The 72,089-nt window shown below is 40.6% G+C and overlaps 2 protein-coding genes across 6 annotated transcripts in view; one reads left to right on the forward strand and one right to left on the reverse strand.

The window, feature by feature from the left end:
* Positions 1 to 15,032, forward strand: part of LOC143270689 (synaptonemal complex protein 3-like) — a 19,174-nt gene extending 4,142 nt beyond the window's left edge. For 4 of the 5 annotated variants that reach the window (XM_076561584.1, XM_076561586.1, XM_076561585.1 and 1 more), the window contains exons 5-9: positions 6,773 to 6,890; positions 8,298 to 8,397; positions 11,158 to 11,256; positions 13,632 to 13,739; positions 13,873 to 14,572. In XM_076561584.1, coding sequence (XP_076417699.1) covers positions 6,773 to 6,890; positions 8,298 to 8,397; positions 11,158 to 11,256; positions 13,632 to 13,739; positions 13,873 to 13,929 — 482 coding nt within the window. In that variant the 3' untranslated portion in view covers positions 13,930 to 14,572. Of the gene's footprint in view, positions 1 to 6,772; positions 6,891 to 8,297; positions 8,398 to 11,157; positions 11,257 to 13,631; positions 13,740 to 13,872; positions 14,573 to 14,986 lie in introns of those variants that run through there. The other variant, XM_076561587.1, reaches the window with a different exon arrangement.
* Positions 15,033 to 27,786: 12,754 nt separating this feature from the next.
* LOC143270941 (cancer/testis antigen 55-like) lies at positions 27,787 to 35,530 on the reverse strand. Its single transcript, XM_076562320.1, has 5 exons — positions 35,449 to 35,530; positions 34,410 to 34,594; positions 29,694 to 29,721; positions 28,623 to 28,735; positions 27,787 to 27,993 (listed from the first exon to the last, which is right to left on the reverse strand). The coding sequence occupies exons 1-5, from the start codon at positions 35,528 to 35,530 to the stop codon at positions 27,787 to 27,789; spliced, it is 615 nt and encodes a 204-aa protein (XP_076418435.1).
* Between the last annotated feature and the right edge of the window lie 36,559 nt (positions 35,531 to 72,089).

Raw genomic sequence — 72,089 nt, forward strand, 5'->3', positions numbered from 1 at the left:
TGTATCTTCATAGGCATTTCCTTCTTTAAGTTGGGAAAGTTTTCTTCTATAATTTTGTTGAATATATTTTCTGTGCCTTTGAGTTGGTATTCTTCACCTTCTTCTATCCCTATAATTCGTAAGTTTGGTCTTTTTATGGTGTCCCAGATTTCTTGGACATTTTGGTTCATGACTTTGTTGGCTTTAGTGTTTCCTTCGACTGATGGAACTATTTCTTCTACTGTATCCTCAATGCCAGAAATCCTCTCTTCCATCTCTTGCATTCTATTGGTTATACTTGCATCCGAAGTTCCTGATCTTTTACTCAGGTTTTCTATTTCCAGCATTCCCTCTGTTTGTGTCTTTTTCATTTTTTCAATTTCCCTTTTCAGATCTTGGACTGTTTCCTTTGTTTGTTTCATTGCTTTTTCATGATTTTCTTTCAGTGCTTTATTGTTTTCTTCCAGGATTTTAATGTTTTCTTCCAGGACTTTATTGTTTTCTTCTAATTTGTTTGCCCTTTCCTCTAGTTGTTTACAGCGTTCTTCCAATTTTCTTGTCTTTTCCTCTACACAAGCCTCTACCTTCTTCATGAAGTTACTCATAAGGCTACTTTCTTCTGCTTCTTCCAATTTTTGGTGTTCAGGTCTAGATGTTGGAGGCGAGCTAGGTTCTGGTGATGCTGTATTGCTCTTCATTTTGCTGTATGTACTTCTGCTTTGACGTCTGCCCATCTCCTTGTGATTCCTTCTTGGTCTTATCAGTGGACTTGTTTCACAAAGAGCTGACAGACTCAGGAAGACTCTCTCTCTTGTCCAAAAGGGAGTTCTCTTGTCCAACTCTTTGGTCCAGAAGGGAAGGACATTACATCCTCGTCACAGGAAAGATCGACCAAGATGAAGTTTCAATTCTGAACATATATGCCCCAAACATAAGGGCACCCACATATGTAAAAGAAACATTACTAAAGCTTAAACCACATATAAAACCCCACACATTAATAGTGGGAGATCTCAACACCCCACTTTCACCACTGGACAGATCTCCCAAATCGAAACTTAACAGAGAAATAAAGGACTTAACCGATGTCATGACCCAATTGGACCTAATAGATATCTACAGAACATTCCATCCTAACAAGAAAGAATATACTTTCTTCTCAGCACCCCATGGAACTTTCTCTAAAATCGACCACATACTTGGCCACAAAGCAAATCTCAACAGATACAAAACAATCAGAATAACCTCCTGTGTTCTATCAGATCACCATGGTTTAAAGCTAGATTTCAACAACAACAAAAACTACAGAAAACCTACAACCTCATGGAAACTGAATAATGCTCAACTGAATCACCAATGGGTTAAGGAAGAAATAAAGAAAGAAATTAAAGACTTCCTAGAGATCAATGAAAATGAAGACACCACATACCCAAACTTATGGGACACTATGAAAGCAGTGCTAAGAGGGAAATTCATAGCACTAAATGCCCACATAAAGAAGTTGGAGAAATCACACACTAGTGAATTAACAGCACATCTGAAAGCTCTAGAACAAGAAGAAGCAAAGTCTCCCAGGAAGAATAGACGCCAGGAAATTATCAAAGTGAGAGGTGAAATTAATAAATTAGAAACTAAGAGAATAATACAAAAAATTAATGAAACAAAGAGTTGGTTCTTTGAGAAAATCAACAAGATAGACAAGCCCTTATCCAAACTAACCAAAAGACAGAGAGAGAGAATCCAAATCAACAAAATCAGAAATGAAAAGGGGGACATAACAACAGACATTGAGGAAATCCAGAGAATTATAAGGTCATATTTCAAAAACCTCTACTCCACAAAACTGGAAAACCTAAAAGAAATGGACATTTTTCTGGATAGATACCACATACCTAAGTTTAATCAAGACCAGATAAACTATTTAAATAGTCCAATAACCCCTAAGGAAATAGAAACAGTCATTAAAGGTCTCCCAACCAAAAAAAGCCCAGGACCAGATGGTTTCAGCGCAGAATTCTACCAGATCTTCAAAGAAGAGTTAATACCAATACTCTCTAAATTGTTCCACATAATAGAAACAGAAGGAACATTACCAAACTCCTTCTATGAGGCTACAATTACCCTGATTCCTAAACCAAACAAGGATGCAACAAAGAAAGAGAACTACAGACCGATCTCCCTCATGAACATTGATGCAAAAATACTCAATAAAATACTGGCAAACAGACTCCAAGAACACATCAGAACAATTATCCACCATGATCAAGTAGGCTTCATCCCAGGGATGCAAGGGTGGTTCAACATACGAAAGTCCATTAATGTAATACACCATATAAACAAACTCAAAGAAAAAAACCACATGATCATCTCACTAGATGCAGAAAAGGCATTTGACAAAATCCAACACCCCTTCATGATAAAAGTCTTGGAGCGATCAGGAATACAGGGAACATACCTAAACATAATAAAGGCAATATATAGCAAACCAACAGCCAACATCAAATTAAATGGAGAGAAACTCAAAGCAATTCCACTAAAATCAGGAACGAGACAAGGCTGTCCACTCTCCCCATACTTATTCAATATAGTACTTGAAGTTCTAGCCAGAGCAATAAGACAACATAAGGAGATTAAGGGGATTCAAATTGGAAAGGAAGAAGTCAAGCTTTCCCTATTTGCAGACGACATGATAGTATACTTGAGTGACCCCAAAGATTCCACCCAGGAATTGATAAAGCTTATAAACACCTTCAGCAACATAGCAGGATACAAAATCAACTCAAAAAAATCAGTAGCCCTCCTATATACAATGGACAAAGAAGCTGAGAAGGCAATTAGAGATACATCACCCTTTACAATAGCCAAAAATGACATAAAATACCTTGGGGTAACACTAACCAAGCAAGTGAAGGACCTATATGACAAGAACTTTAAGTCCCTGAAAAAAGAAATTGAAGAAGATCTCAGAAAATGGAAAGATCTTCCATGCTCATGGATAGGCAGGGTTAACATAGTAAAAATGGCAATCTTACCAAAAGCAATTTACAGATTCAATGCAATCCCCATCAAAATACCAACACAATTCTTCACAGATCTGGAAAGAACAATACTCAACTTCATATGGAAAAACAAAAAACCCAGGATAGCTAAAAGAAACCTGTACAATAAAACAACTTCTGGAGGCATCACAATCCCCGACTTCAAGCTCTACTATAGAGCTACAGTAATAAAAACAGCCTGGTATTGGCATAAAAACCGACATGTGGACCAATGGAATCGAATTGAAGACCCTGACATTAACCCACACACCTATGGACATATAATTTTTGACAAAGAAGCCAAAAGTGTACAATGGAAAAAAGAAAGCATCTTCAACAAATGGTGCTGGCATAACTGGATATCAGCGTGTAGAAGGCTGCAAATAGATCCATATCTGTCACCGTGCACAAAACTTAAGTCCAAGTGGATCAAAGACCTCAACATAAATCCAGCTACTCTGAACCTGCTAGAAGAAAAAGTAGGAAATAGTCTTGAACGCCTTGGCATAGGAGATCACTTCCTAAATATAACACCAGTAGCGCAGACACTGAGACAAACAATCAATCAATGGGACCTCTTGAAACTGAGAAGCTTTTGTAGAGCAAAGGATACGGTCAACAAGGCAAAGCGACAGCTTACAGAATGGGAAAAGATCTTCACCAACCCCACATCTGACAGAGGACTGATATCCAGAATATATAAGGAACTCAAGAAATTAGACATCAAAAGGACCAACAGTCCAATTGAGAAGTGGGCTTTAGAACTAAACAGAGAATTCTCAACAGAGGAATCCCAAATGGCTGAAAGACATTTAAGGAATTGCTCAACTTCCCTAATCATCAGGGAAATGCAAATCAAGACAACTCTGAGATACCACCTTACGCCTGTCAGAGTGGCTAAGATCAAAAACACTGAAGACACTTTATGCTGGAGAGGATGTGGAACTAGGGGAACTCTCCTCCACTGCTGGTGGGAATGCAAGCTTGTACAATCACTTTGGAAATCAATATGGCGCTTTCTTAGAAAATTGGGAATCAATCTCCCCCAAGATCCAGCTATACCACTCCTGGGCATATACCCAAGAAATGCTCAATCATACCACAAGAGCACTTGCTCAGCTATGTTCATATCAGCATTGTTTGTAATAGCCAAAACCTGGAAACAACCTAGATGCCCTTCAACTGAAGAATGGATAAATAAATTGTGGCACATATACACAATGGAATACTACTCAGCAGAGAAAAACAACGACATCACACGGTTTGCAGGCAAATGGATGGATCTAGAAAAAATCATCCTGAGTGAGGTAACCCAGACTCAGAAAGACAAATATGGTATGTACTCACTCATAGGAAGATGCTAGATGTGGAACAAGGATGACTAGACTGCTACTCACATCACCAGTGAGGCTACCTGGAAAACGGGACCCCAAAAAAAGACACGGAGAAATGGACAAGATCTACATGAATAGCCTGGTCATGAGTGGGAACAATGAAGGGCGACAGTCGAGGGAAAGAGTGGGAGATCCTAGCTGGATCAAGAAAAGAGAGGGAGAACAAGGAATAGGAGACCATGGTAAATGAAGACCACATGAGAAGGTGAGAAGGGGAGGAAGCAGAGAGCTAGGGAGGCCCACGGAGATTCACAAAGATACCCCCTCAAAAGACTGCTGGCAATGGTCGCGAGACGGCAGGAACTGACCTACTCTGGTGATGGGATGGCCAGACACCCAAATAGTGGTGCCATAAACCCCATCCAAGGACTGAGGAATCTGAAGGCAGACATCCACGGCTGGGCCCCTGGTGGAGCACTGGGAGTCTAATTAGTGAGTAAGAAGAGGATTTATATGAGCGAGAATTGTTGAAGCCAAGGTTGGATAAAGCACCGGGACAAATAACCAAATGAATGGAAGCACAGGATCTATGAACCAAAGGCTGAGGGGCCCCCAACTGGATCAGGCCACCTGAACGGGTGAGACAGTCATTTGGCTTGATCTGTTTGGGAGGCAGCTGTGCATTGGTGCCAGGTCCTGGGCGCGTTGCATGAGTTGGCTGTTTGAATCCTGGGACTTATGCAGGGACACTTGGCTCGGTCTGGGAGGGGGGAATGGACCTGCCTGGACTGAGTCTACCAGGTCAACCCCGGTCCTCGGGGGAGACCTTGATCTGGAGGAGGTGGGAATGGGGGGTGGGCTGGGGGGAGGGGTGGGCGAGAGGGGGAGAACAGGGGATTCTGTGGCTATTATGTTGAACTGAATGGTGTTATAAAATAATAATAATAATAATAATAAAAAAAAGAAAAAAGAAAAAAAAAAAAGTTGTGAAAAGGAAAGATCTGAAATTTAAATACTGTTCATCACTTGTATAAACTCCCTTTTATATAGTATTTTGTTAATTACTTTGTTAATTTTGTGTTGCTTCCTTGTTTTTAAGACAGGATCTTACTGTGTAGTTCGAGTTGATCTGGAACTTGATCTGAAGCCCAGTCTAGGCTTAAACTGTAGATCTCCTGTGGCAGCCAGAGGTTGAAATTGGAATGTCTTCCTCAGTCATTTCATATGTGTGTGTGTGTGTGTGTGTGTGTGTGTGTGTGTGTGTGTGTGTGAAGAGAGAGAGAGAGAGAGAGAGAGATAGTTTTGCCGTCATATATGCATGCAAAACAAGCTTGTCTCTTGCCTTCAAGAGCCAGAAGAAAGAATTTATTCCTCTAGGAATGGAGGTATAGATCATTGTGATGCACCATGTGTGTGTGCAGGGGAAATGAACCCGAGTTCTCTGGAAGAGCAACCAATGCTGTTAACCACTGAGAAATCTCTCCAGGGCCTTCCTTTTTTTTGAGACAGGATCTCTTTGTATCTGGACCTCACCATTTCAGAGAGATTGAATGTCCAAGGAGTCCGAAGGAGCTGCCTGTCTCTGCCCCTCAGTGCTGTGGTCAGGGACACACAACATCACAGCTGGCTTTTATGTGGGTGGTGGGGATTCAAACTCAGGGCCTCATGCTTGGCATAGAAGGCATTTTAAACACTGAGCCATTTCCCCAGACAAAAGCTATTTTTCCATCTTCGGTATTTTGCTAGTTTTATAAAAATATATTTAGGATTATCATTGTCAATATTTTATACAAATATCTTATTTTTTAAATCATGACTTGGATTATAATACTCAAGAGAGTAATTTTATGTATTTTAAAGCTTGAGTTATAAGACAATACTTCAGGATCATTTCTGTAGTTAAAAGTTTGACTTCTAACCACTGTTCAAATGCTGGCTAATAAAGCTGATGTCAGTGGGATATTATTTTTTTGAATTTAGAAGTATTTCCCTTCTGCTAAACTGTTTTTGAAGCACTTAAAATTTATCTTCAACATTTTTCTCCTGGGTTCATTATTATTGTGTCTAATTTTAAAATTTTCTTCCATTAGGAAAATCAGAACTAAGGTAAGGTTGAACATTTCTCATCCAAAATATATAGGGCCAAAAATATTTTGGATTTCAGAGGTTTGTGTATTTTATGTTATTTGCATTGACTTCACTGGTTGTCCATCCCTAGTCTGAAAATGCAAAATTCTAAGTACTCTAAAGTGGGAAACTTTTTGTGCACCATGTTGGTGATATATTTCAATTTAGTTTTAAGTGTCTGTGATATTGTTTAATAATCTTTAGCCATATCTATATATCTATATCTATATATATACTTGAATATTTAGGAACAATTGAAGCTATTTTTAACATCAACCTTTATTTTCGATATAGATGGGATTAGTAAATCTCTTCTTGAAAAGAGAAGAAGAGTGCAAATCTTCTCTGAAACTGTTTCCAAAAAGAGTAGCTACAAGATGAAACAAGTTTGGGGAACCAAACAACAGCGAATGTAAGTTTGCTGGCATTTTTAAGCGCCAAGTTTATATCATCTCTGAGTATATATTGGTGCAAATTACTTATGAAAATAGTATCACCTGTCTATTGGAATCTCCAGTGAAATGTTTCAATTGAATTTTCTCTAAGTAAGTAGTAGTACAGCTGTTGATTTTAAATACAGTGCTTTTACTTTGCGAGGAAAGGTCACGAGGCATGAGAAAACCCAGTCTCAGAGCTTTATTTTGGGGCCGGAGTGAAGAGAGCATGGCAGGCCTGTGGAAGAGATACGTGAGGAGAAGGGACAGAGGTGGGAGGAGAAGAGAGAGGGGAAGAGTCTGTGATCAGCTTTTTAAGGATTTCCCTGCACATGCGCATGTGGGCTTAAGAAGCTATGCCATGCATGTGCAGATTACCTGACTGCACTGCACGCATTTGCGTAATGCGCAGCATAGTGATGATGTAAGTCCCCTTGCTTAGCTCTTGAACTGCGCATGTGTGGTCATACAACCGGAGGAGTGGCAGAATCCTAACAATAATCCCATGTCTTCATAGAAGTGAGACATATTTCGTGGAAGTCAGTGAAGGTTACATGCTCTTCCTTCCAAAGAACAATTGAGAGAGTTATTATTTTAAAAGTAATTCATGTTCACTCTGGAAAAACATTTATTATGTAAATGGTAGATGACACACAAACTATTAAATGTCTTTTAGTTAACTGTGTGGACAATGTAAACTATAGTTCATTTTACATCAAAAATAATTTGTGTTATTTTAATTTACCTAACTATTCTTTGTACTGAATCACATCTGCCAAAGGGATTAGTAAAATATTTCTACTTAGAAATAATTTACATTTTGTAGTTTTTTTTAATTTGAAACTGGATTTCTCTGTTTAGCCATGGCTGTCCTGGAGCTTTCCTGTAGACCAGGCTTGCCTCGAACTCACAGAGATCTGCTTGTCTCTGCCTCCTGAGTGCTGTGATTAAAGATATGTGCCAACACCACCCAGCTGAAGTAATTTGCTTTTTATTGGAAACTGTAGAAAAAGTGAAAAATTATTTGGAGATGAAATTGATCTTCCCTTGAAATATGTGTGTTTATATGTATATGTGTGTATGTATATATATGGGAGATATATACATGATATATATGCATCCTTATATTTTATATATACATATATATGCTAAAATTTCCTTGGATTTCAAGAGGCAAACCATATGACAAGATTTTTAGTAAGGGAAATAAGTATTATAGAATCTATATAAATCTACTTTTACTCTTGGGTTCCCACCAGAATATTTAAACTGTGAAAGTGTTATGATTTCTTTCTTTTTTATAGCATAAAATATGTTGATTCAATTTTGTTTTTATTATTTTCATATTGGTATAAAATGTGAGCCTTCATTCTTATGTTTTACAGGCTGGAAGTTAACAATAAGTATTACCCGCAGTTGATGGATCTGTTTAAGCAGTGGGATTTGGAGAAGCAGAAATACAAGAAACAGCAAGAAAACCTAATTGTTGGTATCGCAATTAGCTTTATAATTAATCTTTGATAGCAAGATTTCAAGTAGGACTCTAGATGCTCGCCTTCAATAGGCCTGGGGAGCTAACCCAAGGTGCATTACCCACTGTTACCCAGTTCTGGTCCTGCAGAACCGTAACCACAGAAGTATAGGCAAATATACCACAGATTCCACTGGGCTCCTTATAGTAGCTGGGATTCTTATCATTTCAAACAAAAGAAACTTTTGAAAGACTGAAGGTGGTTTACTTCTTGCTGTGAAATAAATCGTGGGTAAGTTAGATTTAGGTACGGTTGAATGGAAAACGGGGGTATTTTAGGAACTATCTTTCTTGATGTTGTTGCAAGTTATTCTTGGGGTTACTAAGTTAATCCTTCCAATCCTATGTTTACTCCAACATTGGAACATGCAGTGGACTGAGACAGACTTTCTCACTACTGCTGGTAGAACAGCATCACCGAGTTCTTTGTGGTCATTTGCCTATTCCTGAAAAAACACACTGTACTTAGATTATGATTTGGTTTAGCTTTTCTTTCCTTTATTCCTTTCCTCTCTCCCTCCCTTTCTCCCTTCCCTCCTTCCTTTCTTTCCTTTCTTTTTCTCTCTTTTCTGTCCATCTTCCTTCTCCATTGCTCCCCCATATCCCTGCTCCCTGCTTCTTGTGATGTGAAACTGAAGACAGGGCCTTTTACAAACTAGTGAATCACACCACGGCCAAACCACAGCACCAGTCCAGAAAACGGTTTACTTTCAATGTCCAGAGCTGTAACACAACAAATGTCCCCCTCACACATTATATAGCTGTATTAGTTACTCTTTATATTTTCTTCTTTCATTGCTTATAATCATCAAAAAATTAAACCTAAGATCTGGGGAAACAGGTCATATCATATAATTTTGGACTTCATAGATCAGCTTAGTTTTGCAAATGTTCAATTTGAGGTACACAAGAAATTTTGTCTAGGAAGTGGGTGACTAGGCCAATGACTTGTATATAAGTCTGAGATTCAGGAGAGAACGCTGAACTAAAGCTACAAAGTTAAAATTCTCAGCTTAAATGCAGGTTTTTAAACCATAAACCTGCGTGAAATCACCAAGGGAGTGGTTAAAAATGTAAATAGGAAGTCTGAGGATAGGCCACTAGGGGACTAGTTGGTAGAAATTCATCTACCCCAAATGAAGGAAGTATTTATAAAGAAAAGACCCTTAATTGTGCCATATACTGCCTATAGACCAGATAAGCTAGATTTAACAACAGGAAGTCATTGGTGTATTGGATAGAATGATTTGGTTGGAAAAATGAGTACAAAACTAATTAGAAGCAAGCGTGGTAGTGACAAGTTTAGTTCCAACACTTGCAAGGCCAAGGCAGGTAGATCTCTCAGTTCGAGGCCAGCCTTTTCTACAGAGTGTGATCCAGACAAGACAGTAAGACTGTCTGAAAAAATAAAAGGAATTAGAATTAGAATTGGTACAGGACAGAACAGGAAAGAAAGGACTGCTTAGTAGGAGAACAAATGAAACAGAGTTTGTAGAGATTCTTGTGTGATTTGGCTTTTTGAGCTAAGAGAGATAACGTGTTTGCGTGTTAATAGGAATAATCTTTTTGTTGTTGTTTTAGTTCTTTGAGAGAGGGTTTCTCTGTGTAACAGCCCTGGCTATCCTGGAGCTCCCTCTGTAGACCAGGCTGGCCTCGGACTCACCTCCCTCTGCCTCCCAAGTGCTGGGATTAAAGGTGTGTGCCACCACTGCCTGGCAATAGGAATAATCTGTAGACAAATTAATTATTTACTTTTTTGTGGTCCTGGGGGCCTGAAATTAGAACCTAGGGTTTCATCCATGATAGCAAATGCCACTTAGCACTAAGCTATATCCACAGACATTTCTTACTTTTCCTTATGAGACAAGGTTTCATTCAATTTCCCAGGCTGGCGTGTGGTTCAGGTATGCCTTGTCCTTGTGATCCTCATGCTTCATCGCCCCCAAGCTGCTGATATGGCAGACAGAAATTAACTGGCCTGGCTATAGGGTTAAATTTCAAATGGAAAGTAGAGGAGGTAAAAGCTGAGTTCTTGAGTTTGAATGGGCATGTGAGACAGAACATGGTAAAGATACTGTATCCTGAGAAATGAGAGCATAGACAGATACAGGTTGGTAAAGAGAGACTTGATGTTTTCTTTGTGATGTTTCTGTATACATAGTGAAATAAGGTCATCAGGTAGTGAAAATGTTTCCACCAAGTAGACTAGCTAGAGTTGAATTTTCCAAACTAGGGGTTTAGAAGAGTAAAAGTGAGAGAGTTAAAATTAATTATATTGTAGACATTGAGATTTCAAAGAATGAGCTCTTACTTGGATATGAAGATTTTCTACTTGTTCTCATGTGGTGGTGCATGCTGGTAATGACAGATATTTGGGAGACTAAGGAAGAAGCACAAGTCCCAGCTAGCGTGTTCAATATAGGGTGACCCTGTCTCAAAAAGTTAAACAATTCCTTTTCAATGAATGGTAGGATCATTACATTGCATATTAATTATTTATAAAATTACTTAAACTTAGACATAATCTTTGTCAAAGTCAAATGTTAAATGTATTCATTTTCAAATTATTTCTTTTGACTTCAGTATGGAATTATTCTTTTGCTTTAAGGGTGAGAATGTAGCTTAGAGATACAGCGTTTAACTATAAAATATAAAGCTTAGAAGAACAACAAAAATATTTTACTAAAATACATAAGTGTTTTTTATATTTGTAGAATATTTTCCAACAACAGAAAATGGTGCTAAGACAGTGCAAAATTAAACAGATGCAGAGAATGAAACTAATTATGCAGATGGTTACACGATACATACAGGTATGTTGTACCCAGAAATGGAACACCTCAGACAATTTGTGTATAATGTTGATTTTCCAGCTGATTAGGGAAACATTTGAATATGAAATTTTAACTGCTTTTCAGTTTGAATTGTTATGGACAAAAGTGTTAAGTATAGTTGTAGAGCTCTAATTGTTTTGTGATGATTATTCAAGATAGGAAATGCAAATTAGTAATTTTACCTAACAATGTACTTGCCATGCATCATAGTCATAGCTGATTAACTCTTGAGTCGCCATTTTCTGTTTATCGGAGATCAAGTCTGTGAATCAGTTCTACATTATCATCTGTATTTGCATCCCAGTGTTTGTTGAATAGGAAATACTGGATTGAAATTGTGGACTTTTTCTTTTCAAATGTATTGTAGAAGTACTTTCTGACATCCTCAGTTCTGGAATGTTACACTGACCAAAAATGACTGTAATGCTACTTTATAATCATTAGAGGTAACCAAGATAGTACTAGACTGTTGAGGAGATTTTTAGATTGAGAGTTGCCTGTTTATACATAAGCATATTACTAAATTTGGTTCTCAATATTAAATAGTTTTAAAAGGATGTTAAAAGTATGTTATTAAAATTTTTAAAATATCTTTCATGGAAACAAAAGTTATTTTGTTTTCAGGCAGAGACTTTGTCAGCTTTCTGTAATATTCCGTAGGAACAGTTTTTTGATTGGTATCAATATTTGATAAAGCACCAATCAAGCTTTCACCTAAATAGTATCATCACTGAATGTTCCCATTTACCATTAGGAACATTAGTGTAATGTTTAACTCTTCCATATCTTTTAGGTTCTGAAATTGAGCTTCTGTGCAGTGGCTCATTATTTCATCAAGTCTTTCTTATCGCTATTAACCTTAGTTCATTCTTTCTGCTAGGAAACCTTATCATCTGTGTACTTTGAAAACTCTTAACTGATTTCTCTTCTTCAGTCCATCCTTCATAGGTCTGTCATGTTGTCTTTCTACAACATCTCTTCCTTCCTGCACATCCAGCAGTGACTTCTCAGTGGTTTTAAGTTTCTTAAATACATTCTAGCTATTTAGATTCCCCATGACTGAGTCTCGTTTTAAGCACCATTTCCTCCATGTACCTACAATCCCCACCTCTACACAACTGCTTTGTCTCACCCCACAGACTGTACTCCTGTGATCTGGGAATGTTGTTCTCCAATATGTTTCAGTCCTCCTTATCTGTTGATGTCTTGTTCATTTGCCAGCTAAACTAAAATCTTTACCACTCTATACTCTGTAGATACAGAAAGCTGCATTTCTATTTGTATTTTAACTTATTTGCACTGTTGTTTATATTGTTCCTCATTGAAGAAAAATGAAGCAATCTCCTCTTACTATGGTTATTGTTATTATTATTACTCTATTAAGTAATTAACATTGGGGACAATAGGAAGTAGAATAATAGTTTATTGAGTGGATAGTAAAGGTTTAAAATTGATTTCTTTTGGCTGGATGTGATGGTACATGCCTATACTGCTAGTATTAAGGAGGCTAGGGTAGGGGGATATCAAATTTGAGGTTGACTGAGCTACATTGTGAGACTCTGCCTTAATGTGTATATATATATATTTTTAAATGTGAAAAACACTGAATGCTAAAACGTGATATTTCTGAGACAGGTCTCACTCTATTGCCTTATCAGGCCTGCTATGTAGGCCAGACAAGCCTTGAATTCACAGAGATCCACTTGTCTTGGCCCTCAAGTGCTTGGATTAAGGGTATGCCCTACCATATACAGATTAAAAATGTAATTTTCAATTTACGTAATTTAAAAAGATTTCCACAGTACAGATCATTTTCTTCCCTTAGTGAATTCATGTCACATTTACCACTAGTCCAAATAAAATATAACCTGACATTTGGAAACCTACTAGAAAATTTCAAAATTATCTTGCTGTTGGGACCTTGTAGTCTTAATCCTATATCTTTTGTCTTTGCTTTTCTTTGAGTCAGGTCCCACTGTGTTGCTCAGGCTTACTTCTAGATCTCTGTTCTCCTTCTTGAGCCTCCAGATACCTAGGAATCATGTGAAACTGCACAACATTTTTGTTGTTTGTTTGCTTTTGCTTCATCTTGATCTTAACAGTTCATTAAACCTTTGTTTGGGAGAAAGTATGCTAATTTAGTCTCTTTAACAACATTTGATTCATATCTGATGTATTTTACTTCATTCTATATTATTATTATTCATTTCTAATTTATGATGTTTTGAAAAATGGAATAAATAATAACCATTGATGAGTATTAATAAAGTCTCACTTGTGAAAATGAATTTTACAATTTAGAATCTAAGATGAAACACGATGGATTATAACTGAACTTGCCTTTTGTGTTTTAGATTTTGAAGAACATTGAGGATAAGAATAATAATGATCAAACTACTGCTTCATTTGTTGAACTTAAAAAAGAAATAGCTGAGTATCAAAAGAAATACATGATGGAAACGGTAAGTTATATTTTAATCTGGAAGTTTTATACATATATATAAAATTTAGCAGAAGCACTGAAGTATTTTATTTACTAAAATATGCATAATAACTAAAAATTCATCATTTTTATTTTCTCCTTCTATGAGACAGCAGCAGCAAGAGATTGCAAATATTCGAAAGTCTCTTCAATCCATACTATTTTCATGATTCTTTGAAGAAAACATGAACCTGTGTGGAACAATATAATTCTAATGTTAGATAAAAAGCATGTTTTTATGGTGGAAATTCACATTTAAATAAAATGAGAACAGCAAATAACTAGCACCTATTCTGATGTTTCCAGGTTTTAACCCTTTTGTTGTTAATTAGTGAGATTTTTCTGTGCAGCAATGTGAATTCACTTTTGTGAATAAAGATTAGTTTGTTTTTTTTGCCATTAGCGTATTGCTTTGTTTTATTTTGGAGACATGATCTTACCATGTGACCCAGACTAGTCTCCTATTTCTGAGCTCAAGTGATCCTCACAACTCAGCCTCCAAAGTGCCTGTGATTTTTAATTTTGATTTGCTGATATATGTATAGTATTTATGTATATGTACTATATGTATAATACTTATCTCAAAATTGAACATGTTTATGTGCCTCTTCATAAAAAGGCAGAAGCAAAAGATTGCAAATTCTCTCAAAAGCTTTTAAAATGTATTATTGTACTTTCCAAATAAATAAAAATGGCATGTGACTGGCAGCCATTCCTCTGTAGCAAGGTTTCAACTCTTTCATTGTAAAAGTGAATTTTTTTCTCTAACGCTGTGAAATCATTTTATCATCAATAAAGAGTATTTAAGTTTAAGTTTTGGCTTCTGCATATTTTTTAATCACTCATAACAGGTACAAACATACTATTATAGAATGTCAAATTAGGTATTGTATTATGTCATAGGTTTTTCTGTCTTGTCTCGTTTTTGAGACAGATTCTAACCGTGTTTCCCAAACCAGTCTTGAACTCCAGGGCTCAAGTGATCTTCACATCTCAGCCTGCTAGATACCTTGTACTATAGGTGTGTCTCACAGCACTGAGCCTCTTTTTTTTTTTTTTTTTGAAGGAAAATATTCAAGATCCCCATTTTACATGTATATCCCCTTCTTTGTGTTTAGTAAAATATCAGTCCAATTTGAGGGAAATAAAATATTCTTTGATTTATAAAACTTACTTAAAACAAACCTTGTGTCTAACAATAACTCAAACTGCCGTGTGTGCCTGCAGCTGCCATGCTCCCTGCCACAAAGATAGTGGACTGAGCCTCTGAAACGGTAAGCCAGCCCCAGTTAAATGCTGTTCTTTATAAGAGTTGCAGGGATCCCCTGGGACAGGGCAATAGAGTAGAGTTTGCTGGTGGGGAGGGGAGCAGGGGGAATCTGGTTGGGGGTATATGGAGAGACTGCAGGGAGAGGCAGCTGGAATTGGGGGGAACTTGGGGAGTAGTGTGGAACCTAGTGCAGTGGAAAATTTCTGAAATCTATAAGGGTGACACTGTGAGGATCCCGAGTAATGGAGGGTACAGAATCTGAACTGGACATCTTTTGTAGCCACGCAAGGCTTCTAGTAAGGAGCTGGGATTGCATTCAGTCAAGTCTTTGGCCAAAGGTGTTCCGTGGAATTCCCCAAATACCCCAGGCTCATGGTAGGACAGAAGGTCGCCCTCCAAATACTGATAGCAGGATGGCCTTATTACAGAGGACAATATCCACACAGCTCATTGAATGTAGAGAAGTTAAGTGGTACCTTCATGGAACCATCACAGCTATGGTCTAGTATCTGGTATGGGAAGGTACTTTTCAGGCCACTAAAAGAGAAACGTGGACAACAACCGAGCCACAAAACCTTCATCCTACAATCGGCCTGCAAGATATGCAGGGGGAGGGGGAATGGTGGTGCAGAGCTTGTGGGAGTGGCCAACTAATGTCTGGTTTAACTTGACGTCCATGTCATGAGCAGGAGCCCATGCCCAACAATGCCTGGATAGCCCAGAGACCTAGGGTAGAACCAGACATGACAGGCTAAACAAATAAACAAACAAACAAACAAATAAATGTAAATAAATAAAACAATGAAATGATTCCCTATGATATTCTGCTATACTCACAGACTGGTTCCTTGTCCAGTCCTCACCAGAGACACTTCCTCCAGCAGCAGATGGGATCATGTGCAGAGATCCAGAACCAGAAGTATGGAGTCTAAATTGGAGGTCTCCATTCGGTCCCTTCCCTTGGAGTTCAAGAAACCCTGTAGAGGAGGGAAAGGAAAGACTATAGGAGTCAGAGGGAATGGAGGACAGCGGGAGAACATGGCCTACTGAATCACCTATGCTGGGCTCACCTGGGCTCACAGAGACTGAAGTGACAAGCACCGGCCTGCACACGTCTGTGCCAGGTCTTCTGTGTACATGGTATGGCTGTTAGCTTGGTGTTCTTGTGGGACTTGTTTCTAACAGTGGGAGTGGAACGATCTCTGACTCTTTTGTCTGCTCTTGGGACACTTTAGCCTCGATGAAAGCTTTTGCCTTGGCTTACTGTATCTTATCTTGTCATATTTGGTTGTGGTCTCTGGGAGTCCTCCTCCTTTCTGAATGGAAACACAGGGGGATTAGATCTGGGGGAAGGGGGTTTGTGGGGACCTGGGAGAAGGGGAGGGAAATGAAACTGGCTGGGATGTATTGTATGAGAGAAGAATCTACTTCCAATTGAAACAAAACAGAAGTCTTTAGACTGTTTATGCACATCTGAAGCCAGTCAATTTTACCACTGATTTCATTGTCCTTGAACATATTCTGAGATGAGCAAAGTGGTTGAATTTGATCATGGAGCCCAGGCTTTTCCTTTGTCAATTTATCCAGAAATGGTAGGACCAACCAACCAGTATCATCATTTTCCTTGTTTTTCCACAAATTGTCAAAAATTTTATGTAGAGTCACCAACTCTGTTTCTGCTCACAACTGGTGAATCAGAATAATCAAATGCATTTGTTTCCTTTAGTCACACCATGGGCTTTCAGAACTCTCTGAGCTTCCAGGAGAGGCTTCAGTAACTGTAGGTGTTGACAAATTGGAAAACCTATGCCATGTCCTTAAAATTTATGCCAGGTGGCAGCGGGACATGCCTTTCATCTCAGTACTCAGGAAGCAGAACCAGGAGGATCTCTGTGAGTTCGAGGCCAGCCTCGTCTATAGAGCGAGATCCAGGACAGGCACTAAAAACTACACAGAGAAACCCTGTCTCGAAAAACAACAACAACAAAGTTATCCTTATATTTCTGTGGTTCTAAAACCTCTTCTGGTACCAAAATCGGCATTAATCATGGTTCTTTAGAGGATCAAAACTTATGAGGATTTACATACATACATACACACACACACACACACACACACACACACACACACACACACACACACACACACACATATATATATATATATATATATATATATATATATATATATATATGATTTATTGGAATGGCTTACAGGCTATGGTCCAGCTAGTCCAACAATGGCTGTCGACCAATTTAAATCCAAGAAGCCAGTGGTTGTTCAGTCCATGAGGCTGGATGTCTCAGCTGGTCTTCAGTATATACCAGAATCCTGAAGTAGTGTTCTCTAATGCCAGGGAAGGAATGGACTTGCTATTAAGAGCAAGAACAAGCAGGCAAAGAGAGCAAGCTTCCTTACTCCATGTATTTTATATAGACTGCCAGTAGAAGGTGTGGTCCAAATTAAAGGTGGCTCTTCCCACCCCTAAAGATCTGGATTAAAGGTGCATCTTCCCACTTCAAAGATCCAGATTATTAGTGGGTCTTTATCCTTCAGATGATTTAATTAATAAAAGTTCCCTCACAGATATGCCCCTCATTTAGGCTTTAGTTCATTCCAGATGGATTCAAGTTATCTGGGAAAGCAATGATCCTCCCATCCACAACTGAGATGGATAGTGAATCAGGATGAAGGGGCAAGGGCTCTACCCTCTTCGGACTCCAAGAGCCCTTGGTTACTTCAACAATGGGAGGCCACACAGCTACATTTCTGATAGAGGCTGGGGCAGAGCTGTTTTCATTGGTAACTGGACTTACTGGGTTTTAAAAACATGGTTGTCTGGCATTAGGAGACTGAGCAAAGTGTAAGGATTTAGAACAGAAGGAAGAATGATTTCGGTCCATTTTTTTACCTCCCAGAGATCCTGAACTGTCTTAATTATCTGAGGTCCCTGGTTTATGGACATGGAGGAAAGGCATATTCCAAGCCAACTGGTGTGGGGTAAGAATGTCAGCATCTAGCAGCCTCTTGATACGAGGAGCAAATCCCAGTCTAGCCTTTTGGTTAATGGAATATTGCTGGAATCTTATAGGTATGGCTGTAGTCAAGATTCTTCTCAGGAGTGGTGGGCAGTTCACTTCCAAGCATGGATGATTTTTCTCAGCCCATACTTTGAGAAGCTGTTGTTGCAAGTACTGGATCAGGATTTCTTTTTTTTTTCCATCACAGGCAATTTATTTTGTTCTATTCATTCACAGTTAATACAGAAAATACTTGGAAACATTTCCATATAATGTTTGACACAGAAATCATCAAATAGAAGTATACAATGTTGACAGGAGGCAGTACATTTATAATTTATAACCCCAAATGTATTTATAAATTAGAAATGGAAAGATCTACAAATGAAATTATGAAGGTTCACCAAAGTCATTTAATCTGTCAGTTTCTCATTCATTTTTATGTCTTAATAATATTCTATTGTATGAATAAGCCACATTTTATTTCTCTCCAGTATTTGATAGCTATTTGAGTTGTTTTAACTTTTTTACTATTAGCAACACACTGCTGTAAACTTTCATGTACATGTTTCATAGGTGCACATTTTCAGTAGTTTGAGGATTTATTCCTAAGGGTAGAATTGTTGAGTAGCAGAGTAACAGTGTTTTGCATTTTGACCAACCACCAAACTGTTTTGCCAAAGTGGCATACCATTTTACAATCTCACCAAATCCTTGTTTTTAAGGCTCTGATTTTTGTACAAAAGCATTCAATCATTCTGTCAGACCAAACCAGGAAAAGTAAGCTATAGTTCAGAGCTGTTCTATTCCATTTACTATGCAAAGCCATTCTTGGCATTTGCAACTCTCAGCCCTTTTGAGTATTCTTGCAGTGTTCACCTTTTCCTCCACCACTTTTTTCTTCTTTCTTTCTGGTTTATTTCTATCTATTACAAATGTATAAAAAATCCTCCATCAACACTGCTGTTAGCAGCAGAACCTTGAGAAATATACCTTTGGTTTGCCTCAGAAAAGGAACACATATTGCACTGTAAAGTTTATAAAATTGGCGCAAAACATTGTGATAATGTTACAATACCAGTTTTAAGAGTTCAGTGACTAATGGGGAGCCGATGGGATACATGCAGAACTGTGAAAGCGATCTCACTTAGCCAGCTGTACACGTAGACTGTAAATCTACATTCAGATCATTTCTGAACTAAGACTATCATCTCAATTTATCTGTTGAGGTCAACCAGGAAACCCTAGAATATACCTTGATTTTTGCAAAAAACAAAATAGGGGGAGGGGTTTCTTCAGCATTTCAGTCCACGAGTAACAGTATCCTAACAGGCAAAGTGTTCTCTCACTGTCAACATAGAATGAACTGCTGCTGGAGGTCAACTTGGGTTTTAATTTGCATTAGCACTTACATGCATAGTAGTCCAAGTTGTTGACCTCATGACTTTAAAAAGTAACTCTAAAAAAGTAAAATGGCCCTTCTTGGAAGACTAAAAAAGACATCCAGCCACAGTTGTAAAAAGTCTCATCAAAACAATATACCCTTTTATGAATTACGCCTCAATTAAAAAAAAAAGTAGCCCCAAATAAGAAGCAGCTCTGAAAAAGAAAATATAACTTAAGATATTTGAAAAAATACTTGCAGCTTGATCTGCACTGACAATGATTGTCGAAGCCTAGAATTCAACATTTACAAATTCTCATTCACACACACAAAACACACTATTATCACACAACTTGTGTCTTGAGAGAATCTTCTGCTTTTTAAATCTTTGGCCTCCCAGTCAATCCCAAGTTCAACCAACTCTAACTAAAACTTCACTCAGAATTTCACCAAGCTTTTCACCCACACATTAATGCTTGTCGTATCTTTCATCAACTGTCAAACTCTGAAGCCTGCTCAGAGATCGCCAGGCAAAAGAAAATAAGTGAAATACACAGAGGTTATTTCAAAACAGAACATAACCATCATCCAAAAAAAAAATGTCATGATTCCCGATTGGGATCATCCCTTGTTTCCCACGTTGGACTATTTCACACTCCAGCACTGGCCAAAGGACACGAGAGCTGGCTCTGGAGCATACAGTCTCTCACACAGATGTCCCCAGAGGAACACCAGAGACAAAGTCACGGGAGGCCTCTCCCACACAGAGACTGTCCCACAGGGGCAGTGAGGGAGGACACCCACTAGTCTGTGGAGATCCCTGAAGAGAGTATGATTCTTAAAATCTGGACTTTACATAATTCACATCAGCCCTGTTCAGGTACTTACTGGAAGAAAGATGCAGCTGCTTGCCAGAACTCAGCACTCCACTCCAGATCTCTGCTGCCTTAGTCTCTGTCGCGGATTTCTGAGTTCTGGTAGTTACCTGGACCACTGAGGCATTGCCACAAGACTTCTTCTCTTTTGAAACATCCTTTTTCTCTAAATATTAGGATAGCTACACCAGCTTGTTTCTTAGATCCATTTGCTTGGAAAGCCTTTTCCCAGCCCTTTACTCGGAGGTAGTGTCTATCTTTGAAGTTAAGGTGTGTTTCTTGTATGCAGCAGATGGATAGGTTCTGTTTTCTTATCCATTCTGTTAGCCTATGTCTTTTTATAGGTGAGTTGAGACTATTGATATTGATGGATATTAATGACCAGTGATTGTTAATTCCTGTTATTTTTTGTGGTTGTGTTGTGTTGTCCTTCTGTGGTGTATGTTGGTGTGGGATTATCTATTGCTTGATTTTTCATGGATGCGTTTAGCTTCTTTGGGTTGAATTTTCCCTTCTAGTGCTTTCTGTAGGGCTGGGTTTGTAGACAGGTATTGATTAAATCTGGTTTTATCCTGGAATATTTTGTTTACTCCGCCTATGGTGATTAAGAGTTTTGCTGGGTATAATAGTCTGGGTTGGCATCCGTGGTCTCTTAGTGTCTGCATGAGATTTGTCCATGATCTTCTAGCTTTCATAGTCTCTATTGAGTAGTCTGGTGTTATTCTGATGGGTTTACCTTTATATGTTACTTGGTCTTTTTCCTTTGCGGCTCTTAATATTTTTTCTTTGTTCTCTGTGTTTAGTGTTTTAATTATTATGTGGCGAGGGGACTTTTTTTTTGGATCCAGCCTATTCGGTGTTCTGTAAACTTCTTTTATCTTCATAGGTATTTCTTTCTTTAGGTTAGGAAAGTTTTATTCTATGATTTTGTTGAATATATTTTCTGTGCCTTTGAGTTGGTATTCTTCTCCTTCTTCTATCCCTATTATTCTTAGGTTTGGTCTTTTCATGGTGTCCCAAATTTCCTGGACGTTTTGTGTTAGGACTTTTTTGTCTTTATTGTTTTCTTTGACTGATGAATCTACTTTCTCTATCGTGTCTTCAGTATCAGAGATTCTCTGTTCCATCTCTTGCAATCGGTTGGTTATGCTTGTTTCTGTAGTTCCTGTTCGTTTTGTCAGAATTCCTATTTCCAGCATTCCCTCAGCATGTGTTTTCTTTATTATCTCAAATTCATTTTTCAGATCTTGGAATGTTTCTTTCATCTGTTTAATTGCTTTTTCTTGGCTTGATTTGATTTCTTCCCATTTTTTATTCGTTTTTTCTTCCATTTGTTTAAGGGAGTTTTTTATTTCCTCTTTAATGGAGTTTTTCATTTCCTCTTTAAGGGAAGTTTTTATTTCCTCTTTAAGAGAGTTTTTCATTTCCTCTTTAAGGAAAGTTTTTATTTCCTCTTTAAGGTAGTTTTTCATTTCCTCTTTAAGGAAAGTTTTTATTTCCTCATTGAGGGAATGTTTTATTTCTTCTTTAAGGGCCTCTATCATCTTCTTAAAGTCATTTTTAGGGTTGATTTCTTCTGTTTCTTCTGTCATGGTATGTTTAGGTCTTGCAGGTGTAGAATCACTAGGTTCTGATGTTGCCATATAGGTCTTTATGTTATTGCCTGTATTTTTGCGCTGGCGTCTACTCATCTTTTCCTCTGTGCGGTGCAGGTGGTGTCTGTGTCTGAGAGTGCCTCTCTTGTTCTAATTTTTAGTCTTGGTTTAGTAGGGAGGGGTTCTTGGTTAAATTGGTGCTATTGGGCTGTTTCTTCAGGGACAGCTGATTTCAGTCGGTGAATTATATACTTATGATTCTGGTGATCTGGTTTAGTGTCTGGGTAGCGCCTTCTTCTGTGTTCCCAGGTCACGTTTTGTTCATTTGTCAACTCCTCAGCTGATCTTGTTTCTTCAGACTTCCAACTGTAGGCATCTGAATCCTCTCCCAGATGGGTTTCAGCTGAGCAGGGTAGTCTCACCAACACCTCCAAGTTGTTGGGTTTCAGAGGATCAGCAGTTGGGCCCTGGGTTGTCCCCAGACAGAGTGCCCAGACTCGCCCTGGTTCCGACCCACGGAGATAGCCTCTTCCCCACGTGTTGGGGCCAGGGGCGTCCCCGCTCCAAGCTGCGTCCTCCCCTCTCCGTCCCCGGGCCTGTCCACTCATGCGGCCCGCCGCCACAGGCCCACCTGCATCCACTTGTCTCAACCGCCGGGCCTGTATGTCCCTGTCAGCTACCGCTGGGTCTTTCTGCCTCTGTGGGCCGCCAACGGGCCTGTATGTCTCCGCCGGCTGCCACCGGGCCTGTATGTCTCTGCCAGTTGCCGCTGGGCCTGTATGACCCACAGCTCACTAATTATTATGCATGTACCCATTGTGATTCCAGATGACCCTTTCTGCCACCTTTTCCTGTGTCTTTGTGTGATATTTTGATAGCATGCACAATATTCAGTTTTGATTTTAAAACTGGTAAGCAGTCACTTGTTCTGGACAGTGAAATTATCCAGTATGGTTTGTGGGAGATGGGTTTCTGCTTTGTGCTCATGTGAGTATCATGTTTTTGAATAGAGAAAGTACATTATTTAATGAAGAAATTTTCCGAGGGAAACTACCTCCAGTAAGAATCATAATTCTCGATGAGCCAGAATAGTAGTATTCTTCCACACTTAGGTGAATGGAGCCCTGGCATGCCTTGTCTTTGCAATCTCTTTCAAAGGGGGTCATTTCTTCCACTTCATCTCCTGCTTCTGCACCCAGCTCCAGATAGGGAAAAACATGCTCTCCCTCCTTGTTCTCCAAAATTGTTCTGCTCGTTCTTGTCTCTGTCAACTTTATTTGCTCCACTCCCATCTCTCAGGTAACGCATTTCTCTTCCTTCGCATACTCCCCAAAACTCATTTCCTCAAATTACACCACCAATGTCCCTCAGTCTAATTTTTTTCCTATGGAAATGAACAAAATTCTTTTCTAATTTGAGTTACAGCCATGGCTACAGCTTGTTTAGAAGTATATTTTACACTATTGGATTTTGAGTTCCTGGAAACCAAGAGCCCTGTCTTTCTAAGGTCAGAAGGTAAGTTTGTGAGAGCATTAAACATAGGTGTGAAATTCACAGTTGCAAGGCACTTGCAATCCATGGAGCAAGCACAGACACAATTGATGTCGTCATCTCAGGTCCATGGTGTATCATTAATGGGAAATGTATGGTCTAGGTTTGAGAACAGTTGCTTAAAACATCTGCCACAGGAGTGCTATTTTGGCATGACTCATAAAGTCCATGTCTCTGACAAGGAGTCCTATGTCCTGCAAACACCCTTACAACTCTGTTAGGTCAACTCTTTAAAATGCTGTTGTTTTCATGGGGAATCCTTGGTAATTGTACAAGTGCCTGTGATTTTATTTTATCTTCAATCACCCTCTCCTTCTCTTATAGGTGAAAACCATGACTGACCCTGTTGATGGTACTGAGCCATCAGACCTTGACAGAGAACTTTGCATTAAGTGTGTCACCTCGGTCACACAGGACAGCATCTATATCGACAAGGAAACTTCTTTCCCTGTCCATCTCTTTTCTGGAGGTAAGATTTATAGTTTTAAAAGCAAACAGCAAGTGTTATTATTCCTAGGGGCATAAGTGTTATGCCCCACTTTAAGTCCATATGCTTGCAAGGCCAGAACTTGACCAAAGGAGCCATCTCCCTAGCCCCTCTCTGTGAGTTTTGTTGTTGTTACTGCCATTGTTTGCTTGTATTTCTCTAATCACTCCTAAGATTAGGCACGCAAACCGTTAGTGAGGATTTTGTTCCTGTTTTCTCAAAACAGCTAATTGGTTTTTGCTCACTTTACAGTTCAGACTTAACTGTATGAGTTGCATAAATCAACTTTGGATTTGTGGTGCTTATTGCTGGTTTTTCACCACTGAAGATCAAACTCATGTTTTTTACACTGCACTCTACCACTGAGCTACATCATCAGCTGATTTGTAGTTCTGTATGCTGAGTATTAGCCCCTATGTGTTTTAAAGAATACTACTGTGAATCATAAAATTATTCCCCTGTACTATAGGGTCTAAAGGGATTTGGTGCCCTCTTCTGGCCTCTTTGGAACATACCAGGCACACATTTGGTACACATAAATACATGCATTCAAAAAACCCCTGCACACAAAACGTAATTTTCTTTTTTTGGCTTTTCAAACAGGGTTTCTCTGTGTGGCCCCAGCCATTCTGGAACTCACTCTATAAACCATGCTGGCCTCGAACTAGGAGATTCACTTGTCTCTGCTTCCCAAGTGCAGGGATTAAAGGTGTAACCACCACCACCTGGCAATAAATTTTAAAAAATTAAAATAATCTCCTATGACTCGTTTCCTTCTGCTGGGTTGCCTTTTCCAGCTTCGGTGTGAGAGCATCTGCCTGGTCTTATTGTATCTTGTTTTGTTGTCTCCTGCAGATCTGCTCTTTTCTTATGAGAGAATGAGTGGGAGTGGATCTAGAGGAGAGGGGAGGTGGTGGGGAGCTGGGAGGAAAGGAGGAAGGGAAACTGTGGGCAGAATTTATTGTATGAGAGAAGAATCTATTTTCTTTCCTTTTGGGGGGAGTTGGTTTTCACATTTTTATTGGGGGGCAACAAGGTAGGGTCCTCATCCATCAGCAGGATTATTTGCAGGTTCTTCAGCCTTTCTAGGTATGGGAACTGAGGGTCCTGGGAGTGGCTGGGTACATTAGGCATGTTCCCATTTTCTTGCACAGGCATTGGGTAGTTGTAGGGTGGGTGTGGCCTGGTTGATCAAAACTGCGTACTTGGTGTAAGGGCTGACTATGAGCATAATTATAGCAAGGCCCAGACACTACCATCACTGACTCCTTCACTGAGGCATCTTGAAGGAAGAGAGACTCCTGGCTATCTTGGTCTTTGCCAAGAAGAATCTAGTTTCAATAAAAATAAGTAAAATAAAATAACATATTCCCTCATAATGTCTGTAAGAATTTTATTTTCGTTTTTGTTCATCTGAATTTTCATGTGTGCTATCAGAAAAGAAACCAGTTATTTTAACCTTCATATGGAAACCAACTGTTGCAGGAATTTCGGGGAAGCGGAATTTTCTCTAGTCCCCAATGTGAGCACCATCATTTTTTTGCAGCCTTTTCCCAGTTAACACCCACTTTGATGGTGATGTCTATAAATTGCTCAGGATGTATCCCTGTAAAATCCCTCTTGCATTTGGGGCTTCCAGTGAACATCTGTTATCAACTGTTGGCCAAAAGCTGTGTTGACCACTGTCCAGTGCACAGGGGCCTCCGGGTCAAAACAGGTATACTGTCTTTAACTGTCACAGAGCTAGTCATACAATTGGTTCAGGGACTCATCAGAGCACTGAGTGACTCTTCAAATTTTGACCAAGATTATGACTCCACAATCTCCATTCTGAACTCCTCCAGCCTGACTTTCATCATTCTTAGAAGTGCCTGGAGAACCTCTGGTGTGTTGGGTTACATTTGGGACACTTATCAGGAAGGAAGGTGTCGGCAAATCACTTCAGGTTAATAGTGTTTGTGATGCCTGAATGATCAGCCAGGCAGGTGCTGCCTAGTAGACCCTACACTCTTTCCTCTGGAGGTAAAAAGGGCAATCAGGAGCTGCTGGCAGTTGCCCCAAGTAAGTTAGTGGCTGTGCATAATGGTAGACATGAGGAAGAGTGCTGTCGGTTGATTTTTCTACTCTTTTGGGGCCCCACCACCCAGTTCCCACATAAATACAGAGAGGCTTTTCTTACTTTTAAATGCCCTGCCATAGCTTGACTTGTTTCTAGCCAGCTTTTCTGAACTTAAATTACCCCATCTACCTTTTCCCTCTGGTCTTTTCTTTTCTTCTGTGTATCTTATTTTCACTCTTACTCATGGCTGGCTGGGTGGCTGGGTGGCTGGGCTCCTGGCCCCCAACACCCTCCCCTCCTTGTGCTCTTGCTCTTTCTTCTTTTTCTCCCACATTTTCTCCTTCTATTTATTCTCTCTGTCCGCCAGGCCGGCCTATCCTTTCTCCTGCCTAGTTATTGGCCGGTCAGCTTTTTATTAGGCCACCAGGTGTTTTAGATAGACACAGTAACACAGCTTCACAGTTAAAACAAATGCAACATAAACAAAAGTAACACAACTCAAAATAATATTCTACAACACTTGATCATAACTTGTGGCTGCTCTAAGTATGGTGGGGTGTGATGTCACTAGTTCAGGAGATCAGTAGTGGTGAATGCCTGATAAATATAATGAACTGGGTCTGGTCTGAGAATCCTGTCCTCCTGGAGGTTGGCTGGCCATGGAGTTTGACACCACAGGCACGGGGCACTCAATGGCTGGTCACTGGGAAGCCTTCATGGACCTGGACCTTAAGCATACTGAGGTGGAGGATACCCTCCAGCGGTCTGTGGAAAAGGGGCCAATGGCAGCTGTGGCATGAGCCGTCAGACGGGAAGTCAGGATACAAAGCAGACATTGGCACTTTGTTCTGAATTCTTAGTGTGGGGATGGCCACCTTCAGGGGGAGGTGTAGATGGTGGAAGTTCCAAATCTTGATCCTCTAACTGGAAGCTAGGTGGCTTTTTCAGGGTTGAAACTCCTCTTAGAGATCAGGACAGCAGTGGATACCCAAGAGGCATGGAATTGAACTCTGTCTTGTGGGTAGAGGGCCAGACTACACCAGGTATTGATGTAAGGAAACTGGTCCAGGTGGCCTGGCTCCCCAGTGCAGGCATCCTTCACTCTGCAGATGTTGGAAAGGTCCAGGATTCCTTCTAAAGGGCAGGAAATGTGGAAGGAGGGCCAGTTAACTTCACAGAAGGTCCTCCTCAGTATAGGAAGGACTTTGGGGGGGGGTGCCACCTCTCAGACTACTAAAAGTGTACTCTCATCTTTCTGTTCGAAGTAGACCTGGGTCTGGTCTTTCATTTCTCTGCACTTGCATGTTTGGTATACTATCACAGGAAGAGGATCCACAGATAAACACTAAGTTTAACAAATGGAATAGCTGGTAGAAAATAAAAGATATTGTAGAGAAAAAAACTTTGGAAAGGCATAGAGAGACTCAAGCAAGAAGGCGAGCTGTAATGTTAAATCCAACCTGGTCACATTTGCCTGCTCACTCCTGGAACCTTGAGTTAAATGCTTTGCTTCTCTATGCTGCTTAATGGCCCACGAGGACACTGGTAACACTGAAGCTGCTCCTCCTTAAAGAAAATGATGCATCTACCCTAAGGGCAGGGCTATTTCTTTGCTAAAATCATGTTCCAATAGGGCATGGTTTTGAATTAACAAGGTACCTTCCTAAAATGAGTTCATGTTCCTAATGAAATCACCAGGATGTTTAAAAGAAGAGTCATAGTTCATTTCTTTGGATTACATGCTCATTGTGTTTTATTAACCCAGAGCCTTAGAAATAATTGTGAATTACAAGGCTTGGTCAATATACATTTCCACTGGGATCATTGATACTGCTCTCCAAGAACAGTGTGGTTGAATGCTGTCCACAGCAACCACATTCACGATGTCATACAATCCCGGAGTATAATCTGTAGGCTTCTGGAGGGAATCCTCAGTAAAAAAGATACAGGATTCCACCACACCAGTTTTTCCATCAGTACTGGTAACACAAACCTACGATGAGAAATGAAGGCAATGAGTATGGAGAAGCATAACCCACCACAGATGGACCTCAACAACCCCTTGGCTCTACTCAGCAGGTCCTTCAACCCATCACTGATTCTCATCCTTGACACACAGGGAATGCCTGGGTACTGTGTTATCACAATGAGTCAGCATCCCACCTCATTTCTATTAAACCACAGAAATAACACAAACATTGGGTGAATTATGAGAAGATGTGCCCTTCATGCTACACAATGTGATTTCACACTCTGCCTCCCTGACTTTACATCTTATTCTCAGGCTGTACTAGACAAGGTCTTACCCATCCTTATAAGCAGGCTGAACACCTCAAACCCAGTGCACTCACAGTTTCCCCACAATGGCCACACAGCCAAGACGCTTTTGAAATGTTTTTCACAGAACACCCTAACGTCAAGTAAAGCACAAAAGCTAGGAGTTAACAATGTGTATATTCTACATTATTTTCTGCTTATTTCCTTTTCAATCAGTGAGTTTGTCCACTTTGACAGGGAATACACTAGCAAACATACCAAACAAAGTCCTGGGCAAAAAAGTAACCAGGAAGGAAAAATAGGCAACTACCTATTCATGACAAGGGCAACATGGAAGCAAATTACCTCATCCATATTCTGGGAGCTTAAGGGGCTCACGGTGTGGATGTCCATGTTTGACGTGCCTGTCTTCATGGAATACTCAACCAGCAACAAGTCTCCTTTGTAAGGCATGAATTCTAAAACAGCCAAGAACATTAGAAGTGTAAATATTATGGCACTCAGGTCATGTCACAATACCTAAGACCCTTCATCAAGGCGATATGCTGACAAACATTTCCTGAATGCAAAGTAACTTTTCCAAATACTTACACAGACATCTCAAATATCTTCCTACAGGAAGGGATGCTTAAGGCCTTTAAACACTGGTTCTTCGACAATGATTTAGTCACAGACATGGATAACTAAAAACTGTGTGTCTCAGGGTGAAAGTTACAGATAGGAATACTGGATTTTCTCATCAAGTGGTCATTTTGAGATCTCTTTTAAGGATGGAAGCCAGGTACACAGTAGGATCATATGCTTCAACCTTGGTACCTAGGCTAGGGACAAAATATGAGAGCCTATCTGATGAATATTCTGGAAAGAGGACACAGAAAGAAAGAGGCCTATCTGCACCTTTGCTCTGAAACGGTGGATGTATTTTCAAGATAAATGTCTTATACTTGTATGATGTTATCATTGATGATATTTTGCATGTATCCTGATGCAGTGGCAGAAAGATTATGCCCTCAGCACTCAGAAGAGTCAGGGATGGGTTTGCTAAGGTCATGAACAATTCTCAGATGCATAGTGAGTTTCAGATAACTTAGAGGAACCCTGTATGAGAAATCAAAACAGCCAAACCAATCAATTGAATAGTGAAAACCACATGGATGCATGATGATGGCACTGGGGGACAGGACCGCTATGTGATACTTAAAATATTACCCACTTTCCCCATTTTAATCATACCCCACTTTCAATTTCAAGGACACTTCCCACACTCTTGTTCTTTGCTTTTAAAACTATAAATCTTACCTCCAGAAAACAGATGGACAGGGAAAGAAGTTTCCTTGTCGATATAGATGCTGTCCTGTGTGACCGAGGTGACACACTTAATACAAAGTTCTCTGTCAAGTTCTGATTGCTCAGTACCATCAACAGGGTCAGTCATGGTTTTCACCTATAAGAGAGGGAGACGGTGGTTGAAGATAAAATAAAAATTACAGGCCGGAGACTGTACAGTTACCAAGGATTCCCCATGAAAATAATAGCATTTTAAAAAGTTGACCTAACAGAGTTGTAAGGGCTTTTGCAGGACATAGGACTCCATGTTAGAGACATGGACTTTATTAGTTATGCCAAAATAACACTCCTGTGGCAGAAATCTTCTAAGCAACTGTTCTCAAACCTAAACCATACATTTCCCATTAATGATACACCGTTGGCCTGAGATGATGACATCAATTGTGTCTGTGCTTGCTCCATGGATTGCAAGTGCCTTGCAACTGTGAATTTCACACCTATGTTTAATGCTCTTACAAACTCACCTTCTGACCTTAGAAAGACAGGGCTCTTGCTTTCCAGGAACTCAAAATCCAATAGTGTAAAATATACTTCTAAATGAGGTGTAGTCATGGCTGTAACTCAAATTAATTTTTAGACTGACATTGGTGGTGTAATGTGAGGAAATGGGTTTTGCAGGATATTTGAAGGAAGAGAAATGGGTTACCTGGGAGATGGGAGTGGAGCAGAATAAAGTTGACAGAGACAAGAACGAGCAGAACAATTTTGGAGAACAAGAAGGGAGAGCATGTTTTTCCCTATCTGGACATGGGTGCAGAAGCAGGAGATGAAGTGGAAGAAATAACCCCCATCACAAGAGATTGCAAAGGAAAACCAAGCCCAGGAACTTTTCACACACACGAGAGCAAAGGAAAGGTGGAACTCCCTCCATTTGAACCACAGAACAAAGTGTATACCTATCACTATGACGGCAATTGAGCCCAATCACCTGTTAACTGAAACTTGATGTGTTAGCTAAGGATGGACATGGACAAACAGAGGAAGTCCCTGCGTCCTCAGCTGAGCTCAGACCTTGCTGTCATAAGGCCTACTTACTTATCTGCCTTTCCCAGCTCCTCTGATTACCCTCGGTGTCTTCATTCAGTCTATCCACTCTTGAACCTGGCAAATATTCTGTTTTTTGCCTCTGCATCTGGACATACATCTGTATTTTTGATGAAATCACCCTGGTCCACAACAATTGATAGTACAAAAGCAGCTCCTTCACTAAAGCAAGTTTCAGTTTCTGTTCTTACCAATAAAGACTGTATTTACATTTTTGAAAAATTATTTTTTTTAATTTATTTTACATCCTGACCTCAGTTTTCCCTCTCTCCTCTCCTCCCAGTCCCTCCCTCCACCTCCCCTCTGCCCTTCCCCAATTCAATCATCTGTTTCTTTTCACAAAAGGGCAGGCCTCCCACGAGTATCAACAAAACATGGCATATCTTGTTGGAGTAAGACTAAGCATTTGCCCATGTAGTAAGTCTGGAAAAGGAATCAGAGGAGAAAGTGGGAAATAATCTTGAACATAATGGCATAGGAGACAACTTCCTGAACAGATAACCCATCTTGCAGGCACCAAGATCAACATTTAACAAATGGGATCTTATGGAATTGAAATGTTTCTGTAAGGCAAAAGACACCATCAATAGGACAAAACAGCAGCCTACAAAATGGAAAAAGATCTTCACTAACCCCACCTCTGACAGAGGGCTGTTTTCCAATCTATATAAAGAACTCAGGAACCTAGATATCAACAAACCAAATAATCATCCAATTAAAAGCATGGGGTACAGATCTAAACAGAGTTCTCAACACAAGGATCTCAAATGGCCGAGAAAAACGTAAAAAGATGTCCAATATCCTTAGTCATCAGGGAAATTCAAATCAAAATGACTCTGAGATTCCATCTTTCACCTGTGGGAATGACTAAAATAAAAAAACACAAAGGCCAGCTCATTCTGGAGAGCATGTGGTGCAAGGGGAACACTCCTCCATTGCTAGTGTAAGTGCAAACTTTCTACAGCCAGTTTGGAGGCCAGCTCCACTACCCTTGGGCATAAATCCAAATGATTCTCCATCCTACCACAAAGACACATGCTCAACTATGTTCATAGTAGCTTTATTCATAACAGCCAGAACCTAGAAACAATCCAGATGTCCCTCAACTAAGGAATGGATAAAGAAAATATGGTACATTTACACTGAAAGTGATACCTGGAAAGGGAGGTGCATTTGGGGGTCAGGTAAAATCCTGGCACAAGGGAATCTCCCAGGATTCTACAAGGATGACCCCAACTAAGACTCTTAAGCAATAGCAGATAACGTAGCCTGAACTGGCCATCTTCTGTGACCAGATCGGTGCCTAGCCCAATTGTCACCAGAGAGGCTTCATCCAGCAACTGATGGAAAAACAGATGCAGACCCACAGCCCAACATGAGGTAGAGTTCAGGGAATCCTGCAGAAGAGGAGTAGAAAGGATTGTAGGAGCCAGAGGGGTCAAGGACACCACAAGAAAACTCACAGAATCAACTAACCTGGGCTCATAGGGGCTCACAGAGACTGACCCGACAACCAGGGAGCCTGCGTGGGACTAATGTAGGCACTGTGCATGTATGTTACAGTTGTGTAGCTTGGTCCTTTTGTGGGACTCCTAACAATGGGAACCAGGGCTGTCTTCAACTCATTTACTGGCTTTTGGGACCCCACTCCATTTACTTTTTTTCCATCCATTTGAAACCTCCTGAAACACTGCTCCAGCCTCTTTAAAAAGTTGTGCTCATCATGTAACCTGTATTTTCTGTGCATTTACATATTGATTGTGGTGTGGTATATGAAAATTAGGAATAGCAATTAAGACTGAAATAAAAAAAAAAAAAAAACCCCGCCGGGCGGTGGTGGCACACGCTTTTAATCCCAGCACTCAGGAGGCAGAGCCAGGTTTATCTCTGTGAGTTCGAGGCCAGCCTGGTCTACAGAGGGAGATCCAGGAAAGGTGCAAAGCTACACAGAGAAATCGTGTCTCGAAAAACCAAAACCATAAAAAAAACAACCATGTAATCTTGTCCATATTACCAAAGTAAGCAGGATTTTCTTGCAAATTGCTGCCATTAAAACTACTGTGTCTTATGAATTTATTGTTATTCAATAAATTCTGACATTGTAAAAGACACAACTGTTCACCTATGTTATGACAGAGTACATTAATGACATAATATTTTTGATATTTTTAAAATATTTGAAAAACAAAAAACTGTAAGTTTTAAAAAAACCAGTGGGAGAACACATTCCTATTTTCCTAGTAAATATATTCTTACAAATGTGGAAAGGTCTAGGATGGATCTATGTTTGAGAAGAACAAGAAGTGAAAATGATAACTTTATCATTAAGATGATAATTCAAACTAAGATCAGGAGCCTGCTTCCGGTTTTCAATTTTACCATGATTTTACAATAACAGTCTTCCAGTGTTTTCCAATACTGGCAAAGGTATCTTCTGTGGCCTGCTGTTGAGACTCTCAATTGGAACAACATAAGTAAGAGTAATTTGACAATAGCCATCAATATGTAAAGAGTTGAACGGAAGTGATGATTACAGAACCCACATGGAGGCTCAGCACCTCCTCAGGCAGCAGGAACACGTGGTACACAGATGCACACGCAGGCAAAACACTCATGCACATGGCATAATAAAAAGAAATCTAAAAAATTAAAGTAAATAAACACATACACTTCAATTGACATAGAAAAGAGTGTGAACAATACAGTCTTTGACATATCAATTCTTCTAGTTTGGATACTGAATAGAAAATGGCTGGCCACTATATGATGGAAGTTGCAGGATTATACAGAATCATTTCCATGTTTTTCAAATATTAAGAGAACTGATACAAAATATTTAGAAACAGAATAAGCATCACTGCATTCAAATTCTATAACATCAAATCCACTAGGCTCAGAGAAGTGGGATGTCAACTTTGACCATACATCATCATTTTCTTAATCTTTTTTTGGTGAAAATTTTATTTTTGCATAGAAGAGAAGTTTTAAGGTTATTAAGTTTATGGTCTAAAAAGAAAAGCCAGGAAACCCTTTTATCTATTTTCAGCAAGAAACTGTACATCTCTAATTTTTTATTCATATTTACAATGTAATTTGATCAAAGTGTTACTAAAATGCATGATAGTATCACACTTTTCTTTTTTCCTCTTATATAATATCATGACCACAGTTTCCCCCCCTTCCTCCCCTTCCAATGAGGCCTCCATCCACTCCTTTCTCTTTTCTGAATCTTTTTGAAAAATGGGTTCTCACCATGTAACTCTGGCTGTCCTGGAACTCACTATATAGATCAGGCTGGCCTTAAACTGAGAAAATTGCCTTCCTCTCCTTCCTGAGTCCACACCACCATTCCCATCACACACAGTGTTTTGAATGAGAATGTCCCCAAGAGACTCAAGGTGTTTGAAAACTTAATCCCTATGGAGGGACTGTTTGGGGAGGTTTAAGAGGTGTGAATTTATTGCAAGAGGTTTGAAAATGTAAAGACTAGCAACATTTCTAGTAGTGTCTCTGTGCATTGAGGCTGCATTTGAAGAGGTAAGCTCTCAACTTCCTGCTTCTGTTACCATACCTGCTGCTTGCTGCCTACCGTCCCTACCTGCCTTGATGGACTCACTCATTTTTCTAGAACCATAAGAACAAATAAACACACTTCCTTAAGTTGCTCTCATCATGGTATTTTATCACAGCAACAGAGAAGTAAGTAATACACCAAGAGACTCTGGGTGAAGTCAGGCATACCTTGATTGCTTTTTGGATATGAGTTGTTTCGTTTTCTTCCACGAGAGCAATGACACTTGTCCCAGTGTTCAGTGGGACTTTGCTATACAACATGTCAGTATTGAAAAAGATAGATTCATTAATCCAGCCACAGTCGGTACACAGGGTGGTCACAATTCCTCTGACAGTCTTCAACTTGGAGATATCTATGGCACAGATAAACTAAGGTCACAATGGTTCATATCAAATGCAATCCGTCTCCACACAGAAGTCCTACTCTGAGCACCTGTGTAGATGTGAGCACATATCATCACTTCTCTGACCATAACAACCGTTCCTGGGCCCTAAGATTGTGACCACTGAATGTCACTTCCACAGCATCTGTGGGTGGCCTGTCCCAGTAAGAGTACAAGTCCTGTTCAGGAAGCCTCTTTAAACTCCCATTATTGCTGGTATATGCCTGTCTCAGCAGCAGCAGCAGCAGCAGCAAATGCATGACCATGGCTCTAAATTCAGACCGAGCATTAAAAGATATGTGCAGATGTAAGGACATGTTTCCAAATTGTCTTTTATTCTTAATGAACATAATGGGTAAGTAATGTTTTGGGAACTGGCTCCAGTATCCTGCTGGGACAACCGGCCACCTTCCTTCATGGTACCCTCCTTATGACTGACTCTGCCTCCTGGCTTCAGATACTTGTGTCCATGGGAAACAAGGCCAAATTCAGTCTCCAGTGAGATGTTCCCTTTTCTGGGGAATACACAGAGGTGTCTTGCAAGAGGAAAGGGGGAGAGACAGTACATCCCGCAAAGACTTGTGTCAAGTCTTCTTTGAGTTGTTCTACATACCCTCCTGCTTTGGCTCACCAAGGGAGCTTGGGGCACAGTTCAGTGTTGGCCTAACTCTTGGGAACTCAGGGACACCCTCACGCTCAACAGCCACTCAGGATGGTGGCAGGTCCCTCCGCACCATCTCTGTCCCACTGCACCTCATGGTGGAGAGAGACCCTTTTCTGAGGAGTCCTTTGAATGACAGATAAAGGGACTCCAAGAGGCATACCTTGAAGTTGTTCCTGTGGTGTTTCTTCAGACCCTGTCTTCCACTGAAAGATAGCTGAAATTCGCTGCCAAAGTCTCTGCATACTGGTGTCACCACCAGCCTGGGCAATGCCGAGGCTTGCGAATGAATCACTACGCCTGATGTTATGAATCTCAGGATCTGGCCCCACTTATCTTCTCCAGCCTCTGTGAGATGGTAGTGACCAGCTAAAGGGCAGCCCTCAGGAATGACAGGGACAGGGAACCACCCTGGCTTCTGGCAGCTCCCTTCAAGCTCCCAGGGAGAGTCCACCTCTTTCCACTGCCCAGCCAATGAGAGTCAATGGGATGTTACATCACTGCCAATGAGAGGCACTGGGAGGAGACTTTTGGCCCCACCCACCCATTGTGAGTTCATCAATATGAAGGTCCCTGGAAAAATCTGCGTGTAGGTGTGCCCTTGGGGGTACTCAGTTTGGATGTAAAAGGGTCTCCTTCCTACGTTTTCGATAGAACCAGGGTTTTGTCTTAGGAGGTGTGACAGAAACCTGTGTCCCTGCTCTGACCCCCAAAATTATGCTTGATGATTAACATAAGCACTATCCACATTGTGGCATTGTTTGAATCAGTGATAGAGTGTGTGTGTGTGTGTGTGTGTGTGTGTGTGTGTGTGTGTGTGTGTGTGTGTGTGTGTGTGTTGGTCTTCTGTAATTTAAAATTTTGAGGATAGTGAAGCCTTATCTAATTATTCTCTATCAATAAAAATCGGGAGTCAGACATTGGGGTAAGAACTTAAAAGAGCAAACAGGGGAGCTGCCACCAGTCACCTCCTACCTGTTTTGTTCCTTCCTCTAAAAGGGTCGAGTTCCTGTCTCAGCCCTGCCTTACTACTTACTGTCTCCTGTCTACAGTCCTCCAAACTTCTATGGATAATTTTGGTCAGCTAGTGTCTAGCTCTGCCCTCTGACTCTAAGCAAGCTTTATTTGTCAGAACACAATCAAAATATCACACGTTTCCCCCTTTTGTTTAAATAAAAATAGAAGTTTTTAACTAACATGGTAAAACTATATATAATAAGTACAATAACTATATACAATATATACAGGCAATAACTACATTAACAATGTCTAGTCCATTTGCATTTGACAAATTCAGAGAAAATTCTCCATTATCTATCCTATCTTGGTAAGCCTAAAGTGTTGTACCTAAATCATTTTCTATCCTAACTTGTATTACCAACCCAAAACTATCTCTTTATGTCTCTCAACCTTATTCACTTTACACCCCTTTTATGAGTTTCTTTTCTAAAATTTGTAACAAGGAAAACTATAACTATAACTATCTAGTCTTCAACTCCATCAGAGACCTGAGAAGGATATAATATTACCTGAGTAAACAGGAATTACAGAGCAAACAACTCCCAAAACTAAGGAATGACAGAAACAGCTGGCCGCTTGGACAGTCACTCGAGGTTCCTCTGCAATTTTGGGGGATCCATCTTCGGCCTACACGCCTAGAATATCTGACAGATTTTTCTGTGAAGCAGGAATTTTGAAGGACTGTCCTGCCTTGTCTTGGCAAACTTCAGCAGCCATTTTCTTTTGTGTCCTATCTGTCAAATTTGGACAGTATATGTCAGCAGTTGAGGCAAGGGCAGTTTCTTGGCCAGTTGCTAACTTTTACCACAAAGAAAATAAACCCCATATGGTGTTTCTTTGATGCCCATCATCTTCTCTGAAGTAGACTGGTGCTGCTGGGCTCAGACATGTTTCATTGTCATAAAAAAACCCTCATGTAGCCAGGCAGTGGTGTCACCTTTAATCCTAGTCCTTGGGAGGTGGAGGCACATGGATCTCTGTGAGTTCAAAGCCAGCCTGGGCTACAGAGTGAGTTGCAGTTAAGGCGCAAAGCTACACAGAGAAATTCTGTTTTGAAAAACCAAAAAATAAAAAAATTAAAGCAGGGTCCAAGTAAGTCTGGCCCAAGTGCATTAGGTGAATACAGTGGATCTCAGAATGAGGGGGCTGGACCCACAAAGCAGGGCCAGATCAGTAGTAGCAAGAATTAGTTATGCATCTTATCCACAGATAGTAAAGAGTGCTAATAGAAAGTTTCAAAACAGGACCAGTTAGCTGCCTGTTTACTCCAGACAGGGTATCAGTGACAGAAACAGTTCTAAGTTTACCCTTGTGAACCAAAGATTTCTTGGGGTTTCTTACAGGAACATGAATGACTCAAAATGCAGCTGCATCAGAGAGAAGCCCACCCCAGCATGAGTGTTGACTCACAAAAGCTGTGTCCCCAGGAGCTTTCTTCTCAACCTGCAGGCAGCCCCACCGGATAATCTCTTCCAACCAGCAATTGTTTACTTCTTTTCTAACCTTTGGGAGGGCCCCTGAAAACCTTACCACTTTCTGAGCTTCCCCAAACTTGTAAGTTTTCTTTAGTTCTGAGTTGCAGGATCTGCCATCCTCCCTACAGGAAGGAATGTTTCAGTTCTGGGGAGACAGCTACATAACATTAAAAGATGCCATTTAATTCTTACATTAGTCATTGTTTTCCAAAATAACAGAAACAATCAGAGATGTTTATTAACTCATTCACTGTTATATATTTACCATATGTATTTACTTTATTTTTTTATTTTTTTTTATTTTATTTTTTTTTTTTTTTGGTTTTTCGAGACAGGGTTTCTCTGTGTAGTTTTGTGCCTTTCCTGGAACTCACTTGGTAGCCCAGGCTAGCCTTGAACTCACAGAGATCCACCTGGCTCTGCCTCCCGAGTGCTGGGATTAAAGGCGTGCGCCACCACCGCCCGGCCTATGTATTTACTTTATTATTTACATGTTTATGATTTATTTTTTCTTCAATCAAAATTCCATGTCTATGTCCACCTTCTCTCTTTAAAAATTATTTCTTGGCGGTCTGAGCTGACATTTTCTTAATCCTATATTGGCTACCCTAGAACTTTCATTTGTATGGTATAATTAACAAGGAAGTTTGAATAATTTAAATTTTTAAAAGCTAGGACTTTGTCCTGAGAAATTCTGGTGAGCCCATTAAATGAATGATACTAGAGCCACTGAAGCAAGGTTGTAGATGTATGTGCATCAAAGGGCAAAGAGAGACAGGCGCAAGCTTGTAGTTTGTAGTTCATGGCATAAAGTAGGGTATTATTTTTATAACAAATGGAGAGACTGTGACTGTTCATTAAAAACATGTTTTTATATTTTCCAGCATGGACCCCACGATCAGTAAATGCTAAGTGTGCCAGCACTCATCTGTAACCCTAGCCTTGGAGGAATGGAGATGGACAGACGCCAGGCAGGGCTACCTGAAGTGCAAGTGGAGCTGAAACAGCCAGCTCCAGGTTCAGTGAGAAAACCCTATCTCAAAAAAATAAGATGGACAGCAGTCAAGGAAAACAAGTGATGTCTTTGTGTGAATGATTAAGTCACTGAAGGGAATTTTAGAAAAATGTAGGTTTGACTGATTTCAAAGAAATGTTTAAATACTCAATATTTGGTAAAACAAATTTTCATCCCTTTTTATGTATAATTATGAACGTTTTAAATGAGAAATAAAAATTAACAGCTTAGAAATGAATATAAAAATCAGGCTTCTATATATTTGCTGAACATCAAAATAAAAACCATTCTAAGCCATTAATGTTCGAAGACATGTGAAGTATTCTTAATCATTAAGTAAGGGTAGTTGTCATTTATCTGAAAACGGAGCCCGATATTTATAAATTTTGTTACTTGCATTAACCATGTTAGCAGTTTAGTTTGTTCCAAGACACAAATGTGCATTCTTTTAATGAATTTTTATAAATGAACAGGAAACATTTTCATTTCTCAGAGCAGGCTGTGGTAAGTAAGCAAATATATAGTGTTTATAAGATAGATTTTGTGGGATTTTTTTTCTTTTTTTTCACATAGGGATAGAGTGGGAGAACAGTGAAAGAGATACCATGATAGAGGGAGACATTATGGGGACAGGGAGAAACCTGGTGCTAGGGAAGTTCCCAGGAATCCACAAGGATGACCCCAGCTTAGATTACTAGCAATAGTAGAGAGGGTGCCTGAACTGACCTACCCCAGTAAGAAGATCAGTGAATACCCTAACTGTCATCATAGAGCTTTCATTCAGTAACTGATGGAAGCAGATACAGAGATCCACAGCCAAACACCAGGTCAAGCTCCAGGAGTCCAGTCAAAGAGAGGGAATTTTTTTTCTTAAGAACAATGTAAGCACATATGTCTCACAGTACCTACATAGGATTCTGAGATCACCTTGAGCCTAGACATTGTAAACCCTCCTGGACAACACACAATACAATAAGTGCGTAGCTCAAGATCAAATCAAATCAAACCAATGTAACCTTCTACACTTGTATCACGTACCTTTGGGAACTGATAAAACACTGATGTCAAAATATAAATTTAAATATTCTTTATTGATAAAAATTAATTAACAGTGTTAGAAAGGAAAAAATCACTACAATAGTGTGTGGAAGTTCTGTACAAAGGAGTATTTGCTACTTACATAGTCATTTAGATTTTATTTGGAAGTTAATATGAAGAGGCTCTTGCACTGAAACAAGTTAATTATTAAGAACTACAATGTAAACTATTTCTATTCTAAAGACATACCCCTTAGCTAACATTGTAATTATGTCTCATTACTCTGGCTCAAGTTCCTTCTTAAAAGAATCTTCAGAATAAAAATTGAAGAGCCAAATAATTGCAACCACTCCTAGAAGGAGACAGCAACAGTTACCTCATTTTTAGTTTACTGTTACTCATGCTTTCATTAGTCTGAAGTTTTACAAGACAAAGTGTACTTTAGAGTTTGCTTCATGAGTTTGCCTTGAAACACTGAAATTTTTTTAAGTTCACTTTCTGCATTAGTAAGCAGATCATAGCTGCTCTTCTCTGAGTTCTCCAAACTCTAAAACAGAAAGACACTTCTTACTAAACAAATCCCAAGGATACAAAGATGAAAGATTCTGCAGAAATGATATACAGACTTGTTATGCTTAGTTAAACAGAATAAAGTGTTAATAAACTAGGAAGTACATTTAAGGTCAAATTCCCAATTTACCATTTCATGTCTTGACTAATTACTACAAAACTTTATTGTATTTGGAAGTTTTCCTGTGCCCTGCCCAGTCCACAGCCGCTCAGATCCAAATAAACACACAAAGGCTTATATTAATTACAAACCATATGGCCATTAGCTCAGGCTTATTACTGACTAGCTCTTACACTTAAATTAACCCATAATTCTTATCTATGTTTAGCCACATAACTTGGTACCTTTTCTCAGTTCTACCTTGTCATCTTATCGCCTCTGTGTCTGGCTGGTTACTACTGATTCTGCCTTCTTCCTCCCAGAATTCTCCTTGTCTGCTTGCCCCGCCTATACTTCCTGACTGGCTACTGGCCAATCAATTTTTTATTTATCGACCAATCAGAAAAACACATTTTTCATAGATGTTTCTGTGGGACATTTTCATCAGTAAGTATAGCAGTTCATAAAATTTTTGATGCTTCAGAAAATGTTTAGTGCTGTGGGATGGTCTGTGAATACTATTGGTTAATAAATAAGCTGTTCTGACCATCATTCGGGAGCTTTGAACTGGAGTCTTCTGCAAGAGCCATAAGTGCTCTTAACAGCTGAGCCATTTTTCCAGACCAGTCTTGCATGCACTTTATGTGAGCGAGGGCATTTCTCCCAAAAGCTGTTTGCTTTCACTGTTTTCCTACCTGTGCACTGTTAAAAAAGAAAAAGGCTAAACTTGAAAAGAGCAAAGAGAGCTCTATGGGATGGTACAGTGGGAGGAAAAGGAAGGGGGAAGTTATGTAATTCTAGTATAATCACCAAAAAAGGAAATAATTTTAATGGCCATTTTTGTACCCTTTGCGTCCAGAAAAAGAAAATAACTGACATAGTTTTTACAGGGACTGCTTTAGTCTTATAAGTTGATTAAGAAAAAAATGACATCCTGATGATTTTGCAGCATCCTAATGAGAAAGGAACTGACTTTCCCCACTAAGTAAAAAATAATTCTGAATTATGAGTATGTGTGCCCACATGTTCTTCTGAGTACACATATGTGCTCTCTCTCTCTCTCTCTCTCTCTCTCTCTCTCTCTCTCTCTCTCTCTCTCTCTCTGTGTGTGTGTGTGTGTGTGTGTAGGCGGTTATAATGCATAGCCTCATCATTCTCCATCTTAAATCTTGAGACAGGGTCTCACTGAACCTGCAGGTCACCAGTTCCACTACCTGGCTAGCCAGCAAGCTCCAGGGATCTCTCTGCCTGTCTCTATCTACCCAGCATTGGCCTGCCAGCCTGGATTTTTAAAGTGGATTCTAGGCTCCCACTTTAAGTCCATATGCTTGCAAGGCCAGAACTTGACCAAAGGAGCCATCTCCCTAGCCCCTCTCTGTGAGTTTTGTTGTTGTTACTGCCATTGTTTGCTTGTATTTCTCTAATCACTCCTAAGATTAGGCACGCAAACCGTTAGTGAGGATTTTGTTCCTGTTTTCTCAAAACAGCTAATTGGTTTTTGCTCACTTTACAGTTCAGACTTAACTGTATGAGTTGCATAAATCAACTTTGGATTTGTGGTGCTTATTGCTGGTTTTTCACCACTGAAGATCAAACTCATGTTTTTTACACTGCACTCTACCACTGAGCTACATCATCAGCTGATTTGTAGTTCTGTATGCTGAGTATTAGCCCCTATGTGTTTTAAAGAATACTACTGTGAATCATAAAATTATTCCCCTGTACTATAGGGTCTAAAGGGATTTGGTGCCCTCTTCTGGCCTCTTTGGAACATACCAGGCACACATTTGGTACACATAAATACATGCATCCAAAAAACCCCTGCACACAAAACGTAATTTTCTTTTTTTGGCTTTTCAAACAGGGTTTCTCTGTGTGGCCCCAGCCATTCTGGAACTCACTCTATAAACCATGCTGGCCTCGAACTAGGAGATTCACTTGTCTCTGCTTCCCAAGTGCGGGGATTAAAGGTGTAACCACCACCACCACCTGGCAATAAATTTTAAAAAATTAAAATAATCTCCTATGACTCTTTTCCTTCTGCTGGGTTGCCTTGTCCAGCTTCGGTGTGAGAGCATCTGCCTGGTCTTATTGTATCTTGTTTTGTTCTCTCCTGCAGATCTGATCTTTTCTTATGAGAGAATGAGTGGGAGTGGATCTAGAGGAGAGGGGAGGTGGTGGGGAGCTGGGAGGAAAGGAGGAAGGGAAACTGTGGGCAGAATTTATTGTATGAGAGAAGAATCTATTTTCTTTCCTTTTGGGGGGAGTTGGTTTTCACATTTTTATTGGGGGGCAACAAGGTAGGGTCCTCATCCATCAGCAGGATTATTTGCAGGTTCTTCAGCCTTTCTAGGTATGGGAACTGAGGGTCCTGGGAGTGGCTGGGTACATTAGGCATGTTCCCATTATCTTGCACAGGCATTGGGTAGTTGTAGGGTGGGTGTGGCCTGGTTGATCAAAACTGCGTACTTGGTGTAAGGGCTGACTATGAGCATAATTATAGCAAGGCCCAGACACTACCATCACTGACTCCTTCACTGAGGCATCTTGAAGGAAGAGAGACTCCTGGCTATCTTGGTCTTTGCCAAGAAGAATCTATTTTCAATAAAAATAAGTAAAATAAAATAACATATTCCCTCATAATGTCTGTAAGAATTTTATTTTCGTTTTTGTTCATCTGAATTTTCATGTGTGCTATCAGAAAAGAAACCAGTTATTTTAACCTTCATATGGAAACCAACTGTTGCAGGAATTTCGGGGAAGCTGAATTTTCTCTAGTCCCCAATGTGAGCACCATCATTTTTTTGCAGCCTTTTCTCAGTTAACACCCACTTTGATGGTGATGTCTATAAATTGCTCAGGATGTATCCCTGTAAAATCCCTCTTGCATTTGGGGCTTCCAGTGAACATCTGTTATCAACTGTTGGCCAAAAGCTGTGTTGACCACTGTCCAGTGCACAGGGGCCTCCGGGTCAAAACAGGTGTACTGTCTTTAACTGTCACAGAGCTGGTCATACAATTGGTTCAGGGACTCATCAGAGCACTGAGTGACTCTTCAAATTTTGACCAAGATTATGACTCCACAATCTCCATTCTGAACTCCTCCAGCCTGACTTTCATCATTCTTAGAAGTGCCTGGAGAACCTCTGGTGTGTTGGGTTACATTTGGGACACTTATCAGGAAGGAAGGTGTCGGCAAATCACTTCAGGTTAATAGTGTTTGTGATGCCTGAATGATCAGCCAGGCAGGTGCTGCCTAGTAGACCCTACACTCTTTCCTCTGGAGGTAAAAAGGGCAATCAGGAGCTGCTGGCAGTTGCCCCAAGTAAGTTAGTGGCTGTGCATAATGGTAGACATGAGGAAGAGTGCTGTCGGTTGATTTTTCTACTCTTTTGGGGCCCCACCACCCAGTTCCCACATAAATACAGAGAGGCTTTTCTTACTTTTAAATGCCCTGCCATAGCTTGACTTGTTTCTAGCCAGCTTTTCTGAACTTAAATTACCCCATCTACCTTTTCCCTCTGGTCTTTTCTTTTCTTCTGTGTATCTTATTTTCACTCTTACTCATGGCTGGCTGGGTGGCTGGGTGGCTGGGCTCCTGGCCCCCAACACCCTCCCCTCCTTGTGCTCTTGCTCTTTCTTCTTTTTCTCCCACATTTTCTCCTTCTATTTATTCTCTCTGTCTGCCAGGCCGGCCTATCCTTTCTCCTGCCTAGTTATTGGCCCGTCAGCTTTTTATTAGGCCACCAGGTGTTTTAGATAGACACAGTAACACAGCTTCACAGTTAAAACAAATGCAACATAAACAAAAGTAACACAACTCAAAATAATATTCTACAACACTTGATCATAACTTGTGGCTGCTCTAAGTATGGTGGGGTGTGATGTCACTAGTTCAGGAGATCAGTAGTGGTGAATGCCTGATAAATATAATGAACTGGGTCTGGTCTGAGAATCCTGTCCTCCTGGAGGTTGGCTGGCCATGGAGTTTGACACCACAGGCACGGGGCACTCAATGGCTGGTCACTGGGAAGCCTTCAGGGACCTGGACCTTAAGCATACTGAGGTGGAGGATACCCTCCAGCGGTCTGTGGAAAATGGGCCAATGGCAGCTGTGGAATGAGCCGTCAGACGGGAAGTCAGGATACAAAGCAGACATTGGCACTTTGTTCTGAATTCTTAGTGTGGGGATGGCCACCCTCAGGGGGAGGTGTAGATGGTGGAAGTTCCAAATCTTGATCCTCTAACTGGAAGATAGGTGGCTTTTTCAGGGTTGAAACTCCTCTTAGAGATCAGGACAGCAGTGGATATCCAAGAGGCATGGAATTGAACTCTGTCTTGTGGGTAGAGCGCCAGACTACACCAGGTATTGATGTAAGGAAACTGGTCCAGGTGGCCTGGCTCCCCAGTGCAGGCATCCTTCACTCTGCAGATGTTGGAAAGGGCCAGGATTCTTTCTAAAGGGCAGGAAATGTGGAAGGAGGGCCAGTTAACTTCACAGAAGGTCCTCCTCAGTATAGGAAGGACTTTGGGGGAGGGGTGCCACCTCTCAGACTACTAAAAGTGTACTCTCATCTTTCTGTTTGAAGTAGACCTGGGTCTGGTCTTTCATTTCTCTGCACTTGCATGTTTGGTATACTATCACAGGAAGAGGATCCACAAATAAAGACTATGTTTAACAAATGGAATAGCTGGTAGAAAATAAAAGATATTGTAGAGAAAAAAACTTTGGAAAGGCATAGAGAGACTCAAGCAAGAAGGCGAGCTGTAATGTTAAATCCAACCTGGTCACATTTGCCTGCTCACTCCTGGAACCTTGAGTTAAATGCTTTGCTTCTCTATGCTGCTTAATGGCCCACGAGGACACTGGTAACACTGAAGCTGCTCCTCCTTAAAGAAAATGATGCATCTACCCTAAGGGCAGGGCTATTTCTTTGCTAAAATCATGTTCCAATAGGGCATGGTTTTGAATTAACAAGGTACCTTCCTAAAATGAGTTCATGTTCCTAATGAAATCACCAGGATGTTTAAAAGAAGAGTCATAGTTCATTTCTTTGGATTACATGCTCATTGTGTTTTATTAACCCAGAGCCTTAGAAATAATGGTGAATTACAAGGCTTGGTCAATATACATTTCCACTGGGATCATTGATACTGCTCTCCAAGAACAGTGTGGTTGAATGCTGTCCACAGCAACCACATTCACGATGTCATACAATCCCGGAGTATAATCTGTAGGCTTCTGGAGGGAATCCTCAGTAAAAAAGATACAGGATTCCACCACACCAGTTTTTCCATCAGTACTGGTAACACAAACCTACGATGAGAAATGAAGGCAATGAGTATGGAGAAGCATAACCCACCACAGATGGACCTCAACAACCCCTTGGCTCTACTCAGCCGGTCCTTCAACCCATCACTGATTCTCATCCTTGACACACAGGGAATGCCTGGGTACTGTGTTATCACAATGAGTCAGCATCCCACCTCATTTCTATTAAACCACAGAAATAACACAAACGTTGGGTGAATTATGAGAAGATGTGCCCTTCATGCTACACAATGTGATTTCACACTCTGCCTCCCTGACTTTACATCTTATTCTCAGGCTGTACTAGACAAGGTCTTACCCATCCTTATAAGCAGGCTGAACACCTCAAACCCAGTGCACTCACAGTTTCCCCACAATGGCCACACAGCCAAGACGCTTTTGAAATGTTTTTCACAGAACACCCTAACGTCAAGTAAAGCACAAAAGCTAGGAGTTAACAATGTGTATATTCTACATTATTTTCTGCTTATTTCCTTTTCAATCAGTGAGTTTGTCCACTTTGACAGGGAATACACTAGCAAACATACCAAACAAAGTCCTGGGCAAAAAAGTAACCAGGAAGGAAAAATAGGCAACTACCTATTCATGACAAGGGCAACATGGAAGCAAATTACCTCATCCATATTCTGGGAGCTTAAGGGGCTCACGGTGTGGATGTCCATGTTTGACGTGCCTGTCTTCATGGAATACTCAACCAGCAACAAGTCTCCTTTGTAAGGCATGAATTCTAAAACAGCCAAGAACATTAGAAGTGTAAATATTATGGCACTCAGGTCATGTCACAATACCTAAGACCCTTCATCAAGGCGATATGCTGACAAACATTTCCTGAATGCAAAGTAACTTTTCCAAATACTTACACAGACATCTCAAATATCTTCCTACAGGAAGGGACGCTTAAGGCCTTTAAACACTGGTGCTTCGACAATGATTTAGTCACAGACATGGATAACTAAAAACTGTGTGTCTCAGGGTGAAAGTTACAGATAGGAGTACTGGATTTTCTCATCAAGTGGTCATTTTGAGATCTCTTTTAAGGATGGAAGCCAGGTACACAGTAGGATCATATGCTTCAACCTTGGTACCTAGGCTAGGGACAAAATATGAGAGCCTATCTGATGAATATTCTGGAAAGAGGACACAGAAAGAAAGAGGCCTATCTGCACCTTTGCTCTGAAACGGTGGATGTATTTTCAAGATAAATGTCTTATACTTGTATGATGTTATCATTGATGATATTTTGCATGTATCCTGATGCAGTGGCAGAAAGATTATGCCCTCAGCACTCAGAAGAGTCAGGGATGGGTTTGCTAAGGTCATGAACAATTCTCAGATGCATAGTGAGTTTCAGATAACTTAGAGGAACCCTGTATGAGAAATCAAAACAGCCAAACCAATCAATTGAATAGTGAAAACCACATGGATGCATGATGATGGCACTGGGGGACAGGACCGCTATGTGATACTTAAAATATTACCCACTTTCCCCATTTTAATCATACCCCACTTTCAATTTCAAGGACACTTCCCACACTCTTGTTCTTTGCTTTTAAAACTATAAATCTTACCTCCAGAAAACAGATGGACAGGGAAAGAAGTTTCCTTGTCGATATAGATGCTGTCCTGTGTGACCGAGGTGACACACTTAATGCAAAGTTCTCTGTCAAGTTCTGATTGCTCAGTACCATCAACAGGGTCAGTCATGGTTTTCACCTATAAGAGAGGGAGACGGTGGTTGAAGATAAAATAAAAATTACAGGCCGGAGACTGTACAGTTACCAAGGATTCCCCATGAAAATAATAGCATTTTAAAAAGTTGACCTAACAGAGTTGTAAGGGTGTTTGCAGGACATAGGACTCCATGTTAGAGACATGGTCTTTATTAGTCATGCCAAAATAGCACTCCTGTGGCAGAAATCTTCTAAGCAACTGTTCTCAAACCTAAACCATACATTTCCCATTAATGATACACCATGGACCTGAGATGATGACATCAATTGTGTCTGTGCTTGCTCCATGGATTTCAAGTGCCTTGCAACTGTGAATTTCACACCTATGTTTAATGCTCTTACAAACTCACCTTCTAACCTTAGAAAGACAGGGCTCTTGGTTTCCAGGAACTCAAAATCCAATAGTGTAAAATATACTTCTAAATGAGGTGTAGTCATGGCTGTAACTCAAATTAATTTTTAGACTGACATTGGTGGTGTAATGTGAGGAAATGGGTTTTGCAGGGTATTTGAAGGAAGAGAAATGGGTTACCTGGGAGATGGGAGTGGAGCAGAATAAAGTTGACAGAGACAAGAACGAGCAGAACAATTTTGGAGAACAAGAAGGGAGAGCATGTTTGTCCCTATCTGGACATGGGTGCAGAAGCAGGAGATGAAGTGGAAGAAATAACCCCCATCACAAGAGATTGCAAAGGAAAACCAAGCCCAGGAACTTATCACACACACCAGAGCAAAGGAAAGGTGGAACTCCCTCCATTTGAACCACAGAACAAAGTGTACACCTATCACTATGACGGCAATTGCCCCCACTCACCTGTTAACTGAAACTTGATGTGTTAGCCAAGGATGGACATGGACAAACAACCAAACAAAGTCCCTGCATCCTCAGCTGAGCTCAGACCTTGCTGGTGATAAGGCCTACTTATCTGGCTTTTCCAGCCCCTCTGATTAACCTTGGTGTCGTCACTCAATCAGTTCACCCACTCTTGAACCTGGTAAACATTCTGTTTTTTGCCTCTGTATCTGGACATACATCTGTATTTTTGATGAAAACACCCTGGTCCACAACAATTGATAGTACAAAAGCAGCTCCTTCACTAAAGCAAGTTTCAGTTTCTGTTCTTACCAATAAAGACTGTATTTACATTTTTGAAAAATTATTTTTTTTAATTTATTTTACATCCTGACCTCAGTTTTCCCTCTCTCCTCTCCTCCCAGTCCCTCCCTCCACCTCCCCTCTGCCCTTCCCCAATTCAATCATCTGTTTCTTTTCACAAAAGGGCAGGCCTCCCACGAGTATCAACAAAACATGGCATATCTAGTTGGAGTAAGACTAAGCATTTGCCCATGTAGTAAGTCTGGAAAAGGAATCAGAGGAGAAAGTGGGAAATAATCTTGAACATAATGGCATAGGAGACAACTTCCTGAACAGATAACCCATCTTGCAGGCACCAAGATCAACATTTAACAAATGGGATCTTATGGAATTGAAATGTTTCTGTAAGGCAAAAGACACCATCAATAGGACAAAACAGCAGCCTACAGAATGGAAAAAGATTTTCACTAACCCCACCTCTGACAGAGGGCTGTTTTCCAAACTATACAAAGAACTCAAGAACCTAGATATCAACAAACCAAATAATCATCCAATTAAAAACATGGGGTACAGATCTAAACAGAGTTCTCAACACAAGGATCTCAAATGGCCGAGAAAAATGTAAAAAGATGTCCAATATCCTTAGTCATCAGGGAAATGCAAATCAAAATGACTCTGAGATTCCATCTTACACCTGTCGGAATGACTAAGATAAAAAACACAAAGGACAGCTCATTCTGGAGAGCATGTGGTGAAAGGGGAACACTCCTCCATTGCTAGTGTGAGTGCAAACTTTCTACAGCCAGTTTGGAGGCCAGCTCCACTACCCTTGGGCATAAATCCAAATGATTTTCCATCCTACCACAAAGACACATGCTCAACTATGTTCATAGTAGCTTTATTCATAACAGCCAGAACCTAGATACAATCCAGATGTCCCTCAACTAAGGAATGGATAAAGAAAATATGGTACATTTACACTGAAAGTGATACCTGGAAAGGGAGGTGCATTTGGGGGTCAGGTAAAATCCTGACACAAGGGAATCTCCCAGGATTCTACAAGGATGACCCCAACTAAGACTCTTAAGCAATAGCAGATAACGTAGCCTGAACTGGCCATCTTCTGTGACCAGATCGGTGCCTAGCCCAATTGTCACCAGAGAGGCTTCATCCAGCAACTGATGGAAAAACAGATGCAGACCCACAGCCCAACATGAGGTAGAGTTCAGGGAATCCTACAGAAGAGGAGAAGAAAGGATTGTAGGAGCCAGAGGGGTCAAGGACACCACAAGAAAACTCACAGAATCAACTAACCTGGGTTCATAGGGGCTCACAGAGACTGACCCGACAACCAGGGAGCCTGGGTGGGACTAATGTAGGCACTGTGCATGTATGTTACAGTTGTGTAGCTTGGTCCTTTTGTGGGACTCCTAACAATGGGAACCAGGGCTGTCTTCAACTCATTTACTGGCTTTTGGGACCCCACTCCATTTACATTTTTTCCATCCATTTGAAACCTCCTGAAACACTGCTGTAGCCTCTTTAAACAGTTGTGCTCATCATGTAACCTGTATTTTCTGTGCATTTACATATTGATTGTGGTGTGTTATATGAAAATTAGGAATAGCAATTAAGACTGAAATAAAAAAAAAAAACCCCCGCCGGGTGGTGGTGGCACACGCCTTTAATCCCAGCACTCAGGAGTCAGAGCCAGGTTTATCTCTGTGAGTTCGAGGCCAGCCTGGTCTACAGAGGGAGATCCAGGAAAGGAGCAAAGCTACACAGAGAAACCCTGTCTCGAAAAACCAAAAAAAAAAAAAAAAAAAAAAAACAAACAAACAAAAAAAAAACAAGCATGCAATCTTGTCCATATTACCAAAGTAAGCAGGATTTTCTTGCAAATTGCTGCCATTAAAACTACTGTGTCTTATGAATTTATTGTTATTCAATAAATTCTGACATTGTGAAAGACACAACTGCTCACCTATGTTCCTGACAGAGTACATTAATGACATAATATTTTTGATATTTTTAAAATATTTGAAAAACAAAAAACTGTAAGTTTTAAAAAAACCAGTGGGAGAACACATTCCTATTTTCCTAGTAAATATATTCTTACAAATGTGGAAAGGTCTAGGATGGATCTATGTTTGAGAAGAACAAGAAGTGAAAATGATAACTTTATCATTAAGATGATAATTCAAACTAAGATCAGGAGCCTGCTTCCGGTTTTCAATTTTACCATGATTTTACAATAACAGTCTTCCAGTGTTTTCCAATACTGGCAAAGGTATCTTCTGTGGCCTGCTGTTGAGACTCTCAATTGGAACAACATAAGTAAGAGTAATTTGACAATAGCCATCAATATGTAATGAGTTGAACGGAAGTGATGATTACAGAACCCACATGGAGGCTCAGCACCTCCTCAGGCAGCAGGAACACGTGGTACACAGATGCACACGCAGGCAAAACACTCATGCACATGGCATAATAAAAAGAAATCTAAAAAATTAAAGTAAATAAACACATACACTTCAATTGACATAGAAAAGAGTGTGAACAATACAGTCTTTGTCATATCAATTCTTCTAGTTTGGATACTGAATAGAAAATGGCTGGCCACTATATGATGGAAGTTGCAGGATTATACAGAATCATTTCCATGTTTTTCAAATATTAAGAGAACTGATACAAAACATTTAGAAACAGAATAAGCATCACTGCATTCAAATTCTATAACATCAAATCCACTAGGCTCAGAGAAGTGGGATGTCAACTTTGACCATACATCATCATTTTCTTAATCTTTTTTTGGTAAAAATTTTATTTTTGCATAGAAGAGAAGTTTTAAGGTTATTAAGTTTATGGTCTAAAAAGAAAAGCAAGGAAACCATTTTATCTATTTTCAGCAAGAAACTGTACATCTCTAATTTTTTATTCATATTTACAATGTAATTTGATCAAAGTGTTACTAAAATGCATGATAGTATCACACTTTTCTTTTTTCCTCTTATATAATATCATGACCACAGTTTCCCCCCCTTCCTCCCCTTCCAATGAGGCCTCCATCCACTCCTTTCTCTTTTCTGAATCTTTTTGAAAAATGGGTTCTCACCATGTAACTCTGGCTGTCCTGGAACTCACTATATAGATCAGGCTGGCCTTGAACTGAGAAAATTGCCTTCCTCTCCTTCCTGAGTCCTCACCACCATTCCCATCACACACAGTGTTTTGAATGAGAATGTCCCCAATAGACTCAAGGTGTTTGAAAACTTAATCCCTATGGAGGGACTGTTTGGGGAGGTTTAAGAGGTGTGAATTTATTGCAAGAGGTTTCAAAATGTAAAGACTAGCAACATTTCTAGTAGTGTCTCTGTGCTTTGAGACTGCATTTGAAGAGGTAAGCTCTCAGCTTCCTGCTTCTGTTACCATACCTGCTGCTTGCTGCCTACCGTCCCTACCTGCCTTGATGGACTCACTCATTTTTCTAGAACCATAAGAACAGATAAACACATTTCCTTAAGTTGCTCTCATCATGGTATTTTATCACAGCAACAGAGAAGTAAATAATACACCAAGAGACTCTGGGTGAAGTCAGGCATACCTTGATTGCTTTTTGGATATGAGTTGTTTCGTTTTCTTCCACGAGAGCAATGACACTTGTCCCAGTGTTCAGTGGGACTTTGCTACACAACATGTCAGTATTGAAAAAGATAGATTCATTAATCCAGCCACAGTCGGTACACAGGGTGGTCACAATTCCTCTGACAGTCTTCAACTTGGAGATATCTATGGCACAGATAAACTAAGGTCACAATGGTTCATATCAAATGCAATCCGTCTCCACACAGAAGTCCTACTCTGAGCACCTGTGTAGATGTGAGCACATATCATCACTTCTCTGACCATAACAACCGTTCCTGGGCCCTAAGATTGTGACCACTGAATGTCACTTCCACAGCATCTGTGGGTGGCCTGTCCCAGTAAGAGTACAAGTCCTGCTCAGGAAGCCTCTTTAAACTCCCATTACTGCTGGTATATGCCTGTCTCAGCAGCAGCAGCAGCAGCAGCAAATGCATGACCATGGCTCTAAATTCAGACCGAGCATTAAAAGATATGTGCAGATGTAAGGACATGTTTCCAAATTGTCTTTTATTCTTAATGAGCATAATGGGTAAGTAATGTTTTGGGAACTGGCTCCAGTATCCTGCTGGGACAACCGGCCACCTTCCTTCATGGTACCCTCCTTATGACTGACTCTGCCTCCTGGCTTCAGATACTTGTGTCCATGGGAAACAAGGCCAAATTCAGTCTCCAGTGAGATGTTCCCTTTTCTGGGGAATACACAGAGGTGTCTTGCAAGAGGAAAGGGGGAGAGACAGTACATCCCGCAAAGACTTGTGTCAAGTCTTCTTTGAGTTGTTCTACATACCCTCCTGCTTTGGCTCACCAAGGGAGCTTGGGGCACAGTTCAGTGTTGGCCTAACTCTTGGGAACTCAGGGACACCCTCATGCTCAACAGCCACTCAGGATGGTGGCAGGTCCCTCCCCACCATCTCTGTCCCACTGCACCTCATGGTGGAGAGAGACCCTTTTCTGAGGAGTCCTTTGAATGACAGATAAAGGGACTCCAAGAGGCATACCTTGAAGTTGTTCCTGTGGTGTTTCTTCAGACCCTGTCTTCCACTGAAAGATAGCTGAAATTCGCTGCCAAAGTCTCTGCATACTGGTGTCACCACCAGCCTGGGCAATGCCGAGGCTTGCGAATGAATCACTATGCCTGATGTTATGAATCTCAGGATCTGGCCCCACTTATCTTCTCCAGCCTCTGTGAGATGGTAGTGACCAGCTAAAGGGCAGCCCTCAGGAATGACAGGGACAGGGAACCACCCTGGCTTCTGGCAGCTCCCTTCAAGCTCCCAGGGAGAGTCCACCTCTTTCAACTGCCCAGCCAATGAGAGTCAATGGGATGTTACATCACTGCCAATGAGAGGCACTGGGAGGAGACTTTTGGCCCCACCCACCCATTGTGAGTTCATCAATATGAAGGTCCCTGGAAAAATCTGCGTGTAGGTGTGCCCTTGGGGGTACTCAGTTTGGATGTAAAAGGGTCTCCTTCCTACGTTTTCGATAGAACCAGGGTTTTGTCTTAGGAGGTGTGACAGAAACCTGTGTCCCTGCTCTGACCCCCAAAATTATGCTTGATGATTAACATAAGCACTATCCACATTGTGGCATTGTTTGAATCAGTGATAGAGTGTGTGTGTGTGTGTGTGTGTGTGTGTGTGTGTGTGTGTGTGTGTGTGTGTGTGTGTGTGTGTTGGTCTTCTGTAATTTAAAATTTTGAGGATAGTGAAGCCTTATCTAATTATTCTCTATCAATAAAAATCGGGAGTCAGACATTGGGGTAAGAACTTAAAAGAGCAAACAGGGGAGCTGCCACCAGTCACCTCCTACCTGTTTTGTTCCTTCCTCTAAAAGGGTCGAGTTCCTGTCTCAGCCCTGCCTTACTACTTACTGTCTCCTGTCTACAGTCCTCCAAACTTCTATGGATAATTTTGGTCAGCTAGTGTCTAGCTCTGCCCTCTGACTCTAAGCAAGCTTTATTTGTCAGAACACAATCAAAATATCACACGTTTCCCCCTTTTGTTTAAATAAAAATAGAAGTTTTTAACTAACATGGTAAAACTATATATAATAAGTACAATAACTATATACAATATATACAGGCAATAACTACATTAACAATGTCTAGTCCATTTGCATTTGACAAATTCAGAGAAAATTCTCCATTATCTATCCTATCTTGGTAAGCCTAAAGTGTTGTACCTAAATCATTTTCTATCCTAACTTGTATTACCAACCCAAAACTATCTCTTTATGTCTCTCAACCTTATTCACTTTACACCCCTTTTATGAGTTTCTTTTCTAAAATTTGTAACAAGGAAAACTATAACTATAACTATCTAGTCTTCAACTCCATCAGAGACCTGAGAAGGATATAATATTACCTGAGTAAACAGGAATTACAGAGCAAACAACTCCCAAAACTAAGGAATGACAGAAACAGCTGGCCGCTTGGACAGTCACTCGAGGTTCCTCTGCAATTTTGGGGGATCCATCTTCGGCCTACACGCCTAGAATATCTGACAGATTTTTCTGTGAAGCAGGAATTTTGAAGGACTGTCCTGCCTTGTCTTGGCAAACTTCAGCAGCCATTTTCTTTTGTGTCCTATCTGTCAAATTTGGACAGTATATGTCAGCAGTTGAGGCAAGGGCAGTTTCTTGGCCAGTTGCTAACTTTTACCACAAAGAAAATAAACCCCATATGGTGTTTCTTTGATGCCCATCATCTTCTCTGAAGTAGACTGGTGCTGCTGGGCTCAGACATGTTTCATTGTCATAAAAAAAACCCTCATGTAGCCAGGCAGTGGTATCACCTTTAATCCTAGTCCTTGGGAGGTGGAGGCACATGGATCTCTGTGAGTTCAAAGCCAGCCTGGGCTACAGAGTGAGTTGCAGTTAAGGCGCAAAGCTACACAGAGAAATTCTGTTTTGAAAAACCAAAAAATAAAAAAATTAAAGCAGGGTCCAAGTAAGTCTGGCCCAAGTGCATTAGGTGAATACAGTGGATCTCAGAATGAGGGGGCTGGACCCACAAAGCAGGGCCAGATCAGTAGTAGCAAGAATTAGTTATGCATCTTATCCACAGATAGTAAAGAGTGCTAATAGAAAGTTTCAAAACAGGACCAGTTAGCTGCCTGTTTACTCCAGACAGGGTATCAGTGACAGAAACAGTTCTAAGTTTACCCTTGTGAACCAAAGATTTCTTGGGGTTTCTTACAGGAACATGAATGACTCAAAATGCAGCTGCATCAGAGAGAAGCCCACCCCAGCATGAGTGTTGACTCACAAAAGCTGTGTCCCCAGGAGCTTTCTTCTCAACCTGCAGGCAGCCCCACTGGATAATCTCTTCCAACCAGCAATTGTTTACTTCTTTTCTAACCTTTGGGAGGGCCCCTGAAAACCTTACCACTTTCTGAGCTTCCCCAAACTTGTAAGTTTTCTTTAGTTCTGAGTTGCAGGATCTGCCATCCTCCCTACAGGAAGGAATGTTTCAGTTCTGGGGAGACAGCTACATAACATTAAAAGATGCCATTTAATTCTTACATTAGTCATTGTTTTCCAAAATAACAGAAACAATCAGAGATGTTTATTAACTCATTCACTGTTATATATTTACCATATGTATTTACTTTATTTTTTTATTTTTTTTTATTTTATTTTTTTTTTTTTTTTGGTTTTTCGAGACAGGGTTTCTCTGTGTAGTTTTGTGCCTTTCCTGGAACTCACTTGGTAGCCCAGGCTAGCCTTGAACTCACAGAGATCCACCTGGCTCTGCCTCCCGAGTGCTGGGATTAAAGGCGTGCGCCACCACCGCCCGGCCTATGTATTTACTTTATTATTTACATGTTTATGATTTATTTTTTCTTCAATCAAAATTCCATGTCTATGTCCACCTTCTCTCTTTAAAAATTATTTCTTGGCGGTCTGAGCTGACATTTTCTTAATCCTATATTGGCTACCCTAGAACTTTCATTTGTATGGTATAATTAACAAGGAAGTTTGAATAATTTAAATTTTTAAAAGCTAGGACTTTGTCCTGAGAAATTCTGGTGAGCCCATTAAATGAATGATACTAGAGCCACTGAAGCAAGGTTGTAGATGTATGTGCATCAAAGGGCAAAGAGAGACAGGCGCAAGCTTGTAGTTTGTAGTTCATGGCATAAAGTAGGGTATTATTTTTATAACAAATGGAGAGACTGTGACTGTTCATTAAAAACATGTTTTTATATTTTCCAGCATGGACCCCACGATCAGTAAATGCTAAGTGTGCCAGCACTCATCTGTAACCCTAGCCTTGGAGGAATGGAGATGGACAGACGCCAGGCAGGGCTACCTGAAGTGCAAGTGGAGCTGAAACAGCCAGCTCCAGGTTCAGTGAGAAAACCCTATCTCAAAAAAATAAGATGGACAGCAGTCAAGGAAAACAAGTGATGTCTTTGTGTGAATGATTAAGTCACTGAAGGGAATTTTAGAAAAATGTAGGTTTGACTGATTTCAAAGAAATGTTTAAATACTCAATATTTGGTAAAACAAATTTTCATCCCTTTTTATGTATAATTATGAACGTTTTAAATGAGAAATAAAAATTAACAGCTTAGAAATGAATATAAAAATCAGGCTTCTATATATTTGCTGAACATCAAAATAAAAACCATTCTAAGCCATTAATGTTCGAAGACATGTGAAGTATTCTTAATCATTAAGTAAGGGTAGTTGTCATTTATCTGAAAACGGAGCCCGATATTTATAAATTTTGTTACTTGCATTAACCATGTTAGCAGTTTAGTTTGTTCCAAGACACAAATGTGCATTCTTTTAATGAATTTTTATAAATGAACAGGAAACATTTTCATTTCTCAGAGCAGGCTGTGGTAAGTAAGCAAATATATAGTGTTTATAAGATAGATTTTGTGGGATTTTTTTTTCTTTTTTTTCACATAGGGATAGAGTGGGAGAACAGTGAAAGAGATACCATGATAGAGGGAGACATTATGGGGACAGGGAGAAACCTGGTGCTAGGGAAGTTCCCAGGAATCCACAAGGATGACCCCAGCTTAGATTACTAGCAATAGTAGAGAGGGTGCCTGAACTGACCTCCTCCAGTAATCAGATCGGTGAATACCCTAACTGTCATCATAGAGCTTTCATTCAGTAACTGATGGAAGCAGATGCAGAGATCCACAGCCAAACACCAGGTCAAGCTCCAGGAGTCCAGTCAGAGAGAGGGAATTTTTTTTTCTTAAGAACAATGTAAGCACATATGTCTCACAGTACCTACATAGGATTCTGAGATCACCTTGAGCCTAGACATTGTAGACCCTCCTGGACAACACACAATACAATAAGTGCGTAGCTCAAGATCAAATCAAATCAAACCAATGTAACCTTCTACACTTGTATCACGTACCTTTGGGAACTGATATAACACTGATGTCAAAATATAAATTTAAATAATCTTTATTGATAAAAATTAATTAACAGTGTTAGAAAGGAAAAAATCACTACAATAGTGTGTGGAAGTTCTGTACAAAGGAGTATTTGCTACTTACATAGTCATTTAGATTTTATTTGGAAGTTAATATGAAGAGGCTCTTGCACTGAAACAAGTTAATTATTAAGAACTACAATGTAAACTATTTCTATTCTAAAGACATACCCCTTAGCTAACATTGTAATTATGTCTCATTACTCTGGCTCAAGTTCCTTCTTAAAAGAATCTTCAGAATAAAAATTGAAGAGCCAAATAATTGCAATCACTCCTAGAAGGAGACAGCAACAGTTACCTCATTTTTAGTTTACTGTTACTCATGCTTTCATTAGTCTGAAGTTTTACAAGACAAAGTGTACTTTAGAGTTTGCTTCATGAGTTTGCCTTGAAACACTGAAATTTTTTTAAGTTCACTTTCTGCATTAGTAAGCAGATCATAGCTGCTCTTCTCTGAGTTCTCCAAACTCTAAAACAGAAAGACACTTCTTACTAAACAAATCCCAAGGATACAAAGATGAAAGATTCTGCAGAAATGATATACAGACTTGTTATGCTTAGTTAAACAGAATAAAGTGTTAATAAACTAGGAAGTACATTTAAGGTCAAATTCCCAATTTACCATTTCATGTCTTGACTAATTACTACAAAACTTTATTGTATTTGGAAGTTTTCCTGTGCCCTGCCCAGTCCACAGCCGCTCAGATCCAAATAAACACACAAAGGCTTATATTAATTACAAACCATATGGCCATTAGCTCAGGCTTATTACTGACTAGCTCTTACACTTAAATTAACCCATAATTCTTATCTATGTTTAGCCACATAACTTGGTACCTTTTCTCAGTTCTACCTTGTCATCTTACCGCCTCTGTGTCTGGCTGGTTACTACTGATTCTGCCTTCCTCCTCCCAGAATTCTCCTTGTCTGCTTGCCCCGCCTATACTTCCTGACTGGCTACTGGCCAGTCAATTTTTTATTTATCGACCAATCAGAAAAACACATTTTTCATAGATGTTTCTGTGGGACATTTTCATCAGTAAGTATAGCAGTTCATAAAATTTTTGATGCTTCAGAAAATGTTTAGTGCTGTGGGATGGTCTGTGAATACCATTGGTTAATAAAGAAGCTGTTCTGACCATCATTCGGGAGCTTTGAACTGGAGTCTTCTGCAAGAGCCATAAGTGCTCTTAACAGCTGAGCCATTTTTCCAGACCAGTCTTGCATGCACTTTATGTGAGCGAGGGCATTTCTCCCAAAAGCTGTTTGCTTTCACTGTTTTCCTACCTGTGCACTGTTAAAAAAGAAAAAGGCTAAACTTGAAAAGAGCAAAGAGAGCTCTATGGGATGGTACAGTGGGAGGAAAAGGAAGGGGGAAGTTATGTAATTCTAGTGTAATCACCAAAAAAGGAAATAATTTTAATGGCCTTTTTTGTACCCTTTGCGTCCAGAAAAAGAAAATAACTGACATAGTTTTTACAGGGACTACTTTAGTCTTATAAGTTGATTAAGAAAAAAATGACATGCTGATGATTTTGCAGCATCCTAATGAGAAAGGAACTGACTTTCCCCACTAAGTAAAAAATAATTCGGAATTATGAGTATGTGTGCCCAGATGTTCTTCTGAGTACACTTATGTGCTCTCGCTCTCTCTCTCTCTCTCTCTCTCTCTCTCTCTCTCTCTCTCTCTCTCTCTCTCTCTCTCTCTCTGTGTGTGTGTGTGTGTGTGTGTGTGTAGGCGGTTATAATGCATAGCCTCATCATTCACCATCTTAAATCTTGAGACAGGGTCTCACTGAACCTGCAGGTCACCAGTTCCACTACCTGGCTAGCCAGCAAGCTCCAGGGATCTCTCTGCCTGTCTCTACCTACCCAGCATTGGCCTGCCAGCCTGGATTTTTAAAGTGGATTCTAGGCTCCCACTTTAAGTCCATATGCTTGCAAGGCCAGAACTTGACCAAAGGAGCCATCTCCCTAGCCCCTCTCTGTGAGTTTTGTTGTTGTTACTGCCATTGTTTGCTTGTATTTCTCTAATCACTCCTAAGATTAGGCACGCAAACCGTTAGTGAGGATTTTGTTCCTGTTTTCTCAAAACAGCTAATTGGTTTTTGCTCACTTTACAGTTCAGACTTAACTGTATGAGTTGCATAAATCAACTTTGGATTTGTGGTGCTTATTGCTGGTTTTTCACCACTGAAGATCAAACTCATGTATTTTACACTGCCCTCTACCACTGAGCTACATCATCAGCTGATTTGTAGTTCTGTATGCTGAGTATTAGCCCCTATGTGTTTTAAAGAAAACTACTGTGAATCATAAAATTATTCCCCTGTACTATAGGGTCTAAAGGGATTTGGTGCCCTCTTCTGGCCTCTTTGGAACATACCAGGCACACATTTGGTACACATAAATACATGCATTCAAAAAACCCCTGCACACAAAACGTAATTTTCTTTTTTTGGCTTTTCAAACAGGGTTTCTCTGTGTGGCCCCAGCCATTCTGGAACTCACTCTATAAACCATGCTGGCCTCGAACTAGGAGATTCACTTGTCTCTGCTTCCCAAGTGCGGGGATTAAAGGTGTAACCACCACCACCACCTGGCAATAAATTTTAAAAAATTAAAATAATCTCCTATGACTCTTTTCCTTCTGCTGGGTTGCCTTGTCCAGCTTCGGTGTGAGAGCATCTGCCTGGTCTTATTGTATCTTGTTTTGTTGTCTCCTGCAGATCTGCTCTTTTCTTATGAGAGAATGAGTGGGAGTGGATCTAGAGGAGAGGGGAGGTGGTGGGGAGCTGGGAGGAAAGGAGGAAGGGAAACTGTGGGCAGAATTTATTGTATGAGAGAAGAATCTATTTTCTTTCCTTTTGGGGGGAGTTGGTTTTCACATTTTTATTGGGGGGCAACAAGGTAGGGTCCTCATCCATCAGCAGGATTATTTGCAGGTTCTTCAGCCTTTCTAGGTATGGGAACTGAGGGTCCTGGGAGTGGCTGGGTACATTAGGCATGTTCCCATTATCTTGCACAGGCATTGGGTAGTTGTAGGGTGGGTGTGGCCTGGTTGATCAAAACTGCGTACTTGGTGTAAGGGCTGACTATGAGCATAATTATAGCAAGGCCCAGACACTACCATCACTGACTCCTTCACTGAGGCATCTTGAAGGAAGAGAGACTCCTGGCTATCTTGGTCTTTGCCAAGAAGAATCTATTTTCAATAAAAATAAGTAAAATAAAATAACATATTCCCTCATAATGTCTGTAAGAATTTTATTTTCGTTTTTGTTCATCTGAATTTTCATGTGTGCTATCAGAAAAGAAACCAGTTATTTTAACCTTCATATGGAAACCAACTGTTGCAGGAATTTTGGGGAAGCTGAATTTTCTCTAGTCCCCAATGTGAGCACCATCATTTTTTTGCAGCCTTTTCCCAGTTAACACCCACTTTGATGGTGATGTCTATAAATTGCTCAGGATGTATCCCTGTAAAATCCCTCTTGCTTTTGGGGCTTCCAGTGAACATCTGTTATCAACTGTTGGCCAAAAGCTGTGTTGACCACTGTCCAGTGCACAGGGGCCTCCGGGTCAAAACAGGTGTACTGTCTTTAACTGTCACAGAGCTGGTCATACAATTGGTTCAGGGACTCATCAGAGCACTGAGTGACTCTTCAAATTTTGACCAAGATTATGACTCCACAATCTCCATTCTGAACTCCTCCAGCCTGACTTTCATCATTCTTAGAAGTGCCTGGAGAACCTCTGGTGTGTTGGGTTACATTTGGGACACTTATCAGGAAGGAAGGTGTCGGCAAATCACTTCAGGTTAATAGTGTTTGTGATGCCTGAATGATCAGCGAGGCAGGTGCTGCCTAGTAGACCCTACACTCTTTCCTCTGGAGGTAAAAAGGGCAATCAGGAGCTGCTGGCAGTTGCCCCAAGTAAGTTAGTGGCTGTGCATAATGGTAGACATGAGGAAGAGTGCTGTCGGTTGATTTTTCTACTCTGTTGGGGCCCCACCACCCAGTTCCCACATAAATACAGAGAGGCTTTTCTTACTTTTAAATGCCCTGCCATAGCTTGACTTGTTTCTAGCCAGCTTTTCTGAACTTAAATTACCCCATCTACCTTTTCCCTCTGGTCTTTTCTTTTCTTCTGTGTATCTTATTTTCACTCTTACTCATGGCTGGCTGGGTGGCTGGGTGGCTGGGCTCCTGGCCCCCAACACCCTCCCCTCCTTGTGCTCTTGCTCTTTCTTCTTTTTCTCCCAGATTTTCTCCTTCTATTTATTCTCTCTGTCCGCCAGGCCGGCCTATCCTTTCTCCTGCCTAGTTATTGGCCGGTCAGCTTTTTATTAGGCCACCAGGTGTTTTAGATAGACACAGTAACACAGCTTCACAGTTAAAACAAATGCAACATAAACAAAAGTAACACAACTCAAAATAATATTCTACAACACTTGATCATAACTTGTGGCTGCTCTAAGTATGGTGGGGTGTGATGTCACTAGTTCAGGAGATCAGTAGTGGTGAATGCCTGATAAATATAATGAACTGGGTCTGGTCTGAGAATCCTGTCCTCCTGGAGGTTGGCTGGCCATGGAGTTTGACACCACAGGCACGGGGCACTCAATGGCTGGTCACTGGGAAGCCTTCAGGGACCTGGACCTTAAGCATACTGAGGTGGAGGATACCCTCCAGCGGTCTGTGGAAAAGGGGCCAGTGGCAGCTGTGGAATGAGCCCTCAGACGGGAAGTCAGGATACAAAGCAGACATTGGCACTTTGTTCTGAATTCTTAGTGTGGGGATGGCCACCCTCAGGGGGAGGTGTAGATGGTGGAAGTTCCAAATCTTGATCCTCTAACTGGAAGATAGGTGGCTTTTTCAGGATTGAAACTCCTCTTAGAGATCAGGACAGCAGTGGATACCCAAGAGGCATGGAATTGAACTCTGTCTTGTGGGTAGAGCGCCAGACTACACCAGGTATTGATGTAAGGAAACTGGTCCAGGTGGCCTGGCTCCCCAGTGCAGGCATCCTTCACTCTGCAGATGTTGGAAAGGTCCAGGATTCCTTCTAAAGGGCAGGAAATGTCGAAGGAGGGCCAGTTAACTTCACAGAAGGTCCTCCTCAGTATAGGAAGGACTTTTGGGGGGGGGGCACCTCTCAGACTACTAAAAGTGTACTCTCATCTTTCTGTTTGAAGTAGACCTGGGTCTGGTCTTTCATTTCTCTGCACTTGCATGTTTGGTATACTATCAGAGGAAGAGGATCCAGAAATAAAGACTATGTTTAACAAATGGAATAGCTGGTAGAAAATAAAAGATATTGTAGAGAAAAAAACTTTGGAAAGGCATAGAGAGACTCAAGCAAGAAGGCGAGCTGTAATGTTAAATCCAACCTGGTCACATTTGCCTGCTCACTCCTGGAACCTTGAGTTAAATGCTTTGCTTCTCTATGCTGCTTAATGGCCCACGAGGACACTGGTAACACTGAAGCTGCTCCTCCTTAAAGAAAATGATGCATCTACCCTAAGGGCAGGGCTATTTCTTTGCTAAAATCATGTTCCAATAGGGCATGGTTTTGAATTAACAAGGTACCTTCCTAAAATGAGTTCATGTTCCTAATGAAATCACCAGGATGTTTAAAAGAAGAGTCATAGCTCATTTCTTTGGATTACATGCTCATTGTGTTTTATTAACCCAGAGCCTTAGAAATAATTGTGAATTACAAGGCTTGGTCAATATACATTTCCACTGGGATCATTGATACTGCTCTCCAAGAACAGTGTGGTTGAATGCTGTCCACAGCAACCACATTCACGATGTCATACAATCCCGGAGTATAATCTGTAGGCTTCTGGAGGGAATCCTCAGTAAAAAAGATACAGGATTCCACCACACCAGTTTTTCCATCAGTACTGGTAACACAAACCTACGATGAGAAATGAAGGCAATGAGTATGGAGAAGCATAACCCACCACAGATGGACCTCAACAACCCCTTGGCTCTACTCAGCAGGTCCTTCAACCCATCACTGATTCTCATCCTTGACACACAGGGAATGCCTGGGTACTGTGTTATCACAATGAGTCAGCATCCCACCTCATTTCTATTAAACCACAGAAATAACACAAACGTTGGGTGAATTATGAGAAGATGTGCCCTTCATGCTACACAATGTGATTTCACACTCTGCCTCCCTGACTTTACATCTTATTCTCAGGCTGTACTAGACAAGGTCTTACCCATCCTTATAAGCAGGCTGAACACCTCAAACCCAGTGCACTCACAGTTTCCCCACAATGGCCACACAGCCAAGACGCTTTTGAAATGTTTTTCACAGAACACCCTAACGTCAAGTAAAGCACAAAAGCTAGGAGTTAACAATGTGTATATTCTACATTATTTTCTGCTTATTTCCTTTTCAATCAGTGAGTTTGTCCACTTTGACAGGGAATACACTAGCAAACATACCAAACAAAGTCCTGGGCAAAAAAGTAACCAGGAAGGAAAAATAGGCAACTACCTATTCATGACAAGGGCAACATGGAAGCAAATTACCTCATCCATATTCTGGGAGCTTAAGGGGCTCACGGTGTGGATGTCCATGTTTGACGTGCCTGTCTTCATGGAATACTCAACCAGCAACAAGTCTCCTTTGTAAGGCATGAATTCTAAAACAGCCAAGAACATTAGAAGTGTAAATATTATGGCACTCAGGTCATGTCACAATACCTAAGACCCTTCATCAAGGCGATATGCTGACAAACATTTCCTGAATGCAAAGTAACTTTTCCAAATACTTACACAGACATCTCAAATATCTTCCTACAGGAAGGGACGCTTAAGGCCTTTAAACACTGGTGCTTCGACAATGATTTAGTCACAGACATGGATAACTAAAAACTGTGTGTCTCAGGGTGAAAGTTACAGATAGGAATACTGGATTTTCTCATCAAGTGGTCATTTTGAGATCTCTTTTAAGGATGGAAGCCAGGTACACAGTAGGATCATATGCTTCAACCTTGGTACCTAGGCTAGGGACAAAATATGAGAGCCTATCTGATGAATATTCTGGAAAGAGGACACAGAAAGAAAGAGGCCTATCTGCACCTTTGCTCTGAAATGGTGGATGTATTTTCAAGATAAATGTCTTATACTTGTATGATGTTATCATTGATGATATTTTGCATGTATCCTGATGCAGTGGCAGAAAGATTATGCCCTCAGCACTCAGAAGAGTCAGGGATGGGTTTGCTAAGGTCATGAACAATTCTCAGATGCATAGTGAGTTTCAGATAACTTAGAGGAACCCTGTATGAGAAATCAAAACAGCCAAACCAATCAATTGAATAGTGAAAACCACATGGATGCATGATGATGGCACTGGGGGACAGGACCGCTATGTGATACTTAAAATATTACCCACTTTCCCCATTTTAATCATACCCCACTTTCAATTTCAAGGACACTTCCCACACTCTTGTTCTTTGCTTTTAAAACTATAAATCTTACCTCCAGAAAACAGATGGACAGGGAAAGAAGTTTCCTTGTCGATATAGATGCTGTCCTGTGTGACTGAGGTGACACACTTAATGCAAAGTTCTCTGTCAAGTTCTGATTGCTCAGTACCATCAACAGGGTCAGTCATGGTTTTCACCTATAAGAGAGGGAGACAGTGGTTGAAGATAAAATAAAAATTACAGGCCGGAGACTGTACAGTTACCAAGGATTCCCCATGAAAATAATAGCATTTTAAAAAGTTGACCTAACAGAGTTGTAAGGGTGTTTGCAGGACATAGGACTCCATGTTAGAGACATGGTCTTTATTAGTCATGCCAAAATAGCACTCCTGTGGCAGAAATCTTCTAAGCAACTGTTCTCAAACCTAAACCATACATTTCCCATTAATGATACACCGTGGACCTGAGATGATGACATCAATTGTGTCTGTGCTTGCTCCATGGATTGCAAGTGCCTTGCAACTGTGAATTTCACACCTATGTTTAATGCTCTTACAAACTCACCTTCTGACCTTAGAAAGACAGGGCTCTTGCTTTCCAGGAACTCAAAATCCAATAGTGTAAAATATACTTCTAAATGAGGTGTAGTCATGGCTGTAACTCAAATTAATTTTTAGACTGACATTGGTGGTGTAATGTGAGGAAATGGGTTTTGCAGGGTATTCAAAGGAAGAGAAATTGGTTACCTGGGAGATGGGAGTGGAGCAGAATAAAGTTGACAGAGACAAGAACGAGCAGAACAATTTTGGAGAACAAGAAGGGAGAGCATGTTTTTCCCTATCTGGACATGGGTGCAGAAGCAGGAGATGAAGTGGAAGAAATAACCCCCATCACAAGAGATTGCAAAGGAAAACCAAGCCCAGGAACTTATCACACACACCAGAGCAAAGGAAAGGTGGAACTCCCTCCATTTGAACCACAGAACAAAGTGTACACCTATCACTATGACGGCAATTGCCCCCACTCACCTGTTAACTGAAACTTGATGTGTTAGCCAAGGATGGACATGGACAAACAACCAAACAAAGTCCCTGCATCCTCAGCTGAGCTCAGACCTTGCTGGTGATAAGGCCTACTTATCTGGCTTTTCCAGCCCCTCTGATTAACCTTGGTGTCGTCACTCAATCAGTCCACCCACTCTTGAACCTGGTAAACATTCTGTTTTTTGCCTCTGCATCTGGACATACATCTGTATTTTTGATGAAAACACCCTGGTCCACAACAATTGATAGTACAAAAGCAGCTCCTTCACTAAAGCAAGTTTCAGTTTCTGTTCTTACCAATAAAGACTGTATTTACATTTTTGAAAAATTATTTTTTTTAATTTATTTTACATCCTGACCTCAGTTTTCCCTCTCTCCTCTCCTCCCAGTCCCTCCCTCCACCTCCCCTCTGCCCTTCCCCAATTCAATCATCTGTTTCTTTTCACAAAAGGGCAGGCCTCCCACGAGTATCAACAAAACATGGCATATCTAGTTGGAGTAAGACTAAGCATTTGCCCATGTAATAAGTCTGGAAAAGGAATCAGAGGAGAAAGTGGGAAATAATCTTGAACATAATGGCATAGGAGACAACTTCCTGAACAGATAACCCATCTTGCAGGCACCAAGATCAACATTTAACAAATGGGATCTTATGGAATTGAAATGTTTCTGTAAGGCAAAAGACACCATCAATAGGACAAAACAGCAGCCTACAGAATGGAAAAAGATTTTCACTAACCCCACCTCTGACAGAGGGCTGTTTTCCAAACTATACAAAGAACTCAAGAACCTAGATATCAACAAACCAAATAATCATCCAATTAAAAACATGGGGTACAGATCTAAACAGAGTTCTCAACACAAGGATCTCAAATGGCCGAGAAAAATGTAAAAAGATGTCCAATATCCTTAGTCATCAGGGAAATGCAAATCAAAATGACTCTGAGATTCCATCTTACACCTGTCGGAATGACTAAGATAAAAAACACAAAGGACAGCTCATTCTGGAGAGCATGTGGTGCAAGGGGAACACTCCTCCATTGCTAGTGTGAGTGCAAACTTTCTACAGCCAGTTTGGAGGCCAGCTCCACTACCCTTGGGCATAAATCCAAATGATTTTCCATCCTACCACAAAGACACATGCTCAACTATGTTCATAGTAGCTTTATTCATAACAGCCAGAACCTAGATACAATCCAGATGTCCCTCAACTAAGGAATGGATAAAGAAAATATGGTACATTTACACTGAAAGTGATACCTGGAAAGGGAGGTGCATTTGGGGGTCAGGTAAAATCCTGACACAAGGGAATCTCCCAGGATTCTACAAGGATGACCCCAACTAAGACTCTTAAGCAATAGCAGATAACGTAGCCTGAACTGGCCATCTTCTGTGACCAGATCGGTGCCTAGCCCAATTGTCACCAGAGAGGCTTCATCCAGCAACTGATGGAAAAACAGATGCAGACCCACAGCCCAACATGAGGTAGAGTTCAGGGAATCCTACAGAAGAGGAGAAGAAAGGATTGTAGGAGCCAGAGGGGTCAAGGACACCACAAGAAAACTCACAGAATCAACTAACCTGGGTTCATAGGGGCTCACAGAGACTGACCCGACAACCAGGGAGCCTGCGTGGGACTAATGTAGGCACTGTGCATGTATGTTACAGTTGTGTAGCTTGGTCCTTTTGTGGGACTCCTAACAATGGGAACCAGGGCTGTCTTCAACTCATTTACTGGCTTTTGGGACCCCACTCCATTTACATTTTTTCCATCCATTTGAAACCTCCTGAAACACTGCTGTAGCCTCTTTAAACAGTTGTGCTCATCATGTAACCTGTATTTTCTGTGCATTTACATATTGATTGTGGTGTGTTATATGAAAATTAGGAATAGCAATTAAGACTGAAATAAAAAAAAAAAAAACCCCGCCGGGTGGTGGTGGTACACGCCTTTAATCCCAGCACTCAGGAGGCAGAGCCAGGTTTATCTCTGTGAGTTCGAGGCCAGCCTGGTCTACAGAGGGAGATCCAGGAAAGGAGCAAAGCTACACAGAGAAACCCTGTCTCGAAAAACCAAAAAACAAACAAACAAACAAACAAACAAACAAACAAACAAAAAACAACCATGTAATCTTGTCCATATTACCAAAGTAAGCAGGATTTTCTTGCAAATTGCTGCCATTAAAACTACTGTGTCTTATGAATTTATTGTTATTCAATAAATTCTGACATTGTGAAAGACACAACTGTTCACCTATGTTCCTGACAGAGTACATTAATGACATAATATTTTTTTTTTTTTTTTGGTTTTCCGAGACAGGGTTTCTCTTGTGTAGCTTTGCGCCTTTCCTGGATCTCACTTGGTAGCCCAGGCTGGCCTCGAACTCACAGAGATCCGCCTGGCTCTGCCTCCCGAGTGCTGGGATTAAAGGCGTGCGCCACCACCGCCCGGCAACATAATATTTTTGATATTTTTAAAATATTTGAAAAACAAAAAACTCTAAGTTTTAAAAAAACCAGTGGGAGAACACATTCCTATTTTCCTAGTAAATATATTCTTACAAATGTGGAAAGGTCTAGGATGGATCTATGTTTGAGAAGAACAAGAAGTGAAAATGATAACTTTATCATTGAGATTATAATTCAAACTAAGATCAGGAGCCTGCTTCCGGTTTTCAATTTTACCATGATTTTACAATAACAGTCTTCCAGTGTTTTCCAATACTGGCAAAGGTATCTTCTGTGGCCTGCTGTTGAGACTCTCATTTGGAACAACATAAGTAAGAGTAATTTGACAATAGCCATCAATATGTAAAGAGTTGAACGGAAGTGATGATTACAGAACCCACATGGAGGCTCAGCACCTCCTCAGGCAGCAGGAACACGTGGTACACAGATGCACACGCAGGCAAAACACTCATGCACATGACATAATAAAAAGAAATCTAAAAAATTAAAGTAAATAAACACATACACTTCAATTGACATAGAAAAGAGTGTGAACAATACAGTCTTTGTCATATCAATTCTTCTAGTTTGGATACTGAATAGAAAATGGCTGGCCACTATATGATGGAAGTTGCAGGATTATACAGAATCATTTCCATGTTTTTCAAATATTAAGAGAACTGATACAAAATATTTAGAAACAGAATAAGCATCACTGCATTCAAATTCTATAACATCAAATCCACTAGGCTCAGAGAAGTGGGATGTCAACTTTGACCATACATCATCATTTTCTTAATCTTTTTTTGGTGAAAATTTTATTTTTGCATAGAAGAGAAGTTTTAAGGTTATTAAGTTTATGGTCTAAAAAGAAAAGCCAGGAAACCCTTTTATCTATTTTCAGCAAGAAACTGTACATCTCTAATTTTTTATTCATATTTACAATGTAATTTGATCAAAGTGTTACTAAAATGCATGATAGTATCACACTTTTCTTTTTTCCTCTTATATAATATCATGACCACAGTTTCCCCCCCTTCCTCCCCTTCCAATGAGGCCTCCATCCACTCCTTTCTCTTTTCTGAATCTTTTTGAAAAATGGGTTCTCACCATGTAACTCTGGCTGTCCTGGAACTCACTATATAGATCAGGCTGGCCTTGAACTGAGAAAATTGCCTTCCTCTCCTTCCTGAGTCCTCACCACCATTCCCATCACACACAGTGTTTTGAATGAGAATGTCCCCAATAGACTCAAGGTGTTTGAAAACTTAATCCCTATGGAGGGACTGTTTGGGGAGGTTTAAGAGGTGTGAATTTATTGCAAGAGGTTTCAAAATGTAAAGACTAGCAACATTTCTAGTAGTGTCTCTGTGTTTTGAGACTGCATTTGAAGAGGTAAGCTCTCAGCTTCCTGCTTCTGTTACCATACCTGCTGCTTGCTGCCTACCATCCCTACCTGCCTTGATGTACTCACTCATTTTTCTAGAACCATAAGAACAAATAAACACACTTCCTTAAGTTGCTCTCATCATGGTATTTTATCACAGCAACAGAGAAGTAAATAATACACCAAGAGACTCTGGGTGAAGTCAGGCATACCTTGATTGCTTTTTGGATATGAGTTGTTTCGTTTTCTTCCACGAGAGCAATGACACTTGTCCCAGTGTTCAGTGGGACTTTGCTACACAACATGTCAGTATTGAAAAAGATAGATTCATTAATCCAGCCACAGTCGGTACACAGGGTGGTCACAATTCCTCTGACAGTCTTCAACTTGGAGATATCTATGGCACAGATAAACTAAGGTCACAATGGTTCATATCAAATGCAATCCGTCTCCACACAGAAGTCCTACTCTGAGCACCTGTGTAGATGTGAGCACATATCATCACTTCTCTGACCATAACAACCGTTCCTGGGCCCTAAGATTGTGACCACTGAATGTCACTTCCACAGCATCTGTGGGTGGCCTGTCCCAGTAAGAGTACAAGTCCTGCTCAGGAAGCCTCTTTAAACTCCCATTATTGCTGGTATATGCCTGCCTCAGCAGCAGCAGCAGCAGCAAATGCATGACCATGGCTCTAAATTCAGACCGAGCATTAAAAGATATGTGCAGATGTAAGGACATGTTTCCAAATTGTCTTTTATTCTTAATGAGCATAATGGGTAAGTAATGTTTTGGGAACTGGCTCCAGTATCCTGCTGGGACAACCGGCCACCTTCCTTCATGGTACCCTCCTTATGACTGACTCTGCCTCCTGGCTTCAGATACTTGTGTCCATGGGAAACAAGGCCAAATTCAGTCTCCAGTGAGATGTTCCCTTTTCTGGGGAATACACAGAGGTGTCTTGCAAGAGGAAAGGGGGAGAGACAGTACATCCCGCAAAGACTTGTGTCAAGTCTTCTTTGAGTTGTTCTACATACCCTCCTGCTTTGGCTCACCAAGGGAGCTTGGGGCACAGTTCAGTGTTGGCCTAACTCTTGGGAACTCAGGGACACCCTCATGCTCAACAGCCACTCAGGATGGTGGCAGGTCCCTCCCCACCATCTCTGTCCCACTGCACCTCATGGTGGAGAGAGACCCTTTTCTGAGGAGTCCTTTGAATGACAGATAAAGGGACTCCAAGAGGCATACCTTGAAGTTGTTCCTGTGGTGTTTCTTCAGACCCTGTCTTCCACTGAAAGATAGCTGAAATTCGCTGCCAAAGTCTCTGCATACTGGTGTCACCACCAGCCTGGGCAATGCCGAGGCTTGCGAATGAATCACTATGCCTGATGTTATGAATCTCAGGATCTGGCCCCACTTATCTTCTCCAGCCTCTGTGAGATGGTAGTGACCAGCTAAAGGGCAGCCCTCAGGAATGACAGGGACAGGGAACCACCCTGGCTTCTGGCAGCTCCCTTCAAGCTCCCAGGGAGAGTCCACCTCTTTCAACTGCCCAGCCAATGAGAGTCAATGGGATGTTACATCACTGCCAATGAGAGGCACTGGGAGGAGACTTTTGGCCCCACCCACCCATTGTGAGTTCATCAATATGAAGGTCCCTGGAAAAATCTGCGTGTAGGTGTGCCCTTGGGGGTACTCAGTTTGGATGTAAAAGGGTCTCCTTCCTACGTTTTCGATAGAACCAGGGTTTTGTCTTAGGAGGTGTGACAGAAACCTGTGTCCCTGCTCTGACCCCCAAAATTATGCTTGATGATTAACATAAGCACTATCCACATTGTGGCATTGTTTGAATCAGTGATAGAGTGTGTGTGTGTGTGTGTGTGTGTGTGTGTGTGTGTGTGTGTGTGTGTGTGTGTGTGTGTTGGTCTTCTGTAATTTAAAATTTTGAGGATAGTGAAGCCTTATCTAATTATTCTCTATCA

This window comes from Peromyscus maniculatus, chromosome X (genome assembly GCF_049852395.1).
Source record: "Peromyscus maniculatus bairdii isolate BWxNUB_F1_BW_parent chromosome X, HU_Pman_BW_mat_3.1, whole genome shotgun sequence".
NCBI lineage: Eukaryota > Metazoa > Chordata > Mammalia > Rodentia > Cricetidae > Peromyscus > Peromyscus maniculatus.

Bases quoted from the DNA above. Each gene is read 5' to 3' on its own strand.
- LOC143270941 (XM_076562320.1), bottom strand. From the start codon at position 35,530: ATGCAGAGACTTTGGCAGCGAATTTCAGCTATCTTTCAGTGGAAGACA. The intron at 29,722-34,409 runs GTATGCCTGACT...CCTCTCTTATAG, and splicing joins ATATCCAAAAAGCAATCAAG to GTGAAAACCATGACTGACCC. The intron at 27,994-28,622 runs GTAATTTGCTTC...TTCTCATCGTAG, and splicing joins GCTCCCAGAATATGGATGAG to GTTTGTGTTACCAGTACTGA.